General features: G+C 43.2%; 1 protein-coding gene across 2 annotated transcripts; it reads right to left on the bottom strand.

Annotated features, from left to right (window-relative positions):
* Positions 1-18,450: 18,450 nt before the first annotated feature.
* Positions 18,451-57,643, bottom strand: LOC147636296 (transcription factor E2FB-like). Of its 2 annotated transcripts, none has more exons than XM_086801745.1 (14): positions 57,080-57,643; positions 21,100-21,322; positions 20,939-20,998; positions 20,765-20,850; positions 20,411-20,499; positions 20,257-20,308; positions 20,119-20,171; positions 19,974-20,024; positions 19,694-19,742; positions 19,515-19,580; positions 19,357-19,433; positions 19,043-19,256; positions 18,889-18,955; positions 18,451-18,747 (listed from the first exon to the last, which is right to left on the bottom strand). In XM_086801745.1, exons 1-14 carry the CDS (start codon positions 57,323-57,325, stop codon positions 18,668-18,670), a joined length of 1,413 nt encoding a protein of 470 aa, XP_086657871.1. In that variant the 5' UTR covers positions 57,326-57,643; the 3' UTR covers positions 18,451-18,667. The 2 variants fall into 2 exon arrangements, with proteins under 2 accessions (XP_086657871.1, XP_086657872.1); XM_086801746.1 differs by having other exon boundaries at positions 21,145-21,322; positions 57,080-57,597.
* Positions 57,644-72,089: the final 14,446 nt, after the last annotated feature.

Here is a 72,089-nt window from a genome sequence, read left to right as displayed (position 1 = left end):
TACACATTGGGTACTCTTAAAAAAGTTGAGAGCCAAAAAGAGGATGAAAGTGAGTGGAAATATGAAACAGAAATAGGATCTGAAGCTGAAACAAAAACTAAAACATCCATGCTTCCTCTTGAAGATTATATCATGATATGGTTGGATTTCCCTATAGGCAATGATGTTAAGTGCAAACGCGCATTGATTAGCACACTCGAGCTAGTCATAACATCATGACAATAGACACTTGGGTGTCATTGGGACAACCTAAACTAATCCCTACAAACAATGGTCTTGCAAGAGGAGTCATTGGACAAAACATTGAAGTTCCTGGTTACTTTAGCTATGCTACTCAAATAATCGGTGGAGATGTGGAATTTACATTCCATGTTACCCTAGAGTCCCTTGAGTATGATGTCATCCTCAGTGGAACTTGGATACATGACTCGTATTAAATTGATGAATCCATGCAAACAAACACCTTGAACACTCCTGCATGCATTGTACAATTGCTATTACGAGAGGAAGAGACCTTAGAGGAGATGGAACTTCCAACATATCTTACTGAAAAGATCCCTAGGATTCTGGTTGGATTTGAACTTTCCAATAAAATCACCACAGCTCAAGCACAGCCTTATCCAACACGAGAACACAATCTTATGACCCTCGAACTATGGGATTTGTTAGGTCAACCAACACTCATGGCTCATCCTGAAAGAATTCCTTTTACACAAGACTTGAACATGCTGTTAATAAACTTCCACAACCATAGCTTCAAGCTTTACAAATAAAAAAGAAGGAGATAAATATAGCAACTATACACAACAAAGAGAGTGGGTTCAATCTCCCTCCATGCATGAGTGAGCACACTCTTCCTCGTGCATGTATTTATGTATTAGCGAAAAGCAAGTGCTCACAAATTTAGCTTGATACATTCCACTTTGGGCCATTAATATCAAAAAGTAACTTGGTTCCCAAGCTTGGCTATTTATGTTAAAATTGTTGCAATTTAATTAAATGAAACCATGGGGGGCGAGCGACCATCGTCACACATCAAAATACGACGGCCATGCACCAGCCAAAATCCATCGCACCCATGCTACTCCATGCACTAATCTGCTCATCACCAAAAACACGACACATTAAATATTTCTTATCCACCCAACACGATGTGACCACTGCTCTCTTGGGCGTAGCTAGTCACAATTGTGTGGCGAATGATCGTACCATAAATATCACATAAAATATTAAATAATTCCACAATTCTCATTTCCACAACATACCACGAGGTTAAAAAAAAGCAACTGTCCTCAGTTGTGTGAAATAAAGAAAAGCAAGGGTGGCCAATCTCATGCGCTAATGTGCTGCCTCAGTCAGCGATCGACACTAAATCAATGTGCTACCTCAATCGGCAAATTGACACTAAATCAACGTGCTGCCTCAGTCAGCGATTCGGCACTAAAGTAACATGCTGCCTCAGTCGGCGAATCGACACTAAATAAATGTGCTGCCTCAGTCAGCCACCACCAATTGGCACCAAAACATGTGGAGGAACTATGACACTGCCTCAATTGGTGAATCTGTGTCCGGTAAAAGAATCAATGTGAATGTGAATGGTATGCCAAAATCAAGTGTCGGTAGTGTGAGGTAAGTGATGTTTTAGGAATCCACTGTGATTCCTCAATAGAATGATTCTTATACTTCACCAAGTAACGATGATACATAGTGCTAGTACGGGTGGTTGTTTGGTCATGGTCTATAATACTTTCAGGTACTAGAACTTCAGAGTCATCCTCGAGGAGGTGGATCATCAATAACAGGGTTAACAATAGTGGGGCCTTTCAAGGATCTTAATAAACTAATGTGGAATGAGTTATGTATTTTCCAGTGAGTGGGAATGCCCAAGTGGAATGCATTTTCCAGTGAATGGGAATGCCCAAGTGGAATGCATTTTCATTAATTTGTTGGATAATTGTGAACAGTCCATAAAATCTAGGAGCCATCTTGATCTTAGGATGCTTGGAAATATTCTTTAAGCGTCTTTTCTCTATGTGTAACCAAACTAGAACATTTTCTTTGAATTTCATTGGTTCTCGTTTCTTATTAGCTTGAGCGGTGTATTTCAATTGTGCTCGCTTAATAAATTCAATGACTTCAGCCTAGAATAGTAGCACGGTCGAGCTAAAGTGTCAGCTGGAACATCACTAATTATGGTAGAGATAGGAATGGGAAGTTTCTTGCCATAGACAATTTCAAAGGAAGCTCGAGCAATAGCCGAATGGGGGGTATTGTTACAAATTGAAGTAAATGCAAATGTTGATCCCAATTACAGGGTCAGTCATCAATAGTGTAGGATCTAGGAAGATCCATAATGGTGCTATTGGTAGCTTCAGTCTAGCCATTGTTTTCTGGATGGAAAGCGGATGTAAAGTCCATTTTAGAACCTAAGTTCTTAAATAGAGAAACCCAAAAATAATTACAAAAGCGACCATCTCAGTTAGAGAGAATGACTTTGGGAAAGCCATGATGAGGAAAGATAGTCTTAATGAATAGCTTTTTGCAGCTTGAGGGGCAGACAAGGTCTTCTTGCAAGGTGCAAAGTATGCTTGCTTGCTAAATCTATCAACTATGGTCCATATCATGTCATTATGAGAAGAGGTAGTTAGCAAGCCAATAATAAAATCCATTGAAATCTCTTCCCATGGACCTTTGGGAATAGGTAGAGGCATTAAAAGTCCAAAAGATTTACCATGATGGCATTTAATTCTTTGACAAACAATATATTCAAACATAAATTTTGCAATGTCATGTTTCATGTCAGGCCAAAAGAAATATTCTAGTTGCTTTGTCATTAAACGAAAAGCAATTTGATGCAATAGTCAACTCAAAGTATATCATAATTGAACTTCTACGCAAATAGAATATTGCAATAAATGGAAACTTAGAATGAGTGTATAGAAGCATCCATGTAATCTGAATGGTTGATGAAGCGCCCCAAAGGCTTTATCGCCCTAATGCATAAAGTGATTTAGAGAGGCCTACATGAGGACATTGGCTCTCCCAGCAAGAATAGTCCACACTTCATTAGGCTTCAATTCCTGTGCAGGCAAGTAGATGCACAAAATACCAACATCTTTAAAACATGTATCCATGTCCGTAGTTGCTCACTATATTAGCGAAGTCCATGGACTATAATAGTGCCTATGTAACAAGGAGGGCTCTTTTTCTTTGTGATCCATGTGCTGCAAAACATAACATAATTCTGAGTGGAGTGAAATATGCCCATTCTCAAATTAGAAAACTTTGGTCTATGTATGCCACAAATACTCAAGAAAGTATTACTTATCTCTTTGAGTAGAGATACGAATAGAGGAAGCAAATCTGCATCTTCAAAAATCCAAGGTAATAATATCATGCTTATCTTTGAGAGAACTGTAATCAAAATAGCACAAATGATAGAGATATAAGGGAAAAGAGAGCCCCCTGGTTGTCCAATTCATGTTGATGATGTAGTTGGAGTAGCAACTATATGCTATATCAGTGTGATGATAGATCAGCTCACAGCTCACAATGGCTATTTCTCCTCATGGCATCTCCATCTTTATTGCCACAACCACCCACACCTCAGAAAAAAGCAAACCATGAAAAAGTGGTGACACCACCTATTGAGGCTCGGTGGGCCGATGCTATGCTTCTCCCGTTGAGATTCCTTGGCTATGATTCCATTAAGAAGAACTCAATCAGCTAATCAGGGCTCAAGCTGAGCAATTGGAAAAATTATGGAGTTTTTTTGTTGCTCCAAGGGGTAGCCAAGAGAGCTAGCCAACAGCGCCCAAGGGCTGGGGTAGCCAAGAGAGCTGGCCAACAGCGCCCAAGGGCTGGGGTGCTGAGTCTCAAAGAAGATGCAAGGGATAGCATCCCACCTAGCAAAGAACACCTAGCAAAGAAGCTATGCATCTCTATGCTAGGCAACAAGCACAAAGAGCGGCGCACAACAAAAAGCAAGTTAGAGAAGAAGAGGGCTTGTTGCACATGGCCGTAGTTAGAAGTGAGAGAAATAGTCATTGCTTTAGCCACATCGTGCATCACAGTAGTAGCCAACTTATGGCAAGGAGAAGGAGCAACATGTGCTATTGGTCGGCCGACACGTGGCAAGCAAGTGAACCAGGTGTGAGGCTAGTCGTCGGCACAAAGGAGTAAGAGCAGCAACCAAAGATAAGCACGCGGGAGTTGTAGGATTGGCAAGCGCAGAGCAGCTAGCTTACAACAAGGATACAGAAGCCAGGGGCTGCTGGTCAGCGCTATCCTTTGGTTAGCCATAACACTGGGTGTGGACATCCTGTCCTACAATGTCCTGCGCCACCATAAACACAACAAGAGGAAACGCAATGTACACACCTCCCTAGAAAAAGTAACTCCACCACACAAGGAAGCTTTGATACCAATGCTCTTAATAAACTTCTATAACCATAGCTTCAAGCTTTACAAATAAACAAGAAGGAGATAAATATAGCAACTATGCACGACAAAGAGAGTGGGTTCAATCTCCCCCATGCATGAGTGAGCACGCTTCCTCATGCATGTATTTATGTACTAGCAAAAGGCAAGTGCTCACAAATTTAGCTTGATACATTCTACTTTGGGCCATTAATATCAAAAAGTAACTTGGTCCCCAAACTTGGCTACTTACATTAAAATTGTTGCGATTTAATGAAATGAAACTATGGGCGGGCAACCATCATCACACATCAAAATACGATGACCACGCACCAACCAGAATCCATCGCACCCACGCTCCTCCGTGCACTGATCTGCTCACCAAAAACACAAGACACATTAAATCTCACTTATGCGCCCACCAACACGATGTGACCACTGCTCCATGCTTTTTGGGCGTAGCCAGTCACAACCATGTGGCAAATGAGCGTACCCTAAATATCACATAAAATATCAAATAATCCCACAATTCTCACTTCCATAACAGAAAATGCCATTTTTGGGGTACTTTGAACATACAATATATATTGAAACTAACCCCCTTACTTATTGCAAATTTTTTGTGGTTGAGTATGTGTTGGAAGCAGATTCGATCTTGGGTCCATAAATGGACTATTACTACACCCAAGCACCATTGTGCTTTGCCAGCGCGATAGGGGCATCATGATGGTCAACGACACAAAGTTGACAATACCATACTACAAGGAAGATGATCCAACCCTAATGGATTTCTATGATGTTAAATGCAAAAAGTTACAAGCCTCTTCCACAAAAGCCCCTCTACATAATGACCTACCATTTGCGTCAATGACCAACTCCAATAAAGCATCTACTCCTTCAAACCCATCCTCACCAACGAAGTTCGGTGCCAAAACTTCTCAATCAGCAGCTATTCCTCAGAAAGTTTCCCACGTGCAACCATCTGTCTCTATCAAGGAACTCAAGGGAAAAGCCCCGGAGCTAACGCCTCTTTATGAATAAACCTCACCAAAGGAGATGGCAATATGCTCAAAATCCTCATCATCGAATGCCACTCTGCAAGAGACTCAAACCTCATCGTCAACAATGCCCATGAGTTTCAAACCTATAGCCTCAATATTAACTAATGTGAAGGAGGGCTCACAACCTTCCAATTCAACCAAAAAGAAAAATCCACCAAGACAACAAAAATCAAGGTAACTTAATTGTATCAAAATGTGGGTGGAGAAGCAGCTTATTGCTCAAGGCTACTACAAAGGCACCAATCCAATTTGTGTGCCTCGATCATCAAAGCCTCTTCCTCAACGCAGCAATCATAGGCCAAGGAAAAATAAAAGTACTCCACAACACCGTCCACAAAAGCCTATGTGAGTTCCTTAAAACAACTCCACCAAGTCAACAAGTGTGGGTACCAAAAAGATTACTACAAGCACAAGGGTACTACCAAGATAATACCAAAGCTTGGATTCCCAAGCGCATCAAAAATTCTTGTCAACCTATTCAAAGAAACAAACCTCACCACCAAAGGCATCAGCCCACCAGTTTATAATGTACATCAAAGATGGATGCATGTGCATGTGCTTCAACAGCAAGGATACTATGATGGTAATCCTATCATATGGTTACCAAAATCAAAAAACATGAAGAAAGCTTCACCACCAACTTCAACCCCCAACAGCTTCACTTAAAGTTCAACAAGAATGGAGGCCCAAGCAACCAAGCAAGTCACTCAAACATTCTTGTGCATTCAGTACCTACACAAGAGCTTGTGTGTTCAAGCCACCCCAATGGTAACCAACTAGCAGTCTTATCTACTGCCCCTCGACAACATTTAAGCCAAAAATTCAAGAATCAATTCTCACATCTGCAACAACTGAGACTTATGAGCGCATCAAAGACAAACTCACAATGCTCTTTTTACCCCTCTGGCTATGAAACATTAGTGCAAAAGCTACCCAAAAAAACACACACACACACACACAAACACAAGGGAGTTACACATAGGGCCTACCTAGAAGTGGTAGAATATAACAAGCAACTCCCAAGGATCTTTAATAGCCATTATATTTCATTAATCTTATAGGTTACTAGTCTTTTGGATAAGTTAATGTAGCAGCTACTCCATGAATACATATCCATACTCATGCACTGGAGGACATTTGCACCAAAGCCTCACCATCGACAACTTCCAGGTACATCTCTGGATGGGGGGGGCCATGGTGGGCGAAAGTCTGGTCAAATGGTACAACCCATCACCTTGAATTTTCCTTCAAATTACAAACCTCTCCAAACGACGCTACCATCTTCACAAATCAATGATTTCCAATCCTTTGTGAAAGATATCTTAACCTCGCAAGTCGATGTAATTCTTTCAATCCTTACCAACAAGTGGCTACTTTGACAAAAAGCAGCAGCTTAATAATAGTCTATTTGACTCAATTCTTTTACTTCATGTATATCTGCTTCATAAGAGTACTTTAATATACATAAAAGCATAAAAAGCACATGGGAAGAAGCATGCACGAACAGGTCCTACTCAATAACATTTGACAAGAATCCTGCCACACAAAGGGACATCGAAGGAAATTTTCTTCAAATGTTGAATGTCGCTTCAATGAATCAAATGAGGAACTGAGAATCACCATCTAGTTTTGATGATTATGTCTACGTTCCTCCAGATCCTTCCCTCTCTTTTCTCCCATTATTTAACATCTCTTAGCTTCCCCATTAACACAAATCACATGTAACCTTGCTTATGATTGCCAAAAACAAAGTGAGCAAAAAACACCCAAAAAAAACATGCTCACACAAATATAAAACTGCAATCATTCGCAAAAAATCCCATCCCCCTACCTCGACGAATTCCCAATAAACCACTAACCTTTTCATTCACTAACTAGCTTTTCTTATTCCTTCCAGAAGAGGAACAAAGACCATTGAATGTCAATCAACATCAAGCCATAGAAGACAAAGCTTGCCAATTCTCCCCACACAAAGGTCTTCAATGCGATCGCCATCAGGAAGGGGGACTGTTAACCCATTCCTAGGATTAACAAGAACTACCACCATTATCTTACATCAAGGAGTCAAGGTAGATACACCAAAGGGTTATACATTCAAGATATGAAGCAATGATGTCCAAATCTACAATTTGGACGGCCCATAATGGTGTGACGGAGTATTTATGGCAATTCTCGCTTCAACAGCATGTGGTAGCATATAGGATGAAGTACCAAGTGATGTACTTCATGGATATATTATGATATTAGTCATTGTAATAGCATTAGGCTTATGAGGCTAAAGTGCCCAACCGGCCACAATTTAAGTGAGTGTGAACACTTATGGCCATGTATATAAGTGAATTTCTCTCATAATACAATATACTCTCCCATTATGAAATTGAGTCTTGCTCTTGCTAATCTCTCTCTCTAATGCATGCTAGTGAGTGTGTGTGAGTGATGTGAGGTGAGAGGAGGGACGAGTACCTATAGTGCAATGCGGTAGTGTGACAACGCTCGCAGGAGATGCGGTGGAATTGCTTCTCAAGGAGTTATTAATCTTGGAGACCTCAAGGGTTACGAGCTCGGCCATTGGAAAGATCCTCACACGATAGTTTTGGTTCACCAGGTAATCTCTTGTTGGATGTGTTTCAAGGAAGGTTAGGGTGAGCCATAACTACCAAGCCAACTTGTTTCTCGTGGAATTGCACCGATAGAATAGTACTCGATAATTTCCCTACTGGAATTTGAGAATTATGCCTCCTCCTTCAAAGCTATGGTGCAACTAAGAGCAAGAGACTTCAATATCATCTCACGTAGGAAAACTCTCTAATGCTTTTATTGCAAGGATCCACACCGTGATGTGAAGCATTCCCAAAGAGCCATCACACTAAATACCTCAACTCCATCCTCAAATTCAGTGCCAAACCTTAATGTCATTCCTTATGGAGGTATATGTTACGAGTGTGGATTTGAACATGATTTGAAGGATTATCCTTACAAAGCAACAATCACCCCAGTGGGCAAGAGCATCATCCACTTTGACGAGCCTTAACTTATTGAGTGTAGATGGAGGACTTATTCATATAGTCCCCCTTAATGCCATCACAAGGCTCCAAATCAAGTTGAAGGAAGAAACCAAGGCACACCTAAGAAGCAGAAAGATCATGTTTCCACCTCAAAGCCATTAGTTAAAGAGCTTGAGGTGAGGCCCCAAAGGCTACCGTAACCACTGAAAAGGATGAGAAGGGACCAAAAAAAGATAAAATATAAAAACACGTGAAAAACACAATGCACAAACAATTATCAAAGATAGGGATGTTGTGACCATTGTGGTTTGGACAAGGGCTCCAAAGCTACCTCCCTTGCAGAGATAACAAGCATTCTCCTACTCAAACCCACTATGCCCAAATAAAAGAATCCATTTAATTACACAAATCTTCTAAAGAAACTCAAAGAGTATCTCAACCCTGTGTTGGAGAAAGAGCAAATGCAACATGTCTAAAGGAAGGTGTAGGCTAAATTAGAGCCTATCCTTGAGCAAGTGGTCAAGTAAAAACTACGGACCCTGCCTATAGCATATTCTAGATGACCTAATTCTAGAGATAATTATAGAGCCCATGTGAGGGAACCTCAAAGCGTGCCAGAACCCTTGACCAAAATCGTAACCATTCTTAAGAGGATGCGAAAAGAGCTAGTTTAATAGCCTCTACCTCTGGAACCAATTCTCCTAGACCTGTAGTATAAGATGAAGTAAAGGGGGACTTGGTGAAAGAAACGTTGGCCTTCCATGGGTCATCTCACAGTCACCATAATATTTTTTGCAAGGTGATTGGTGATTGATAATATTTTCTTAGAGGTGATTGGTGATGACTTCATTTCAACTCTACCTCTAGAACTAATTTACCCAGACCCCATAGTGCAAGATCCAGTGAAGGAGGACCTAGTGGAAGGTGAAAGTTGGCCTTCCATGGGTCTTCATAGTCACTATAATATTTTGATAAAAGACTGATAAAGAGAGAGCACACACACAAGAGTGCGAACCCTAATCCATTAGTGTACCCTAACCAAAGAGAGAAGCCATATCCACTCACACAATGCATCATAGAAGAGAACTACGCACCACACACTAATGTGCTGTGTTCACACACCAAATAACCCTATCTAATGTCCACACACAATGGCTAGCTAGACATAGCCATTCATTGTCACACACATGCTGCTATCTACCATGCCAGCACATATCGTGCCTAGCTCTAGCTGTCATCGAGCTTGAAATCTCAATAGCCCCTCTCAAGCAGCTCATGATGTACAGCCCCTCTCAAGCTCATGATGTACAGCCATAGTTGCTAACCCAAATTACCAAGTAGCTTTTTCAACCACATCACCTCACATACGGCCATAGCAGCACCTCTATACTCTACCTCTATACTAGACAAGGCAATTGTGGGTTGCTTCTTGCTACTCCAACTCACTGCAGCACTCCCAATGCTAAACGCATATCCACTAGTAGATCTCATGTCATATGAACTTCCTATCCAATCTGCATCTGTGTAACCATACACATTAAACTCTTTCTCTGACTCATAAAATAGACCATAATGGGCAGTGGTCTTCACATATCTCATAATCCTCCTGACAGCACCCAAATGAGGCTTCCTGGGACTGCATAAATTGACTCACTAGTCCCATAGCATAACATAAGTCCGGCCTCGCTAGTAGTAGATAAGACTACCAACCATTTTCCTGTATATGGTGACATCTTCCAGTTCATCACCCAAATCAACCATAAGCTTCATATTCTGCTCCAAAGGTGTCATCATAGGCTTACAACCTGTCATGCCATACTTTGCTAACATGTATAAGGCATACTGCCTTTGCACCAGCCATATACCATGAGATGTCCTGATCACCTGAATACCAAGAAAGAATCTAAGTTCACCCAAATTCTTCATATCAAACTGTGCTCTTAAAGATGTCCATATCCTCAATGTCTTTCCCATGATCACCTATCACAATCGTCATCCACATAAATTAGTATCACAAAACGAATCTATTTTGTGTCTTCTTCTCACATAAAGTGAAGAATCTGAATTTCCCACATGAAAGCCAATGCTCATAAGATACTTGCTGATTTTGTCACTCCAAGCTCTTGGTGCCTGCTTTAAACCATACAATGCTTTCTTCAATATACATACAAGTGTGGGATACTTAGGGTGTACATACCCCTCTAGCTGTTTCATAAATACTTCCTCTTGTAGCTCACCATTGAGAAAGGCATTCTTCACATCCATTTGAAACAGATTCCATCCACGAGAAACAGCCATAAATATCATAGACCTTGCTGTAGCCATCTTAGCCACTCAGCTAAATGTCAATCCAAACCATGTGTCTGTGCATATTCTTTTGCAACCAACCTTGCTTTATGCCTCTCTATTAAACCATCCGATTTACACTTCACTTTGTAAACCCATTTACAGCCAATCACATTCTTGCCATCTGGCCAATCTACCAAATCCCACGTGTGATTATGCACCAAGGCATCCATCTCCTCATCCATGGCTCTATCCCATGTCTCCTTGCCAATAGCCTCTTCAAAACATGAAGGCTCTACATGCTTTACCACTGATGTCATATATGCATAATGCATAGCATAATCCCTGTATGTCAACCTCTATATTGGGTATCTCACTCTTTGTGATCTCCTCAACACTGGTTGTGGCTCACTACAAGCTTCATGTGCTCTAGCATGTGGTGGCACATACCTGTCATTTCTAACACCTAGAGTTCTTATTTTTGGAATCCCCAATTCTTCATCAAGGCTTTCTCAGCTTGATGAAACATAACCTATATTACCAATGCCAACACCTTCCACTTTCTTCTTTCCTTTATCCACAGCACTACTCTCAATGCTCACATCATATCTCAATCTTCCTGACCATAGACTCACATTATCACTGGATGACTCAATTGGTCCACTCATACTCGTAGATTCCTGTGCATAGGAAGATTCACATCCTCATTTGCATCTATGTCATCATCTATGACATGCTCACTTTCTTTGTACCAAGTTCCCATCTCAACAAAGATCACACCTCTACTAATGACAACTTGTTTTGTCACTGGATTATAGCATTTGTATGCTTTTCTCTCTTGCACATACCCAATGAAAACACATTTTTCAGCCTTTGGATCCAATTTCCTTCTTCTCTCATCATCTGGTACATGAACATATGCAACACATCCAAAGACTTTCAAGTGACCAATATCTGGCCTAAATCATGTCATCCTCATAATAGGTGTACTCTCATGTATAGTGTAGTAGGAGTCCTGTTTAACAAGTACACTACAGTAGCACATGCTTTTGCCCAAAAATAATTTGGCATAGACTTCTCATTAAGCATAGCTCTTGCAATCTCACCAATGATCCTATTTTTCCTCTCAGCAACACCATTCTGTTGAGGTGTGTACCTACATGTAATTTGTCTTCTTATCCCATGCTCTCTCAAGAAGGCATCAAATGCACGTGATATGTACTCACCACCACCATCTGCCCTCAAACACTTGATCCATTAACCATATTGTTTTTCCACCAATGCTTTAAAGTCAATGAACTTCCCAAGTGCTTCACTCTTCTCTTTCAAGAAGTAAATCCAAGTCATCCTACTGTAATCATCAATAAATGTGACATGATACCTGCAACCATTAATAGTTGAAGTCTGTGCTAGATCCCATATGTCACTATGAATGATTTCCAATGGTTTTCTTCGGATTTGACCATCTTTTGGAAATGGCAACCTTGCCTGCTTCCCAAATCTACATGCTTCACATATATGATTACTACCATTATATTTGAACCTGGGCAAACCACCAACTATACCTTTTGCTTGCATAGATTTCAGCTTTTGAATATTCACATGCCCAACTCTCTTATGCCAAATATCAATGTCTAGCACAACCCCTTGACTTTTTGAAAACATGATAGACTTCAACTCTGGAATGCCTACACTCAATTTGAACAATCTACCTTCTTTCTCCCCCTTTGCAATTAACTTGCAACCATTCTTGAATTCCTCAACAAAACAACCATGTTAATTGAACCTGACTTGCATTCCTTGATCCACCATTTGACCAACCGATGCAAGGCTCTTTGTAATTGTTGGCACATACAACACATCTGACACGGTTTTTACTCTTCCATCATGCATACGCAATGGCACACTACCAACATGTGTAATAGGATGTTGAGTATCATCCCCACTAGAACATAGCCCTGATGTGTAGGCATCATCCTATCAAACCACTCACTATGGCACGTCATGTGGTTTGACGCTCTAGAATCCATATACTAAATATCATCACTATCCCTTTGTGTTGTCATAGTACCTATTACATGTTTCATGGCAAACAAGTGCTCCTCATGTTCTGCATTACTAGATGATGCAAAATTGCCATGCTGCATTCTTCCACCACAAAAGTCATTCTGCTTTTTATAGCAGTCTCTAGCCATATGCTCTCTAGCCATATGTCCCATTTTACCACAATAGTGACACTCAATGCTACTCGCATTATGTTCGGTGTTTACCATCTCCCCCTGCCTCTGGATACAGATATTCCTCTAGCATGAGGGTGAAATCCATGACCACCTATAAATTGAATGATGGCTGAAAATCTATTGAGAATGCGATGATCGATCCTGCCAGCCACCTGCACATCCTCTTGGGCTGAATCTCTCCCTGCCTCTAGCACCACGATGAGTGAAAAATGCTTGATCCCTTGAATTTTCATTTGTGCTAGATAAGGCACCTATTCCAAGTTTCATCTCTTCCACAATAAGCAATGAAATCAGCTCATCAAAATCTAGGGAGTCTCCGCCTCTAACCCTGATAGAGGTTTCAAATGCCTTGTACTCTTTACCCAAGCCATTCAATGTAATGGCTAGCAAATCATCATCATCCATAGGAGCACCAATAGATGCTAGTGCATCAGCACATTCTTTGATCTCTTACACATAATCATTTACACTTCTATTGCTTCGAGTCACACCATGAATCTTCTGCTCCAATTGCATCTTCTTTGGTGCTGTAGTCGTATCATACAACTTTACCAAAGTATCCCATGCATCCTTGGGATTTTTTGCGTCCTGTATATGGCATAACATGTTGTTTGTAACACATATCGAGAAGTAATGCAACACTTTGAAGCCTCTTTCTATCGAATTTCGATGTGCTGTAAGCTGGGCAGGTGTTGCATTCATTTGGGAAACCCTTGGCTCCACCTCATCACCTATCACCAAGTTCCATAGGCCTTTGCCTTTGAGAAAATTTATCATACGATACTTCCAACTGCGGCGGACGTTGTGCCTGTCAAGCTTCTCACCAACAATTTTATCAAGACCGTCACTCGTTTTGTCAATGTTCACTGAGGATTTCCAATAATCAACTCAGACATGCACATACACACATAAACCTCAGCACCAATGCTGTCCACATAGCTTAAAACTTTTATGGCAATAACTTCTTGGACTCAAAAACGCTGTTTGCAAATGCTGAAAACAACCTAGCGCCGCTCACAAATTTTGAGAAATGCATCCAAAACAATCCTCCGCTTTTGCAGAAACCTTTAATTTGCTCATATTATGCATACAAGATCATTCACATCGCATTTGAGCTCAACCATGTATACAAACAGTCCACTTTACCTTGTTGTGAGTGACAGGTTTTTCCGAGCCTTCCACTCTTCCAAACCACTAGGAAATGATCAAATCAAGTGTGGACGATATGCATTAACAGCCATACATCCTCCATGTAGCATATAAACATCATTCGAGGTCATTACATGAAACACATGCCAAATGTTGTACTCTGTTTTGATATTAAAAAAACCTTTAAATAATGATTTACAGTCACTAATCTCACTCTAATCGCTTTAAATGAGATCAAAATTCAAGGCCCAGGCATTCATTAGCTCCATGTGATGTTTCTCCACCTCCGTGTAAGAGAAATTGATCTAATTTTGAGTAGTGAGTGAGTAATTGATGAATTAGTAAGCTCTGTCCTGGAAGGCTTCTCCAAGCTCACATGCACACAATTTCTAAGCTTCATATGCATCCAACCACATTATAAAGCTTTGGGACGCATCAACCATGTGCAAGATGTTTAAAATCTGTTCCAAGAACCTATATTTTCAGCGCCACCTGCTCCTATGGGAGTTTGGAGTGTTTGTAATCACCAATGAGCTCATACATGGCTTAGCAATGGTCCTAGGTATGCTCCCCACACATCAATTCTTGCAATTTGCATATAAATGGGCTCCAATGGCTTCGATTTTGAGCATGTATCCTCTGTTTTTGTGAGGCTTCCAAAACAGCAATTTACCCTCTTTTGTAATGCATCAAATGGCTTTAAATCGATGGTTGTGCTTGCTCCCGAGTTTCTATTACCACAATGCCACATACATGTGTCCTTCATCTAATACATACATTTGCCTCTTCCAGTCAAGCTCTCAAGCTTTCCATGAAAGCTTGCAAAAAACCAAAATTTTCAATTGCTTTTGGGCAACTCAAATCCTACTTTCCTTGTATCAAATCACCTGCAATCTGCTCAAGGGTGTTTAGCTTTGCTTACCCGTGGTCCTTAGCTCTCAGATTTGTTGAGTAGGGGTGTGCTCCCAGCTTCTCTTTGCTCCAAGCTCCAATGGATAGCTCTCAGATTTGTTGAGTAGGGGTGTGCTCCCAGCTTCTCTTTGCTCCAAGCTCCAAGCTCCAATGGATAGCTCCAAAACATAATTTTTTCCTCTTCTTTACTCACTCACAAAACCCTAATAGAGAGCACCAGGCTTTGATGCCATGATAAAAGACTGATAAAGAGAGAGCACACACACAAGAGTGCAAACCCTAATCCAGTAACCCTAACCAAAGAGAAAAGCCATATCCACTCTCACACAATGCATCATAGAAGGAAACTACACACCACACACTAATGTGTTACGTTCACACACTAAATAACCCTATCTAATGTCCACACACAATGGCCAGCTGGATGCGGCCATTTGGTTACATTATCACATGACAATGCAGGTCACATGTGCCATGTGGCACAAAAAAGACCCCAAAAATATCAAAAAAATAGTTGTGTCACCACATAAAGCAAGCCATGTGTGCCAAGTGGCAACCAAAAAAGTTTGAAAAACCCCAAAATTTATAAAAATGTATATTAGAGAGAGAGAGAGAGAGAGAGAGAGAGAGAGAGAGAGAGAGAGAGAGAGAGAGAGAGCCTGAACCCCTCCCCCTGGTAGCCCATAACCACGAAGAGAACCGAGACGAAGAGAAATGAAGGTCGAACACACAACAAAGGAACCATGCTAGACAAGACATTGAAAACCCCCAAACAACTAACAAGGCACTACATGCAACCGGTAAGATCAAGACTAAGGAGAAGAGTTGGCAAAGCAATAGAAGCTAAAGAAAGCCCAAGGATCAACCGAGCTTAGCATCTCCCCCGAAGGCGCAAAATATGCTTACAACCATGCTAATCAAATAAGGTAGAGATATCTAAAAGGTCAATGCAAAGTCGCATGGCAAGGTCGTTATTATTCAACAATCTGAAATTTCACCCCCAAGCAAGCTTTGTAAAGCTTTAGTTTTTTCCGCTAACATCGCCATGCTTCAAGTAAGTGGACCAAAGAGCCACCAACACTTCAAAAAGAGGCTCAAAAATCCATGGACCCATTCACCCATGTCTGACAAGCCACCCATAGCTCGCGATTGCAACGTACAAGCCATACTTCCATTCTCATGGAGAGAATAGACTACCCCTCATTCACAACCGCCTCAACAACTAGCCACATTACACATCAACACTAAATCTCCAAGCCCATACCATATGTAAGAGTCAAAGAAAGTAAACAAATAAATATTGAAGAAAACAGTGTCGAAGTTTTCGCCGAAAGGAGCTTCTATATGGACACACCTTTAAACCTTAGCCCATGCACAACACTTGCAATCTACACATGAGCTCTGCATGTAATGCTCACATCTCATCATGGACAACCGTCCAAGTACATTTTTAGATGGAGAGCCATGGTGGACACAAGTCTTACCCATGGTACGACATGTCGCTTGGACCTTCCTCAACCTAACTTCTTTAACCACACCACTCGTTGCTCTAAATAGCCTATATCTCTAATGCTCGATAACACTGCATTCCGCCACCAAGAGAGACCACCAACTCCATTGTAGCTATAAGCAAAGTTTGTTGGATGTCAAGGAAATGTCAAAGAAAGAAATAAAGAGAGTCAAAGCACACATTCGGCCCATTTTCAATGCATGCCACTTACATACTTCACTATGGACATCACATTTTTTTCACATCTACTTCCCTAACAATATATATGTACACATATACCTGCAATTGGCCTCGTCAACGCCAACCCTCCAAGTATATCTTTGGATAGGAAAACCATGACGGATGTAAGCCTAGCATGTGGTACCACCCATCACCTAGAGAACCACCATCGATCTTACAAGTACTTCTAAGAGCTTCATTGCATGCATCTCTCCATTGACTCTAATTCAATAAACATCACCTCACACTAGCCGATGTGTAAGCCATGAAGAAGGCCAATCTAAGCATCGCACTATGAGATCGAAATATACTATCATATCACATACCAAGAAGATTTAGACCATCTGCAGTAAATCATTCCATAATGGTCCTAGCGGTCATTTTGCCAATCATAAGACATGGACCGCTTCTACCAACCGCTTGAATTTGAAGGACCCAAGTCATGTCTACGGCAAAAGCAAGCCTTGCATGAAGCACTTCATCGCCTTTAACTTTCTTTAAGTCGCCTCAACAACTTGCATGAAGCACTTCATCGCCTTTAACTTTCTTTAAGTCGCCTCAACAACTTGCATACTACCAAGTAACCCTTGCTCTCAGCACTGTAACCAACAAAAAATCATTTGACAGCCTTATCATCCAATTTTTTACGTTGTTGCACACAGTGAGAGGAACAGAGTATTGAGACAGGACCTATGGCAACTCTATACACAAGAGACATGGATATCACCTACACAGCCTCTTCCACCAAAGATGCTATACTGCAGAGATTACTTCATGAGTATCACTGATGATGGATTTATAGAGAGGCTTAGATACATGGAGGGCTTTTTACCACACGGCTCTCGAGTGGCTATTGGTCAGCTTAGAGTTTCATCACATCGATTGGAGATCGAGACTGGCATAGCAGCACGGATCCCCCGAGAAGAGAGGGTATGCAAAATGTGCAGAGAGGAGGTGGAGAGTGAGGAGCATTATGTATGCAGATGCAGAGCATATACAGTCATCAGAGAGAGATCCCATTTTATTCAGAGAGCCACATTCCCTACGCCCAGATCTTTGAGGCAACAGACCAGCGCATACTGGGGAGATTCATTCTAGACATACAACGTCACAGAGAGACATCATTACAGGCTCAGACAGCTCCAGAGGGGGATTGACAAACACAAATTACTACATTTATTGATGTATACCATTTTATACCCCGAGTATGGTTCAGGATGGAGCTAGCTAGGTTGCATATCATGATTGTATACTCCATGCATATAGCTTTGCATTCTTCTAGTAGTAGAGCTCCATCCCCTCCCCCCCACTCATTGTACTTATTGCACACCCAAATTCAGCTTTTTTTTTTAGTTCAGTACTTTTTCATTTTGTTGGGATGACAAAGGATACCCCACACAAGTATACTGATTTGTCTCATAGGCATAGTTCGGTCTTTTGGAAGACGTTAATAAATCTTTTTTCTTTTTTCTTTTTTCTTTTCTTTCTCTCAGATGAGGGTTGTCAAGATCATATGAGATGTAGTCCGAGGGTGAGAGGAAGGAGAGACGGAGGAGAGCCTAGGCAGATGTAAGCAATGCTCCAAAGGCCCTAACATTAGGGCAAACAATTAAAGTATACATCTTAGGTGAATATAAATACATCATCACTTTTTGATTATCCTTCAAAAAAAACTTTTTTTGCCATTATTATCAAGAAATAATGTGATAGGTTGTACAAGGGTGCAAGCAGATGATGAAGACACCATGCCATGTCCACGATCAAAATCTATGTGATACAGACTGAAAACATGATTTGTGACCTAATCTCCAAGGCATGCACTATGCTTATAACTCCAGAACATTAGTTTGCGAACGTGAATGGCACTCAAGGTGCAAATCCCTCATTTTTGAAATCGAACGCAGCTGCACTAAGCCTCGCATCCTCATCCCAAATAAAATTAGGGGCTTTGCATGTTAAGGATTTCTCACTATAGAAGCATAAATGGAAAGAACGGGGAGGAGGTGGACAGCACACCATAGTAGAGTGAGATGAAAAAGAGAGTTCAAATAAATTTGAGGTCTAATCCAGAACATATTTAAGGATACGGTCATTTCTCCACATATCTGTTACACCAATACCCTCATCCGAAAGAAGCCAGTAATCAACATCAGCCTGCAGGAAAACCAACCAGCAAATGCAAAGCTTCTTTATTCCTGTTAGCATGTAAGATTATAATGGTTAAAAGATTTGCATGCTTACGTTCACATCTGATGGCACAATTCTCAAAATACCACCAGCATCCCGAGGACTTGCAAAACCACAACACAATGGCTGGCCATCGGCATCCATTTCAGCTGTGGGGCCAGCATGTGATTGCAACCGTATTGTATTGCTACCAGTCCCAGTTGCTGCATCAACCATCTCATGAGGCATTTCTGCTTCATTCATTCCTTCAAACTTCTCTTCAAACCGGCTACAGTCTCAGCAGCAAAAAGGGGATGAATTTAGTTTGAAAAACGGCAACTTTAGCAGAACCCTCCTGGGAATAGCCAACAGTCCACAAAAGTACACACCTTACAAGGTAAACATCAATAGGGCCTGTAGCACTTCGCAAAAGTATCTGGTATCTCTTTCCAGGATATTCTACAGCCTACAATACCAAAAAAGGAGACATTAAATAGCTAGCCTTAAAGTTAGCCTTGACTTCAAGCCCACAAATACGAGAATTCACCTCATCAGGATCCGGGACCTCCAAAGTGGTGCCATGAGGTGCTTTGATTGCTATCAAGGTTTCATTCTACATCAACAAAAGCAACAGTGCAACAATGAATGTGACAAAGAGGCTTAAAACAATGCCTTAGCCTAATAAGGCAACTTTTTTTGCAGCTACAGACAGACCAAAGAAGTCACCTGAAGACAAGGCAAGCTTTTTATATCTTCTTCGGTGACATAAAGCCATCTACAGGGATGTTGATCAAGTTCAACAGCTTTGAGTAAAAGCTTATCTAAACAACACGATCCTAAACATTCCAGAATTTGCAACAATGAGAAAAAAAAAAGCAGCAAAGAACGATAAAATAAAGAAAAAACAAAGAAAAAACTCCAAAAAAACAAAAGAAAACAAAAGAATTGCAGAGTTTGTCTATATTTTAGGGTCTTCCAACAAGTATCATGTTGGTCCAAAGGATACTGCTTATGGTTTTCATCCTCACTTAATATCCTCAGGTTTTCTTGTGCTTGCCTACAAAAAGTCTTATGGTAAACACTTCAACTGATAAACTCCTCAAGAACAAACAACACAAAACAAAGCAAAGCTTCTAAAGTGAAAGAGAAACCTGATGCAAATGTCCAGTCTTTTCTCCTGTAAATATAGGCTTTCAACCTCTTCCTGCAGTAAAAAGTTTCAATGAGAACCTAGACTGCTTCACAGCCTTTAACTGCGCGTGCACCTATAGCAATTCAAATAAGATGACCTGCAGAAAAGCAACCTCGATCACTTCACTGCAACCTGGGGAGTCCAGATCCCTGTATTAATCAAAACCACATTTAGTCATAAAGCTCCCCTGCGGCAATAAAAATACCCAATAATATCTTGATACTGAATGTAATAAAGGGATTTAATCTTACTTCCAGCGTATCCTATTTTTTAGTGTCTTTTCAATCAACCCAACGCCTTCCAGTACGTTGGTGATATCATAGATTCTGCGTTTTTGAACCTACACCAAGCAGAAATATACTACATATATGAGATAGTCACATATGAACAGCTCTTCGGTAGGAAATGAAAGCTCATAACCTACACCAATCAGAAACATACTACAAATATGAGAGAGCCACATATGAACAGCTCTTCAGTAGGAAATGAAGCTCAAAGCCTCACATTTCCTATTTAGAAAGACTACAAAGTTTCTAAAATATACAGTATATCTGAATCAGAGTAATTAAAACGACAAGGGATGGCACCAGAGCCCATCAGCCTACTTGTAAGGTATCAGCAGCTTTGTTCAAGTCAAGAACTCCATCCTCTGCTTGCTTTAGCAAATGTATGAACTTCTTTGTAAGCAAACCTGATGGGGACAAATCTTATTAGAGCCAATTCCTCTGATACTAATATTTGTTAAGTGCAAAAGAAGGTGATGTAGAGTATGGCATTACCCAGAGAGCTGTCATAACGGCAGCTGCTAGCAGGGGTTCGAATCTTCATATGAAGTGATCCTTGGACATTACAAATTTGAAGTCAGCATCAAAGGGAAGTATGATTTCAAGTGCACTCAATAAACAGAGCTCTAGCAAAATGCATTGCAAGTGTTCAAAACCTGCATCAGACCCTGGTGTCTGAGGCCCCATGTCCGAGGGCCTACCTTGATTGACCTGCCCCAGAACCTGCCCTCCTGCACCTGTGGTGATTCCAGGGCTTCCACAACCTTCAGCATAAGAAAACCTCATATTGTAGGGCCACCCATTCTGCTCCATACCATGATCCCCATCCATGGGTGCACTTTTCACTTGTGGGTTGCTGACCTCTTTCAGAGTGGATTGCTGGAAATACAGACATAAATTAAAAATAAGATTGTGGGTTCAGTTCATGGTAGCACAGTCAGATCCATCTATTAGTTAACTCCCTCCATAGTTGGCTGTTCTCAGAAGGAGACTACATTCTGTGGGGGAGGAGAAGCCACACTGGGGGCCTTAATGCCGAGTGATATCACCATCCCTGCTGGTGAGGAATGGGCCACTGCTCCTGATGTCCACGGAGGGTGTGGATAATCCGTCCAAATGCAGCTAAATGAATCTGCTGAAGGGGTGAGAATGCCCTCACGATAGCCTCGCTGTAGCATGCACGCCATATATGCCAGTATCTGTGACGGCTCTAATCTTGAATTGTGTAAGCTTAAGTGCCATGCTGTCGCCATCCTCTTCATACACGAGCAGGACCTGCCTGTGGTCCATGCCATGGCGCCCCAAGTAACGGCACTGGCTGTCCTGAGATCTGCTGTAAAAAAGTGCACGATCCCCACCAAGAGTGGGGTCTCTCCAGAACCACTCACCAGGGTGCCACTGCAGCCGAGACAGGCCAGTTCTCCCAGACCCACAAGCGCCAAGAAAGGTCGCCTGCAACTGTGTCCAGAGAAGGGTCCATATGCCATCTATGATTGTAGAAGCTGAGGATCCAGATCCAATACTTTGGAGCACTGCAATCCTCCTCCGGAGGGAATCCTGTGCATTGAAGCTGGCCATGGCTACCTGCCTCAAAGGCTAGAGATAATAGCCCCTCTTCAGTAGCAAATACTGCAAGGCAGGAGAAGCTATGCAACCATTACATCTCCATCCAACATTGTCCACTTGGAAGAAGAAGAGTGGGAGGTAAGCCAAGCTTTGGCTAGGCATGACCATGGAGACTAGATTCGCACAGAAGTTAGCTGTTGTTGGCATGGATGTCTAATGAGACTTGTTGCTCATTGAGACATTCTACACTGACACCCACACGGGCACAAGTAAAAGGCACAGATTCATCCACAGTCACATGTTCACGAGCAATCACTACTATATTTCACATTGGAAATAACCCCTTGGAAGGGGAGTTCTAAACTTCTATGTGATGCCTGCAGGGACAATGTACAAGGAAGTCCTTCTCGGACATGGATGGATAGGGTTTAACAGATGCCAAATCGATTGGGATTCTAAGACTGCAACACTACAACTTGCCTCCGGACAAGTAACCAAAGTACTTGAGATGTCAAGTAAGGAGAAATGTCATTACATCTACCACAACAATCCTTCCTAGCTTAGGAGGCCGACCTAAGAAAACTTCACAGCAGGTGGTACCACTCAAGAAAAGACCATTGCTTCAACTTGGGGCCAAGGTAAGTAACCCCATTCCATCAAAAGCCTCACCAAGATAGGTGGCAGCCTTGACCTTGGCCAACCCCCTTAAGCTACTAGCCTCATCAAGGACTAACACTGCTTTAAAAACCTTCGCATTCTTCCATAGATTGCTCTTGGTAGCCTCCTCTTGTAATTGGTCTTGAATGGAACACGTGCAATATCATGGTAGGGAAAAAGATCGTCACACATTGAGGCTCGCCAGAGGGAGGGAAGGGGGGTGAGGGGGTCTGTCACATAGTTGCCAGGCATTTCTGAAGCGCCTCACGAAACGCGTTTCAGAAAAAAAACATTTCATACATTTTTATTTTTTAGAAATGCTTCATACAATAAAGGGGCCAATTTAGCCTAGTATATACACCCAAAAAAAAAACACTTTTTGTGCATATCACAATGTAAAAATATTTAAAAGTGATGCGAAAACACTGAAATTAAAGTAAAACACCATGTTAAGTGCATGAAACATGAAATATGGTCCATCATCAACGATCTATGAAAAATGCCAAGGCATGCAGCATATTACATAATAAAGAATAAAGCATCACAAATGTAATAAGTCTGAACTTTAACTCTTGAATCTAGTCTCTGAATGTGAAAGATCAAACAGCTCACAAAAAAAAAGGCTCCAAACCGCTCGTGTGTGTGTGTGTGTGTGTGTGTGTGTGAACAGCCCCTAAAAGGGTTATTGTTCTATGGTGTCTGAACACACTCTTATAATAAGTGTGCCATGTGGCTTATTAGAGTTTGATATTTGTATGGGTCAAAAGATAAGCTACAAGCCTACAAAAACATTGTACTTGGTGAGTGAACATCACTTCTATCAATCTAATCATATCATTGAGTCGTGCAATACTTTCTTGAGCTTTGTCACATTCGCTCTCTTTTTTTCGTAATGGTTGGTTGATTAGATTACAAAAGTGTAATACAAAGTAAAGGTCGCGTGACCAGCTATACAAACATGTACACAGAGGCCGTCAGATCGCACACACTAAAAGGCCACATGAGGCATACCCACACCGTACGAAGAGCATGTAACCAGGGGTCAGCTTGCACCTTGGTGATAACATGTGCATCGATCAAAGAAGAAACTTGCCAAAGCAATAGACCACGAACACACTAGACATGACCTTTCACCCCTGATTGTGAATCAAAGATGAAAGCATTTCGCATTAGCCAATTATGCCAAAGACCCAACCATCGGAAGAAAACAAAGAAGACCTCATGTTGCTCATTGTTCCCCCCAAGCTGATCACGTCCAAATACCCACTACTTGGGTGACAAAGTGTGTCCAGTCACCATTTGCGACACTGAAGAGATGAACTCCCATATCTGGCAAGCCACCGGGCAAGAAATAAACCTATGTTGCCGACTAGGTTCTGGACAAGTCTAGCAGAAGAAACACTTGCCATTCGAAAGTCTCCGACGCCAAAGGACACTGGCCAAAGACAAGCCCCCAACCATGACTCGCCAAATAAACACTTTGTCCTGAAAAGGAAGCTTGGAATGCCAACCACAAAATAGGATGCGCTTCCACTAGGAGGCCGTTTTCTTAACATTCCATACTTTATTAGCTTTTTCTGCAAGCCATCTCTTCTCTTGGGCCAAAAGATGATATACAATATTAGCGGAAGCCTTCAACAACCTGGTCTTGCGACTCAACACCCAATCATCCCATGCATGAGAAGAATCCATCCTAGGAAGGCGCCCCAGAGACTGCAATTGTTGCTGCAACTGCAACCAAATACACATGTAACCTCAGGGCACACGAAATCTATGTCAAGCACAGTGGAATGATAACATTCGCAACCGCCCAACAACAAAGTATCAGACATCCTCACAACACCCATTCTCGCCATACGATCGAATTGCCATCTACAATTATTCTTCTCTGGCCAAGTAATCACACAAGAGGTGGCCAACACCTCTGCAAGCAGGGAGTTCTCATCTCGACAAGAATCTGGAGGTCTCCAAGAAGTGAACCGTAACACCTCCTACCATGATTTAACCAAATGATCCAACGGAGGAGAAGCGGATACACGCATAAATTGTGAAGCATTTAGAACATCCCACAAAGATGCAACAATCCTCGGTCTTCACATCCTCCAAAAATGCAACGTCGTGTCTATCCATGGCTAGGAATCAACACACATCCTAAAGTAAAGTCCACCTACGGGCAAGGTGTACCCAAACATCCAACAGAGCTGCCCCTCCCAATCTCTTCGAGGTGGTAATATGCTTCCATGAAACCTAAGTGAACCCTGGATTATTGCCTTTATTTTTCCAAAACATGAATCGAAGCAGCTCGGTGAGAGCTGTTAAAGCCTTTCAAGACCAAGGAAGTAAGGGCAAGAAATAAGAAAGCATAGCTAGCTAGCATAATGACCTGTACCATTTTCAGCCAGGTGTGAAACAACCATGCTTGAGACTTCCAGTACATAAGCTTATCCCCAAATTATGGCATGCACATTGACCTTAGGTTGCTTGTCCTCTTGCTTTTTTTGCTTGCGGTTTGGGCATGCTAACCTTTCTATTTATAAGGTGATATGTTCACATTCATTAAACCATTGGCCATAGACAATAATAAGTGTGGGTGCCCAAAGTTCACTTGTAGAAAGTTTAGTGCAAACAAAGCCTATAACAAAACTTGCCATGTAAATTAATTACACGCAAGGAGGTTGGGGGGAGACATGTAAGTGCGAGGTTTTTCTTCTCTTGTCTAGCAAGATTTTTGTGCAAGTCAATTCTCTCTACTCTGTTTTGTAGAGTTTTTCTTGCAAATGTTCTTTCCCTTTCTCTTCCTCCTAGTGGAACTCTTGAAGATGCAAGAGCCAGGGTGCTAGAGGACGAGACAAGAGACCAGGATTGAAGCTGGGAGCGTTTCTCTAGGAGAATCGGCCATCTTGTCACCGTGGTTGAGCACTTTGCCAGGCGTTAGTACGGGAGTGCTTGTTTGTGCATGGTTCCAGAACACCAGTTTCGTGCAAGTGTTAAACCCCAAAAAGGTGAGGATTGCCGGAGATTGGTCTTCATCAACGGAATTCTTCACTGACACATACATTGTTTTGGCATTTATATTCACTCCATGTTTTGAAGAATCTGGCTCTCAAGCCCGTGATACTTGTAATCATCAAATACTCCAAGAAATACATCTTGTATTGAGAGGGGGGGGAGGGGGGGCGGGGAAAGTCGGCCCTTTCCGGCCCGAGTGGTGGTGTCAAGTTGTGTATTATCATTATCAAATTTGTGGTTGCTTATGTTGTTCATTAATATCAAGGTTAAGTGATCGAAGATTGTGCATTTGTTTTTCCGATTGTGGTTGGTCTCCTGTGGGGGAGTAGTTGCATTGGTATCAGAGCTTGTTCATCTTTCATTCTCAAGAGGGGCACGATGTTTTGAAATCGGAAGCAATCACATAGACACCTGACCCAATGGATAGCCAAGGCAATGCTTGGGAAGTGTCAAATTCAAGGGGTCAATCGTGAGATTCTGATGCATTGTAGGGAAGGGACAAGTCCCTTGAGAGGGTTTATGATAGTGTTTTGTTGGGACAGCTGTCTAGTGGAAAAGAGCCTATGCATGAGGATGAGCCCGATGCATTGAAGGCTGAATTGGAACACATGAAGAAGCTTTTGCAGGCAAAAGAGCAAGAGCTGAAATTTTTGTACGAAGATCCTCATGTACAAAGTGTCATTGAAGCAAAGAAAGCTGATGCTATGGTGGATATAACCTTTGAGTCCATGGCTTGTGAAGTGGGCAAGAAGTCAAGGGAGTTGGCACTCTCCTATCTCATTCCAAAGGGTGATCTCAAAGAGGGAGAGGATGGGGAGTTAATGTTCAAGAATCCACCTCGTTTGAAACGTGGTGACCCAACATCTCAACGGTTGAGATCTTATGCACAAGGAAGAGGTGTCAGTCACTTCTCACCATGCATCCACTCCACATGGGACATAAGGAAGCATGTATGTGCATGTTGGTGCCAGTGGAAGGCATGATGGGCAAGTGGATTCAAAGCATGTATCTCATGGTGAGAGTGGCTGGCATGCAAGCCGAAAAACTTTGTCCATTGAGTTGTCTTGTGGTGAGACATTGCATCATCTAGGGAGGTCACATGCATCTAGGCCACAAGTTCATAGAGCACATGCCACCGTGTCTCGTGAAACATCTTTGGTTGCTCATGAAGTCCATGCAGAGAGGGCTGTCCCGTTGGATAAGGGGAAGAAAAAGAGGGAAGAGCATGAGTCACATGCCAAAAAGCTCAAGGAGTTTAAGGTAGGTGATAAGTCTCTTAAGTTTGATGTCTTTCATGGGGAATATGATGCATCTAAGGTGCTAGCATTTGTGGCACAATTTGACATTGCTTTCAGTAATGAGGACTTCACCGAGAACTCAAAAGTCCGCCATGCAAGCATGTTCTTGAAGGGAACAACTGCACATTGGTAGATTACCGAAAAGACCACCAAAGATCCCATTTGTACTTGGAAAGAGTTGAAGGACAGGTTTTATCCCTAGTTTTTGCCTCCAAATGCGGAGAAAACTTTGACATAGAAGTGGGATAGACTTTAAGTTTTAACAGAAAGACAGTGAGAGTGCAACAATATGTGAACAAGTTTTGGAAGGTCTTGCTTTGAGGTTACTCCCTTTATGCATGAGGCCGATCCAGGACTTCAGGATGGGAACCACCCGGTGGACATGGTCATCGCTGCATCGCCGATGGTAGCCCTCCCATCGGAGTATGCTGGAGGCCCTCTGTATCTCTCCGAAGATGAGAAGAAAGGGAAGTTTCGCTCTGGGTTACAACCAGCCTATCGTTCGAACATCGAATTGCACCGGTTCCAAGGGCAAAGAGAAGGCTGTCCCGAACTTGCAAAAAGGTAGACAGCCACCTAAAAAGAACTTTTGGGAAGCCCAAAAGGGACATAAAGACCTCATCTAAGGACAATGGGGTAAAGAAGAACAAGTTTGGCTTGACTCCCGAGCGAAGGGAGCAATATGCGAAAGAGGGGAAATGCTTTTCATGTGGTAGCATTGAGCAAAGAGCACATATTTAGGCAACACCCACGGTACATTGGGGAGCGTCCCCGTCCAATGCACTAGCACGACGAAGCAAGCAATCACACGAAAACAAGTCCAACATACAAAGATGGATGCACATGCACATGTAATGGACAAAATCTCCCTTTCATGAAACTTGTACAAGACGTTCTGGTCGAGCACGAATCTGGCACGATAGAATGTGCAAATCCTCGCCTTCCTATGAGTGACAGTCCCATACATAAGACACGATACAAACACGGGTCCTTCCATGGAGTGACAGTCCCATGGACAAGATACCATCCTGGCCATACACAAGTGGCACGATACAAGCTCTCATCCATATGACACGATCCTAGTCACACGGGTGGCACGAGACTGGCTCCTGTCCATGTGACACAAAGTAATTGGCCCTTTCAGGTGAGACACCAGCCTGGCCTCATGTGAACATGGCACGAATCTGGCCGCTCCATGGAGTGACAATCCCATAGAAGTGGCACCAAAAATGGAGATGGACTAAATGGTGACACAAAAACACATTTCGTACGTAAGAAATGTTCAGCACGGTTTCATAAGGTAAGATATGTATTTCTATGCAACCACACTGGGTCCGCCAAAATAGAGGAATAGTCGATTGATGTTGAGGACAAGCTACCGTCCTCCTCTCAGAGTCAAGAGAAATGCTCGGATTGGATGGAGAGGAAGTTGTTTCAAGAAGGACCAATCACCAAAGAACTATGCCGGTCCAGAACCAATCTGGCCCCACGGAATGTGAGTATGAACCCCCAACTGTAGTCCGTTCTGTAAGCAAAAAAAAAAAATGGTTCCAAATCATGGGTTGTCAAGATCACTCCCTTGTCAATGGAGGGAGAAGCTGGAGGACGACAGCCACTCGGAGAAAAGCCCAAGCACACAAAAGGCTGGCTGCAAATTTGCCCGCGAACGAGGAACCAAATTTGCATGTGCAGACGTATATGAAGATCCATCTTTGGCTTGGGGGCCAAGGACCGTCAAGAATGGGAGTGCACATCAAGATGCAAACGAGAAGGAAATCTTCCCATGGCTCTCCCCCTTGGAAAGACGCCACGACTATCAACTTGCCCAATAGGACCCTCCTCTGCACCATCAGATTAATAATCCCTAGACCCCTTTGTGGAGGGGCTGAATGACAACTCTTGCAACTTTGGCACAGGAAGCCTTGCCATCGCCCAAGACCAAAGAAAGATCTTGCTAAGCCACCATAGGACCTAGCCTATGCAAGAACGCGAGAATGCCCAACAAGAAGTGGTGTACCACATGGTAGCCAAGAGAACCTGGTTGGCCACAACCACTTGCCTAGCCAGAGAGAGCTGCACAAAGCTCCCATAGCAATGCTTCCTCTAAATACTCAAAAGAAAGGGGGCAATCTACTCCTATGGGGAAGCATCAATGCCCACCGAACACACAAGAGACCGAACAGGAGTAGTACCGTGTGGGATCCACTGAAAACCCTCAACTAGCATGAACTCAACTTTGGAGAAATTGGAGAGGCATTTCTACTCGCTACGCATGAGGCACAATGTTCACATACGTGAAATATTGCCCCGTTTGTCAAAAAGTAAAAGTGTCTCACGAGAATAAAGCAAGACTTTTATAACACTTGAAAATTCTAGAGAGATCTTTCAATGGATTTTGTCACAAACCTGCCTCCTGGCATGGGTAAGAGGAACACATACTGCTTAACGATTGTAAATTGCTTTAGTGAGTTTGTAAGGCTTATTTCATACACATTCAATGTAACTGCCAAATTGTTCATTCGGCATCGGCATCCTGCATACTATTATGTCAATAGGAACACTAAGTTTAGAAGTCATTTATGGCAGGCGTTATTTGACAAGTTTGGACTAAGCTAAAACTTCCCTCAAGCAAGAATTGCAACCCTGGTACGGGAAGTCAATGATCCTGGAGAATACACAGTATTGGGTACCGAATACCCTATGAAGGGCCCCACCACATATGGTGTATTTGCTTTATTGAATGAGTAGAATGATAGAATTCTGGCCATAAATAGCCAAGACTAAATTGACTTGGACAGCTTCCCTTGGCTGAGATAGCTTTCAGCCTGAAGACAAATCCCTTGATCTACACCTTCCACCTTGCTTTGGCCCTTTTCCTTGGCTTGTCTAGAGCCCTTGGACTTCAGCACTTACAGATTTATGAGACGCTTTAGCTTATGGCTGCCCATCGCTTATATAGTCCCTCTTTTGTTGGTCGGTTCACACATAAGGCTGTTGGCCTGTTTTATCAGCTTAGCGCCTTTCACACGTGTGAGCATCTCTTGCTGGCCGACATGGTATTAAATGGCTGACTGGGCTTCTGGACCTGAGACAAGCTATCCCAAGTGTTTAATGGGCTGGCCTAGGGCCTAGGTGGCTCTTGGACAGCCCTTCCATGGATGTCCCTGAGACAGACCCCTACAAGGTCCATCTCATGACCTTTTTTTTTGGAAAAAGATCCTTCTATTAGTTAATGAAAAAAAACAGCCACAAAGGGCTAGATACAACCACAAAGGGTTAAATACAAACGCGCCTCATTAAAGGGCAGGAATCAAATGATCCTAAGGGGAAGAGACACTTCCCCTCCGGCTGGCCGCTCTGTGAGGAGAAGGCTATCTCATACACGGAGGAGGGGGGGGGGGGGGGGAACAACCACACAGGTGGTCTATAATGCCAAGTGGGATCACCACCTCTATCTGTGAGAAATGGGCCAGGCCTCCAAAGCCTCAAAAAAGCTTCCCGTTGCTTCTGCATGCAATCAAAACCTCCCTATAACTTCCCCCACTGACCGCAGAGGGTGTGAATGATATCGAGCCATATACACCTGATAGACTCAACCGACGGAGTGTGGGTGCCCTCGATGGCCTCGTTGCATCTAGCTCGCCAAATGCGCCAGGCTACTATGCTACTGCAAATCGACCGTCTCTAGCATGAGCCTGGTTGCCAGTAGTCCGTAAGTGGGACTGTGACTAGTACTGCCGAAATACGATGGTGAGAAAACCTGAAGGGCTAGCCCTTCCCCATCCTCATAAGTCCTAACCACTCCAGCCTCTGTGGCCCAAGCGACTGTGCCCCATGTAATGATCCAGGTCGATGCCTTGTCCATAGTGAAGATGCGAAGAATTCGCTGCTAGATCTGTTGAGCCTTAGGGCAATCCCAAAGACAATGTCGCTTAAACTCCTGGGGGTGGCCGCACCACGCGCAAGATGCTGGCCTACCTCCAACTACCAGCCAAGTGCCACCGTCAAGCTCTCGTCTGCCATCAGCCAAAGAAAGAGGGTGATCTTTCTAGGCCAAAAATTGTCCCATAGCCTCTTCCAAAAATCTAAAAGGAAACGCTATGAGAGGCCCTATGACTACCAATGTCCTACTGCTGTCGGGGTGCCATCAATCTCTGGCATCTGGATCCTACGGCCTAGCCGCGCAGTATATGCAAAGAAGGGAGCATCCAAAGTCTCCTCCTGATCAACGGGGTCATGCCAAGTCCACTCCCCCCCAGATCCCACTGTAGACACGTGAGAGGTTGGCACTTCCATATCCGTAGTCGCCAGAATATCTCCTTGGCCACCTTGGCCGACGGTGGGTCTATGTGCCACTCCCGTGCCCGAAAGCCAATCACCCTAACTCTCTGCAAGATGCAGCCCCTAAAGTCCTCTATGGGAAGCTCAGATCTCTCTGATCTGTCATGGGATCCAATCGAAAAAGTGAGCAAACCATTGTCCTCATCTGCTCCGTGGACCGCCTCGAGAATATCATGTATGGTAAACACACCTAGCCACAATAGGGGGTCGGGTCCAGGATAGGAGTCAAGCACTCTTGAGGAATAGCTGAGTCAATGTCGATGCTAAGCCTGTCTCTACCCCGGACCCCTATCAGGCCTCTCTCCTGCATCTCTGGGGATATTTGTATGTGTGCGATCCAATCTCCAAGAGACCTAGCTGGTCCCATGCTCAAGGCACCCCATGATACATGTGGCCACTGGGTAAATGGATCAAGGGGTTCCGAACCAAAGGCTGCCGAAGCCGCTCCTCTGAGGTTGTCAGAGGGATCTGTCTGAGGGCTGATCCCAAGCTCAAAGTAAGCTAGCTGCGAATCTGTCCTCAAAAGTTGGACTAAAATCACGGGCCCGCATCTCTATGAAAATCCATCTAGTACTCTGCGGCCCCCAAGACTCGGGGTGCGGGCTGAAATCTAGGCCAATAGGAAATCCTTCCAAGGCTCACCACCGGGAAGGAGCCCTCTAACAATCAACTTGTCCAGCAAGGCACGGCTCTGAATAGCAAGGTCAATGAGGCCTAGCCCCCCTCTACGACGTGGTTGAATGATCACTCTCCATACCACCTTGGCCCTGACTGGCCTCCCATCACTGCCGGCCCATAAGAAGTTCCAGATCAATCGATGTACCTGGCCCAATACATGCCCGAGGTCCATTTCATAACCTTACCTCGGTGCCCGTGCATCCAACTGGAAGCTTATTAAATGCCCAGTACACCTCTACATCATTCTGGAGGGTGGCAAACGTGCACAACATGTATTGAACTCATGTGCGAGACATGCACACCTGACCATGTAGTGGATCCCTAGCTGACTTGTCCTAAACATGGATCCTAGGGAGCCCATTGACATGGCAAGACGTATTTCCAAGCATCATTAGAAGATGGGGTTGGGCTTCTTTCCTTGTGATGAGCTCAAAATGAAAGCATAAGTGCTTGTGAATTTGATTTTGATTTGTACGTCTAGTTTTGAATGCCTAGTTCAAAAGCTTGTGATATCCAAACAATGGGGACGCCTTGATGGACAAGTGTGTTGCATCATTTGTTGGCCTAACGGAACATTCGATGGATTTTGCAGGTGGTAAGTATTTAGTTTAAAACCTTAACTCATATTGAATGGTTGCCGGTTCGTACAACACTAAATTTTTGGGCCAGCAAAGTTTTGTCGAGGCGATCACCAAATGTCACCCTCCCACGCGGACAAAACTTGAAAGCCCCAAAATTTGGGCTTTGGGCATAGGAAACCACCGTATACTCAAGGAGTCAAGTTAGGAGACACATGGCACTACCTCCCACACCAAATCACCCCATGCCGCCACTTCACATTCTCTCTCCTCTCTCTAGAAAAAAGAAAAAAATTCCTATTTCTCTTTTTCTTGGCTAAGAAAATTGATTTTGAGGGTTTTTGCTCATATCTTATGAAGGAAAAACTTGATTGAAGTGCTGAAAAACCCTAAAGCTATAGCTTGCTCTAAATTTTGCAATAGCTCTTAAACCTTGAGAATTCATTGCTGAAATATTGGTGAGAATCAAAACTTTCACCTTGCCATTCAATTTCATGTGTTTCACGTATACGATGAAGTCAAAACAATGATTCTACTCTCAGTTTGTGAGAATTCTTTGGGCAAATGAAACGTATGTTGATATGCTCAAGTCACAAATGCAAGAGGCCATTGACAATAATGTTCATTGGTGTGAAGCTTCACTTGAGCCTTTGCTAGGGGCAAGGCGGTGAATGAATTTAAAATTGGTTGACGTCTCAGTTTGACGGATTCACGCATAATCACATGGGGATGGGATCCCATGGTGCTCTCACAATATGATGAAGGGCTGAGGAATGCCACTCATTTGGAAGATATTGTTTGCTACTATCTTCACTTGCATTGTGGAAAGAAGTGGTAGCTTGACAAGGTTGGGCCTTGAGCTACCCACTGATGATGCTTGATGTATTTCACTCCTTAATGGTAATGAAAATGCGAATTTAAGGGAGGGAGCTCAAGAGCAATGGTATCATTGAGTATTCTCTATTAAGCATTGTATATACTTTATGTTAGTAATACATGGTAGATTAGGTCATCTCTCTCTACTATATATTGAGCAAGAAGAAGAAGAAGCAAGTGCTAATCACAATCAATCAATCATAAACACGCTTCTGCAAGCACCCATGTTATAGAGGGAGACTCTATTGATTTGGGTTCAGGTTTGGGCACCACAACCATGGCTTGGGTCATGATCAAAGTCTCTTGGGCAAGTTTGAGAGGTATACCCCTATCTGTGGCACCAAAAACAATGACTTTGCGCTAATATTAAGCCTTTTCACACTGGTCCAACTATCCACCCTTGGACTTTCTCATCAAGAGTGAGTTTTAGAGCGTTCGTGGGGCGGGCATAGAGCTCAAGGCTCCGAGGTTGGGTTGCACCTGTCTAGGTCTGATTCTTGTTTTGGCTCTTTGCATCCGCATCCGATGCCTTGGGTGCATGGGGTTGAATGGTCTTGGGCTTTCCTCCATTATACTTCATTTCACCACTCCACACAACCGAGTGCCGACTCAAAGTCCACATGCTGAAACATTCGCACATCCCAAAGGACTTGTGTGTCGAGCCCATAAAGGAAATGCCCCTTCTTGCCCGCATTAAATTTGTGCAACTGTAAGGCCAAGTGAGTGACCTTGTTGGCATATTGGAAGACGGGTTGTGAATTCTATCACAAACCCGAAACTCGTCCTCGAGTCTATCCAGAGATAGTGTAGTGGTAAAAACCGCCGCTTGAGACCTCTGACAAATTGATCCCACTTATAGTGGGTAATATCGAACTTAGCGTGTGTCGTGGACCTATCAAGTGATAGTTAGACAAACATACTATCCTACCTACTACAACAAAATAATCCAAAAATCAGCAAGGTTGAGTTTACCATCATACTTACTAAAGGTCATCCACTTCGAGAAGAGGATTCCCTGAACTCGAGATGTAAGTGTTGTCTTGCGGTCGAGGGTCTCGAGGAACTGATCATGGTCCTCCTATCGTTGGGCATCGTCTTTGGCTGCTTGCTCTCGTCGCAACTCCTCGGCTACCTATTATTGCTACGCTTGGTCATGCCTTTGGGCGCCACTAGGGTATGGGCTGCTCTTATAGGTGTTCCCTAAAGCACTAGTACATCATCCACAAGACCAATGTAGGCTTCTCTTATAGATGTTCCTTGAAGCACAGTAAACCATCCACACAAAAAGCCAATGGCAATGGTTTCATCCCTTTGTGATGTGGAAGGGTGGGTTCGTGGGTTAGGGAAAGGAAGCCGAGAATACCTAAAACCAACCCAATATATATATATATATATATATATATATATATATATATATATATATGGCTGAATTCTTTGACCAAGTGTCAAAGCTATGATAAAAATGTAGCATGTAGAGAGATTTGTAGATGAATCGTTTGTGAGGGCAAAACGACGAAAGGACCAGATGTGCAAGAGATCAAAGTGTCAAAGCTCTGATAAAAATGTAGCATGTAGAGGGATTTGTAGGTGAATCGTTTGTGAGGGCAAAAGAACGAAAGGACCAAATGTGCGAGAGATCAAAGCAAATCAACACAGCATGAAATGGATGAATGTGTCAAGTCCCTACGGATCTCCTCGTAGAGCACTCCTGAAACACGACTCGAAACCTGCAAAACAAAGCCAAACAATGTGAAGGGGGTGCAGGCGTGACTCACCACCCAACCATGACAGCCGTGGGCAAACCCCACAAGCCCTGGCTGTCCCCACCGAGCCACGAGCTGAGCTAACTAGCAAGATGCACTGACCAATCTCTACTCCATGACATCCCATACCGCCATGGAGCTACCCTCGCGGGCCTCGAGACTGCTGCCGGCCTCAGTTGCATCATGAAGCACGTCTGCACTAGATCCAAGCTCCTGAGCGTAAAGTTCTCACAAAGACTCGCGAGACTCTATGACAAACTGACTAACCTTGGCCACCATTTTATAGGCTCTTGTCCAGTCACCGGGCATCCACACTTGGGCGCCCGCCCGTCCACACTTGGATGCCTGCCCGTCAGTCTATCCCTAGCCCAACTCGCCAATCAGCCTACCTAGCTCCAAGCTTCCCGAAGCCTTGAAGCTAGTCTTATGTGCGTGTTGCACACGGTAGATACTCTGTGCACATGGCATACTCCCCTTCCTCTAAGAGCTCACTCCTGAGCTCAGTAAAAACCCAGGGTAGTCCCTCTGAAGGGTAGTCGATGTCTCCCATGTAGCGTCCTCCTCAACACGATCCTTCCACTTGATCTTGTATTCCAAGAGTAGTGTATGCCGCAATCGTCTTTCATGAAATCCAAGAATCTTTTCCGGTTCGTGTGGCACAAATGTCATATCCTCGACATCTATGATTTCTTGAGTAACTAACTGGTCGGTTCAACCCAGTACTTCCTTAAGTCTACCGACATGAAATACGGGATGAACTTTCACATGAGAAGGCAAGTCCAATTCATATGCAACTAAACCAATCCGGTGTATAACCTGAAATGGTCCGCAATATCTAGGGGATAATTTCGGAGATCGACCTGCCGTAAAGACTCGAAATCCAACTCGCAAATACACCATTGTTCCTTCAGAGAGCTCTCTTGGTGAACGATGTCTATTAGAATAAAATCTGTCTCTATCTTGACCACTTCTAATAGATTCCTTCGTAACTTGTAACATTTCTTGCATATCTTGCAAAAAAGTACGCGTTGCATCATGTTAAAGTATGCGTTGCATCATGTTAAAGTCCTGAAAATCCCACGGTAACAGGTGATCTAGGTTGAAATCCGTACATAAGCATAAAAGGACTAAAACCTGTACTCATATGCTTAGTACTGTTGTGCGCAAATTCTAACATAGGAAGATAATCCTCCCATGAACCCTGTCTTTTGGAGACATGCACGAAGCATGTCTCCCAAAGTCTGATTCATCCTTTCAGTCTAGCCATCAGATTGAGGATAATCTGAGCAACTCAGATTCAAAGTTGTTTCCAACTTCTAAACAACAAGTCTCCAAAAGTCACTTGTAAACTCCCTATCACTGACTATGTCCAACGGTAAACCGTAAAGTCTAAACAATTGCTCAATAAACTGCCTTGCTAATTGTTTAACTGTAACAGTCTTCCGTGTAGATAAAAATCTAGCCATCTTTGTTAAGCGGTCCACCACAATCCAAATAGAATCGTGGCCTTGACATGTTCTTGGCAATCCGGTAATAAAATCCATGGAAATACTTTCCCACTTATTATCTAGGATTTGCAAAGGATGCAACATCCCAACCTATCTAAAGCGTTCAACTTTATTTACTTGACAAATCTGACACTTGAGGACATAATCTTCGACATACTCTTTCATCTTTGGCCGATAGAAAGTGTGTCTCACTAAAGCTAATGTCATGTGTACCCCAAGGTGTCCAGCAGAAGGGGCATCGTGACACTCCTTAAGAATCTTGGTCCTAATGCTCGGAACCTATGGTACACAAATTTTGTCATTACGGAACAATAAACCATTCCGAATCATCCACTGGCCTCCCGCAACCTGAATGGTAGACTGCTCAGTCACTGAGTCTTGGTCAATCAATGAGCTCCCGTCCTGGATCCTCTGCTAATATGAACCAAAATAACTATCAATCCTGCAAAGCTCTCTCAATGACTGAAATAAGTCGGTGGAAATCTCGGTGAATGACAAAGTAATCACCTCTCTGATCGGACTAAATGCATCTGCTACACTATTCATGGACCCCTTTTAATAACGTATTTCAAAATCAAAATCTTGCATTAACTCTATCCATCTAGCTTTTCGACCTCTCAAATCATCCACAACACACACATACGTGATTAGCTAATGACCAGTCAATACCACAAACTTGGAGCCACATAAATAATGCCTCCACACCTTGAGAGTGTAAATGATAGCATAAAGCTCCTTCTCAAGGGTTGGCCAACGAGATTGAGTATCGTCTAGCTTTCGACTCTCAAAAGCAACAGGTCTACCATCTTGGAATAGAGCAGTCCCAATCGCGTAGTCACCCGTATCAATCTCAAGAACATAAGGCCAACTAGAATCGAGTAGTGCTAAGGTAAGTGCTTCCTTGACTTTATCTTTCAAAAGTCTGAAGGCCATATCCAAATCATTATTCCAAGGGATAGGTTGATTCGACTTACGTCCACGACTTTTCAACAAGTCGGTCATCGGTAGTGTGAGCTGAGAGTACTCCCACACATACTTTCGAAGAAAAACAACAAAATCGAAAAAGAACGAAGTTGTCTCACTGTTTGCGGTATCGGCCAAGCCAAAACCTTCTGAATTCGGTCATAATCAATGCTCAATCTGTCTCTTGTGATCTTGTGTCCCAAGTAGATAATTTCCATCATTAAAAACTCACATTTACTTAATTTAGCATACAGTTGATTCTGTCTTAAAATAGTCAAGACAATCGTGATAGTTGTGAGGTGTCTAACATGATCCTCAAGAGTACAACTATATACTAAAATATCGTCCAGGAACACAACCACAAACTTCTCCAAAAAATCGTTCATCATTTGCTTGAAAGTGGTTGGAGCATGGTCAACCCAAAAGGTAATACGAGAAACTCGTAATGGCCATACCTAGTCCGAAAGGCGGTTCTTTCGACGTGCCTTTCATAAATACGTATCTGGTGGTAGCCAATACGTAAATCTATCTTTGTGAAATACTACGCTCCCACTAAACAGTCAATTAAGTCATCTTGATTGACCGTTTGTTCAGTCTCTTGTAATCTACACACATTCGCCAGGTATTATCCTTCTTTCTCCTAAGTAACACAAGCGCACCCCAAGGTGATTTACTTGGATGGATCTTGCCCATCCTCAAATAATCTGCGAGTTATTTAGCCAACTCATCTTCCTCGGCCTAGCTCATCCTGTAAGGCGGAATTAACAGGTTGAGTATCAGGGACTAGATCAATACGATGATCCACTGCCCTTTCAAGTGGTAAGCCCGATGGCAGCTCCTTAGAAAATACATCTTGAAACAAGTCAAGTAACTTCTTCAATTCTTTGCTTTCAAACACACTTAATTCATTGACATCCATAGTAGATATGAGAAATGAAGAAAGTGAAATCAAGACACAGTGGAAATCAATATACAAAGAAGAAGCCATTATATTTTCAAAATCAACGATATTTACAAGAGGTTCCTAAGAGGGATGTATACAATCACCTAGGATAAACCACTTAATCCCTAATAGCAAGTCTACATGCTCTAGATGCATAACATAGCACTCCAAAATATCTTTGTAGTCCTGAATCCGGATCAGTAGCTTCTCCACCTTTCAATCCCACACTAGCCGACCCGCAGGTAGGCGTACCTCATAGGTATGATCGCTAGGCATCGTGTCCATATCCAACTTCTGCACAAGTTTGTAATAAACAAAGTTGTGTGAGCTGTCGGGGTCTAGAAGAATGTGGATTCTATGCCATTCACTTCTCCATAAACTCGGAAAAGGTGATGCAACCCAAAAACTTTAGAGTAGAACAAACAATCAGAACATGAACTAGAGCAAGAAAGTACAGTGACTGAAGTACCTATCAAAGACAACTGGTTGGCTGCCTTGTCTTGGGTCCTACGTTGGTCTTAGCATCCTTCTTTTTCGGGCACTCGTTACGCATGTGTCCTTTTTCTTCGCACAGATGAAACGTCGTCCCTCCTCCTTGAGCTTCAAAGCCTTGAGGAGACAGTTTTTCTTCGCTAGAGTCGAAGGAGAAATTCTTCGAAGGTTGGTGCGAAGGCTTCCCTTCTGTCGTGCTAGCCATCGACACGGAGAACTTCCTTTTGTGCTTGTTTCCCTGCTCAGTTACGGACTTGGTTTTGAAAGAGACCATCATATCATCATAAATATGAGCAGAATGGTTTAGGTTTGAGTTCTTTCCACGAGAGGAAAGAATCTTCTTGTCATCGCCATATGGATGAAAATGGAAGTAGACCTGCCACTTATGTAGCCATGTGTCCACAATCTCCTTGGTACGTTGCTTTTGCTCGCCCCCAAACTGTTCCACAGTAATGTTGGGGCCTAAAGCACATGCCAAGGTATCCATGCCCGAGAGAGTAGACAAGGTAGTGGTCAATAAAGAGATGGAATTCTACAAAGCCTGCACCTGCACGGTGACATGTGCCTGACGCTCCGTGAAAGAAGCCTCGAAAGTAACTTTAAACTCCTAGAGATCAGATTTAGTCACAAAATCTTTGAAAAGATCGCCATCGGCGACCTTGGCTACCAGCAAGTCTTCACATTCGGGAACGGGTTCCATCTCCAATTCTTGGGTCGACATCTCGAAGTGGGAAAGTGAGAAAATCTTGACTTCATATCACGTGCATCCCGCACTTGGATGCCATGTAGACATATCTGTACTGAAGGTGCAGGACTTGGGGTGGAAAACTGGTCCCATGTGAGCCCAGTCCAGGACGAGTCAACCAAGGTTACACTCCAGTCGTCCGAGGTCAAGTGTGCATTGAAAGAGTGCACAGAGCGGAAGCAAAGTGGCACTAGAATGTGCTGAACAGAGAGTGCAAGAGAGAGAGAGAAAGATATGGAGCAAACTATGCTGAATATACTGAACCAAAACAGTCCCAAGTAAGAGATACTGTTAGTCTCATAAGTGAGGGAGCAAAATATGTACAAGACTGAATGAGAAATGAGAGGCCAGCACCCACTATTTATAGTGGGGAAGTGCTGGCCGACTGGAGCTCATAAACAGGCCGACTGGAGCTGTTGGACATGGTCGATTGGAAAAACGCCAAAATAGCCGAGAAAAATCCCAGAAAAATAGTAAAAAGGGGTGGCCAGCCCACAAGCAAGGGCCATACAAAAGGGGACCAAATGGGCACCATAAAAGAGCAGAAACTCGGGATGAAAGTGCTAACACCCCCTCTCAGCACCAGATGCTAAACAAACTCCGAGAATCCGAAGATGAGGAGCCAAGGAAGCCTGAGAAACCAGCTTGGTGAACAAATCTGCAGCATTCTCCGCGGAAGGACAATACTCCAAACGCAAATCTCCAGCAAGAACCCATTCACGAACATAGTGATACAGAATCTCAATGTGTTTCGTACAAGCATGAAACACAGGGTTCTTGGCAATGGCGATGCAACTCTGATTGTCACACCAAAGAAGAGTAGATCCGGTAGGAGGACAGTCGAGCTCCTTCAATAATCTCCGCAACCATATCGCCTCACATGCAGCATAACAAACTGCACGGTACTCGGTAGAGGAAAGCGCCACAATAGGCTGCTTTTTATTGCTCCAAGAAATGGCTCCAAACCCAAGTGAAAAAACACAACCAGTGGTCGAACGCCGTGTATCTGGATCTCGAGCCCAGTCTGAGTCAAACCATCCAACAAGAGTGCGTCCTTGACCATAAAAGATGCCAAAATCCAGAGTACCACGCAAGTACCGAAGAACTCTGAGAGCACACCGCCAATGCTGCTGACGGGGTTTGGATGAGAAGGAACTCAATAAACTGACTGCGAAGCATATGTCCAATCGGGAGTAGGTCAACCATACCAAACAACCGACGAGAACCCGATACTGTCCCAGATCCCCGAATGCCATGTGTCTTGCAATATTGCTGAAACTCCTGGGATGTGAACTCACCCCCTCCATCGGTCCTGAAAGCCTTGACCGAGTGACTGGTCTCTTTTTCCACCTCGGCTTTCCAATCACAAAAGTGATGAAAAGTCTCATCCTTGGTGTTCAAAAAGAAAACCCAAGTATATCTGGTAAAATCATCCACCATCACGAGCATGTACAACGCCTTACTCAAAGACGCGGTACTCATAGGACCACATAAGTCTGCATGAATGAGAGCAAGTGATGTCGAAGATCTGTGTGTCGCCTCCTTCGGAAAGGCGGCTCGGTGTTGCTTCCCCTGTAAACAAGAGGAACAAGCATAAGACGGAGCCTTGATGGTCGGTAATCCATCAACCAACCCATCCTTCGAAGCTCGCTCCAGAAGCTGATAGCTCAAATGGCCAAACCGAGCATGCCAAAGAGCAGAAGAAGCACCCGAAGAAAGCAGAGCGATCAATTTTTAGAGACCACTATCTTGGACTCCCTGAGCCAAGATGCTACCAGTCGCCTTATCATGAATGGTAATCTCATAACGAGAAAAGATCAACTCCGCACCCTGAGCTGTAAGAGCACTCCTTGACAAAATGTTAAAAGCCAAATATGGAATATACAAAACGTCATAGAAGTACCTCTTGTCCTCGTCAAAACGAAAAATGGGGATAGTGCCATGACCATGCACTGGCACAGAAGAAGAATCACCCAGAGTGATCTCGCCTGATCTGGCAATGAAGTCCTCGAACCAATCTCGTGGGGTGTCATATGAGCAGTAGCACCGCTATCAACAATCCAAGACCGTGACTGAGAAGTCACAAGAGCAAGTATACGCCGAGTACCTGCTAAGAGAAGAATTCCATCATCCTTCTTGGGTTGAGACACCACCGTTGAGGAAGAGTTCTTTGCTGCTTCATCACACTTCTTCTTGTGACATTGGGGTGACTTGTGACCCTTCTTGCCACAATAATGACATTCAATGTCCTTATTCTTTGAAGATTTGTTGTCTTCATCCTCATCAGAATCCTTGGAGTTCTTGTCAGAACCCCCTTTTCCTTTCTTTTAATGAGTCTTCCCTTATCTCGTGCTACCAAAGCTCCATCAGGGCCACCGGAGATGCCAGTCTGCTCCTCAAAGCGAGACTCAATCTGCATAACGGAGGGGAGAACTTCCTCCCAAGTAAGTGGAACAGGACGAGGAGAAGAAACCAGAGACTGAAAGTATGCATCAAACCTCTCTGGAAGTTTGGAGAGCAGCCGAATAGCCATATCCTCTATGGAGATGTCCTTGCCACAACAGCAAGCTCGTCCCGGAGATCTTTCATCTTCGAGATGAAAGCAGATAAAGATGGAAACGCAGAAACTGATAAGTTCATAAGTTGCTTTTCCAATGCCAAAATCCGACCCGGAGACTTAATCTCATAGCGATATGCAAAAGCCTTCCAAACTTCATGTGCAGCATTTGCTGTACGCACATGAGAGAGAACAGCATCCTGACAATTCAACATCAGGAAGGAGAAAACAAGTCGATCATTCGACTGCCAAATATCAATCTGTGCCTGAGTCACACCACCGGAAGCAAGGGTGGGAGGGATGGCATTGGCCGGTGTAACAAGCCAATCCCAGAGATCCACACCAGGCAAGGCCGATTTTCACCTTCACCTTCCATAGGGTAGCGCCCTGCACCTCAGTGTGCATTTTTCTCATCTGTATTTTATCGCCACCTTCTGCTGGACTGAAACAGGTCGCCTACAAAATGCCAGCACACACTGTTTCGCCTCCTGCTGGACTGAAACAGGTCGCCTACAAAACGCCAGCACACACTGTTTCGCCTCCTCCTGCTGGACTGAAACAGGTCGCCTACAAAACGCCAGCACACACTATTTTCACCGCCTCCTACAGGTCAGAATACGGACAGCACCACACGGGGTTTCGCCTCCTTCTGTTGGACTGAAACAGGTCGCCTACCAAGCTTATGAACTTGTCGCCTACGAAGCTCAGTTCTGCGTTTTTTTATCAAGCAGTGATTAGCCCAATAAAGCGCCTACATCAGTGCTCACTTCTAGGCGCTCACATCAGGTGTACTTCTGGATTGGCGTCTGCATTTTTGGGATAGCAGCCTTCTCTGCTTATTCGGAGTCTCACATAGAGCTCCTGTACTGGACTTCATCTTTTATATACACAATACCATTGCATGCTGTGTGTTTTACTCTGATCTTTCATATATTTGGTCCTTTGGTCTCTTTTGCCCTCACATGGTATCATGGCGATCGTGAGCAAAGGGTTTGAAGACCTCGAAAGTACACACCATGGATCGTCTACCCTCGATTCCGGAGGATCAGCTCTTCATACCAGATACTGACTCCCCTTATTCTGATATAGATCACACAGAGGATGGAACTCCTCATTCACTGGAGAGCCCTGTTCGAGGTCTTTCATTGGGAGACAACCAGCCTCCTTTTACCCACTCACCCTTTACACCCTTGGCATATGGTTTTTCTTCTCCGAGCTTATTAGTCGTTACTTCTAGAGGAGGATACATGCCCACAGCCATAGTTTTTCCATACGGCAAATGCATACGGGTATGGAAGTACAAAAAAGTACGGTTCACACCCCCAAGAAATCCCATACCTTGGATACCATACACCACCCTAAATTTAAGGAAAAACATGCTACATATGACAAAAAACCAAAGAAACTTGAAACTGCAAAGATTTTGGGATTAGAAAAAACATAAATGATGTAGAGCCAGAATCCAAACTCCGGACTTTATATTACTGTAACTTGTTTACATCATACATGTATGACCATTGATGTATCATGTAACATGTTACATAAGTAGGGACTAGGGAGTGTGGAGTGGACAAATGCCAAAACCTGTCACTTGTAAGCATAGTTTTTTCATATGGCAACCATACGACATACGTGTATGAGTCTGGAACTATGAAATAAGTATGGTTCAAACCTTGGAGAAATTCCATACGTGGAATTCCATACTTGATTCTTAAATTAAAGGGTAGACATGCCATTTTCAAAGAAGTGAACCATGAGAGACTTAAAGTATGTGAAAGTCATGATAGATGGTCTATCATGGTTTTCACAAATTGACCATGTTTCATCCATCATGACTTTCACACATTGACAATTAATCTCTATGTCTAGAGAAGATGCAAAACATTTTCTTTTTTGGCTGGAGTATGAAAAGTTTTTCCATACGTGACCATACGCATACGGGTATGGAAGTATGGAATATTTTCCATACGAGTATGAAAAAAACTATGCCCACAGCCAGTGTGCCAGTATTGGACCCAGGTATTCAGCCTCAACTGGAGAGCTCTGCTTCTCATTCTAGCCGACAAACTGGACTTCGGTATGGGACTTTTTCTCAGGAAGGACACGTACCTCCTCGATCGTTCGGAGATCCATCATCATCCTTTTCGGTGACCGCGTCAGGTTCGTATGTGCCTATTAATACATATGTTCCTAACTCTACATGGGTATCTTCTTCTGTGGCACAGGTTCAACAAACAGTACCATCAACTACCCTCGATCCCTGGCATTTTGTGAACCCAAATAGAGGAGGGTCTAGGAGTATAATTCACTCTCCGACTTCTGGTGTTCAAGGAGGTAACACTGTTTTCTCCTCTGGTTCACTTTCTGTTCCTACTCCTAATGTGTTATGGAATACTACCCAAATTCAAACACAAAACCCTCCCTCCCAACCCATACCTCTTCCTACTAGTGTTGGCATGCAGTCATCACTGCCTGGACCTCTTTTGGGTCCTACATATGGTTTCTAGCCATCCCAATTGTCTTTTAACACTACGTCCTTTGGCATTGCGGTCCCACCCAGCATTCCAGGGTATCAGGTGGTTTATCAACCCATCTCTGGCACTGGTGTTTTTCCCAATTATGTGCCCTCTCCAGGTTTCATACCTCAACCTAGTATTCCACCTATGCTGAGTACCCAAAACTTGATTCCATCTTATGGAGCACCCTCGACAGGTCCTTCATCCATGCCTGGTCTTGGTGGACTGTCTAGTTTCTCTCCTCAACACTTACACTCTTGATATGGACACGAGCCTTCCTGGACTCCCCCACCGTCTTCCTTTCATGTTTCTATGTCCAGAAATGCTTTCACAGAAAAGACTTGTTTTAACGGGTCTAATTATACAACCTCGGCTAATCTTATGGAACAAGTTTTCACTTTCGAAGGTTCCTAGAACCTAGTAAAGGGCCTTGAACCAAAACCCCACCCTTCTCTAGTACCTCCTGAAGTCATCAACCATTGGGAAGCTAGAAATGCCACTGCTATAGTGGAGCTCATGCAAGGCCTCTTGCCTGAGTTCCATTCACAACTCCAGCAGTTCCCCTATGTCTCTAACAAATGGGCACACCTTGCAGAGAGATATGCCGCACGTGATCGTACACATCGCATTGATCTTGAGCATCAAATCCAAATTTTTTCTATAAAAGAAGGGGATGACCTGACCATCAGTTGCTGAATATCGGCGCCTTAACGTCGAGTTTGCCACCACTGGCTCTGCCAAGTCCCAGGAAGATCAGGTAATCACTCTACTAAACAAGTTGCCACCTAGCTTATTTACTTTTGTCACACATACCATTAGTTTAGAGCCTATGCTTAACCTATATGAGTGTGAATGCCAACTCTTGCGTTTCGCTCAGTTGCATGACCAATTTCATCCCAAGAAGTCATCCTCTCCCTCCACTCAAGAGGGGGCCCTTGTGTCCAATACAACCTCTACTCAAAAAGGACAACAAGGGAAAGGGAACAACAACTTAGGAAATCAAGGAAAATCTCCCGGCAACAACACTGATTTCAAAAATCCTGCCTCCACACCCATTCCCTACTACTGGCAAAATATTCCCAAAAAGAAGAGATTTTGCACTTCTTGCCAACCCCACCTCCACCCGCCAAAACAACCAAGGTGGTAGCAATGCCCCAAATTGGCGATCCAAAGGGGATAGCAATCCAGCACCTACTCTACCAAGCTCCCCTCCAAGGACCCAACAACAAGGAAATGGTTCTACTTGGCCGCATTTCTCCCAGTGGCGAGCTAATAGTCAGGTTGCTCAAGCCCCACCTTCCCAGTCGATTTCTTTCACCACTCCTGAAGAGATGTCTGACTGGTCTTCCCTTACACCTCGTCCTGGCCCCTCGGCCAATATTGCTCAGGTCACACTTAAGATTGATTCTAGCCACCACTCCACAAAAAAGAAGAAACAAAGGCCTAAACAAGGTCATCTGCAGGGAAAGGCCTCTGTCCTCATTCAGATTTGTCAGTTACCTGATAATCCCTCTGTGCCCATTATTGAGGCCCATCCAACTCTTCCCTATGGTCATCCTGTCACTTGGGTAGTTGACAGTGGCGCTACTCACCATATGGCACGTAATGCTGACATTTTCATTTCTCAGCGTCCCGTTAAGGGAGAAATTCGATGTGGCAACAACACAATGATGCCCATAAAATCCATTGGCACTGTCTTATTTGACACCAACACTGGCCCCAACCAAGCTACCTTGGACATTGTCTATCTTGTCCCCAATTTAGGTCTCAACCTTCTTTCTGTATCCCAGCTTACCCAACTCGATCGTGGTGTTTACTTCAACAAAAGAGTTGTTGAGGTAATTGATGAAACTATTGGTCTTGTTGTTGCCAAAGGACAAGCTCAGAAGGATGGTTTGTATCGGATGTCCACTTTTCTAACTGAGCCATCTTCTGTTGGCTCAGAGTTTCATCGGGTTCAGGCCTATGTGACCCAAGCTCCCTCCAACATTGACCGACTATGGCACTTTCGCTATGGTCGTCTACCCTATTCCACTCTCTATGAGCTATCTCGAGACAAGCTAGTTCCAGGTATACCCAGCCTCAAACTGACAAAGGATGTTTGTCAGCCCTATCAACTGGGTAAACAACATCGCTCCCCATTCCCACAACACACTCCTCATCGGGCTTCGGGATTCCTCAAGTTGATTCATTTCGACTTGAGTGGCCAATCCCCAACCCCTTCCTTGAATGGATCTCTATACTACATGCTGATTGTTGATGATTATTCAAGATACATGTGGGTATATTTCCTAAAGCATAAATCTGACGCTTTTCAATACTTTTTCACATGAGTTCGGTTAGTCGCCAACCAAATGGGCGTCTCAATTGGGATTGCTCGTAGTGACAATGGTGGTGAATTTATCTCCCATCAATTTTCTCAGTTCTTACAAGATCATGGCATTCAACGCCAACTCACCTCCACCAACTCTCCCTCACAGAATGGAGTGGTTGAGCGCAAGAACCGAACAGTCATGGATATGGCACGCTCCATGCTTTTTGCAGTTGAGGTACCTGAACGCCTCTGGTCAAAATCGGTCAACACTGCGGTGTATCTTCTGAACCGTTGCCCCACGGTTGCTGTTCCCCACATGACCCCATTTGAGGCATTTTTTGGCAAAAAGCCAACCGTTTCCCATTTTCGTGTCTTTGGATGTCAAGCATATACTCACACTCTAAATGATACAAGGGACAAGCTTGAGCCAAGGAGTGAGTTGCTCATTTTTGTGGGTTACTCTTTTGAATCAAAGGCTTACAAAGTTTTTGATCCACAATCAATAAAAAGTTTTCGTTCATCGAGACTTACTTCGCCTTCCGCTGCCCATACGAACTGAACAAGAATCTCAGACTGTGCCAAATGAACCCCATCAGTTACCTACAACTTCACCTCTTGAGGAGGCACGGGGGACGGCCATATGTAGGGAACGGGGAGACCGGGATAGGAACGGCACTTAAAAATTACTTTGTCAATACCACCCACTCGCCTATACGGGCAAAGCTTGCATGTCCATGGCTATGCACCACCTCCATGAGGGGATGGGGTGTGATTGACCTCATCCCACCATGTCCATCCCGTCGTCCTTCTACGGGTAGTTGGAACTTGAAGAGCCACTGCCACGAGGAGGATGCCATGGATGATGGATGCCTCCTTGTCACTTGATAGCTTGAGAGAGAGAGAGAGAGAGAGAGAGAGAGAGAGAGAGAGAGAAAGATTTTATTAACGTCTTCCAAAAGACCGAACTCGACCTATGAGACAAATCGATGTACCTGTATAGGGTATCCTCTATCATCCCAACAAAATGAAAAAGTACTGAACTAAAAAGCTGAATCTGGGTGTGCAATAAGTACAATGAGTGGGGGAGGGGATGGAGCTCTACTACTAGGAGAATGCAAAGCTATATGCATGGAGTATACAATCATGATATGCAACCTAGCTAGCTCCATCCTGTACCATACTACGGTATAAAATGGTATACATCAATGAAGGGGGTGTCCACAGCTCCCTGAAGAACATGCCTGGGTTTGCTCTGAAGCAAGCCAGTCGCTCCGCACCCTCTCTGTGAAACTGAGCTCTGATCTTTGTCATCTCTCTCTGGTATAGGCGTGGTGTCCGAAAGCCAGGTGTCCTCTGTCTCCTGCGGGCTCTGAGTGTCTCTGCTCCTGGAGAGTAATTCCCTACCATGTAGGGACTGGGAGTGGGATGGATCTCTAAAAAAATATAGTAATCTGTGTCTGTCGTCCCCCCTCTGGAGCTGTCTGAGCCTGTAATGATGTCTCTCTGTGACGCTGTATGTTTAGAATGAATCTCCCCAGTATGCGATGGTCTGCTGCCTCAAAAATCTGGCATACGAAATGTGGCTCTCTGAATAAAATGGGATATATCTCTCTCTAATGGCTGTATATGCTCTACATCTGCATACATAATGCACCTCACTCTCCACCTCCTCTCTGCACAATCTGCATACCCTCTCCTCTCGGGGGATCAGTGCTGCTCTGCCAGTCTCGATCTCCAATCGATGTGATGAAACTCTAAGCTAACCAATAGCAACTCGGGAGCCGTGTGGTAAAAAGCCCTCCATGTATCTAGGCCTCTCTATAAATCCATCATCAGTGATACTCATGAAGTGATCTCTGTAGTATAGCATCTTCGGTGGAAGAGGCTGTGTAGGCGATATCCATGTCTCTCGTGTATAGAGCTGCCATAGGTCCTGTCTCAATACTCTATTCCTCTCACTATGAGAGAGACGGATATGTGGTGCATCCCTGTCATACTGGAATGGTGATAGATGATCCATGTCTAGGCCATGCTGTGAGAACCAATGTGTGACCTGTGCATACCATGATCCTCTATCTCCTGCCTCAGCCAGCTGTATAGATGCCTCGAAAGCTCTGTATGACAATCTGTCCTGTGGCATCTCTTTGAATCTGTCTAGCAGCCATATAGTCTGAAATATGGCCTCTACCATCATAGGAGGCGCAGCAAACTCTGCTCGGATAATGTCATGAGATACTGACGGTTTGCTGCGTATCATGCGTGCCATCATGAGGGCCTGTGGTCTCTCTATCTGTGTCCACCAATGGGTAGCAAGGCTTGGCGCCCATATCGCTGCTCCATACATCAATGCCGGTGTGACTAATGTGTCAAATAGCCACCCCTTCGTCCGGGGCTCCTGAAAATGCGCCTGGTGGCACTGTCTCTCTACCATAGCCAATGTTGCATATCCCCGTGTCAATCTAGCTCTGGCTGCTGAACCCATGGTGAAGCGTGTGGCTGCTGCAGAGAAGGTAACCCCTAGGTACACGTATGATGTCACCACCTCCACCTGGCGTCCTGCAAGAGTGAATGTCAACTGACTCCTGCCTTGTCTCGATGTATGAAAGACCATAACCTTGGTTTTCCCAAGGTTCACAGTAAGACCCCTCTGTGTGCAGAAATCATCGAGTGCATGTAGATGCTGTTGTAGACCTCTTGGAGACTCAGACACTAATACAATATCATCAGCATAAAGCATAATATGTACTGAGGTACCTGCTGAAACAACTCCATCTCCGCCTCCCCGTGTAATGAAGTCAGCCACCTCATCAATGTATAACCCAAATAGCGTGGGGGAAAGTGGGCATCCTTGCTTCACACCAATGGTGCTAGCATTAGTCTCGGACATACCTCCTGGACATCTGACTCACACCCAAAAACCTGCTCATATAATGCATAGATGCCCCATGTCATATCTGCTGGTATGCCAAGAGACTGCAGGCGCTGAAAGAGCCTCTCTCGTGGTACTGTGTCAAATGCCTTGCAGAAATCCACAAAGCAATAATAGAGCTTTCTCTTCCTCACTCTGGCCTGATCAATCATACATCTCAAAGTGAATACATGGTCAGTGGTAGAGAAAGCTCTCCTGAAGCCTGCTTGCCCTGATGAGCGTAAACCTGCTCGCTCAGAACTTACACCTGCAAGTGGCTGTCCAGCAAATCAGCCCGCCGTCCTCTTGCTTCTCCTCTTCTCGAATAGTCCCGAACAGTCCACCAATCAGCAACACAACAGTCCCCCTCTTGCTCACACAAATCCCAAGAACTATCAAGAGCCTAGGGATCTGATACCATGTCAGAATACGCAGCGGAGATGATGACTAAATCTGGAAACACAAGAGCAAGTGCAGAAAATAGACACCAATGGAGAGAGAGACGTATAACTCTACTATGTATACACAAGAAGATCCCGAATACAATACAAGTGGCAAGGGCTGTGGGGCCATTTTATATGGCCCCCAAGTGGGGGTCAGCCTGCTCCAAAGGCAACCGACAGGACCATATACCCCACGACCAGTCGAAAGCATCAATCGGCCAGCTATCCCAAGTCGACCAGCAACTAAAAAAGGTCCACAACCTGTCCAAGACAGTCGGCCACCTCCACCATAAACAGATGCAATCGGCCAGCATCAAAGATCCACCTGCCACCACAAGACTGCCCCCCAAGCCACAAAAAAAATGGAAAAAATACGAGGAGTGAGGAAAAATGAGAACACCTACAAGGGCGGGCACACCCACAACAAAGGCTCTGGTGTCTACATAAAGACAGGAGATGACTTCTAACAGAAAACTGGTCCCACGTGAGCCCAATCTGGGACGAGTTAGCCAAGGTTCACTTCAATCGTCCAAGGTCAGGTGTGCATTGTCCTGCACATGAAACAGTGCCAGTCCGCGTTGTGAGTCTCCCTCTGGAATGATGTCAGTTGTTCTGTATGTTTGGTCTACGACCAGATGACAGACGGTTGTGTAGATGTAGGTAGGCATTAGGTCTGGGTACAAGGAAGGCTATGGGCCACCCCAAGGGGGCCAGGCAGGCCCCACGACTTGCCCACCAGCCCAAGGAGGGGCTCCGCAGGCTGTCGGCCAGCCCAAGAGGGCTTGGCCAAGCAGCTGACATGCATCTAGGCCAGCCCAACCAATCGGCTAGCCCATAGGGCAGCTAGGACTGTAGGCAGCCAGAGCATAGGGGCTGCCCAAACAGCCTGGACAGCAGCCCAGCCAGGCGGCCAGAGCATAGGGCTGCCCAATCAGCCTGGACAGAAGCGATGGGAAAGCTAGCAGCCAGGCAGTGTGAATGCGCATAAATATCAGCATTTTATGCTAGATAAAACAAGTCATGGAGAGAAAATTAGCCAACCGACCCACATACTGAAGGGGTATAAACACCCAAGGTATAATTTAGTTCCATGCATCTCGTAACTCACAAAGTGCTGGAGCTAACTCAAGGGCCAGGACAGCCAAGGAGAAGCTAACGCAAAAGGTGAAGGCTTGAAGGTCAAGGGCAAAGGATTCTCCTCAGCCAAGAAGGCTTAGGTTCAGTCTTTTATTTTCAGATTTGCATCATTCTAATAAAAGCAAATACACCATTCGTGGTGGGGGCCCTGCAAAGGGTATTCGGGACCCAATACTGTGTCCTCTTCTCCTTCTCTCTCTCTATATTTTTCTACACATCTACATTCAGTTTTGTGCGTTATTTTCATTGCGACAAGTGTGCTGATTTCTGAGCATTGAAGTTACCGATCTTCCCCCAAGCTTCCACATGTTACACTGCAAGCAAGAGATGGTGCAAGAAAACTCGAGGACGTGTGGCTAGAAGCCCACTCCATGGGTATTTTTTAAGACCTTGAAAAGCATTTTTTCTTTCTTTTTGTGTTTTTTGTTTTTTTCAAAAAAAAAAACATGCTAGATGGCTTTTGTAAAAGCCACACATAAGACTTGGAAAAGCCGCACTTTAAAAAACACACAAGGCACACATAAAAGCCAATCGTTTTTTTTTAACCCACGCTAAGCTTTCTGTTTTTTTTTTCAATGAATATGCTATGCTACGTTTTTTTTTTACGAAAGGTTTTTGTACCCAAAAAAAACGAAAGCATCGAGGGTCAAAAAAAAAAACCTAAGCTAAAAAAAACGTTGAAAATCGGCTGCCCGCCACCTGTCAACTGCAAGAAATCATTCGCCACCACCTGCATTCAGCAACAGATCAAAAAAAAATGTTGGCCCACTGCTTCTTGCCCTACGCCGACACGGCCGGCTACCTGCTTCACACGCACAACCGACATCTCCCTCTCTCTTTCTCTCGCTGATTCACACAACCAAAAAACTCTCTCTACACAAACTGTCCAAGTCAACCCTCTCTCTACACAAACTGTCCAAGTCAACCCTCTCTCTTTCTCTCACTGATTCACACAACCAAAAAACTCTCTCTACACAAACTGTCCAAGTCAACCCTTTTCATGTACACCACCCAACTCGGGGTCTAGCAAGACAAATAAAAATCATACGCTGAATTCTGAAAAAAAAAACAATATACATGAAAAACGACAATCATCTTGAACTCATACCTCTTTCTTTGACCTCTTTCTTCTCTACCTACCAACTTGCACGCTCTTCAAGGCATGCTCTAATACCACTGTCAAGTCCCCAAGGGTCTCCTCGTAGAGCACTCCTGAAACACGACTTGAAACTTGCAAAACAAAGCCAAACAACGTGAAGGGGTGCAGGCCTGACTCACCACCCAACCATGACAACCGTGGGCAAACCCCACAAGTCCTGGTTGTCCCCACCGAGCCATGAGCCGAGCTAACTAGCAAAATGCACCAACCAATCTCTACTCCATAACGTCCCATACCGCCATGGAGCTGGTGCTCGAGACTGTTGCCGGCCTCGACTGCATGGGGCCGGTGCACGTCCGCACTAGATCCAAGCTCCTAACCATAGAGCTCTCGCAAAGACTCGCGAGACTCTATCACCAATGACTAACCTTGGCCACCTTTTTATAGGCTCTTGGCCAGTCACCGGGCATCCACACTTGGGCACCCACCCGTCCACACTTGGGTGCCTGCCCGTCAGTCTATCCCTAGCCCAGCTCGCCAATCAGCCTACCTAGCTCCAAGCTTCCCCAAGCCTCGAAGCTAGTCTTGTGTGCGTGTTGCACACGGTAGATACACTCTGTGCACATGACACAATAAGTATGTATAATGGTGAATGAAATCATGTACAAGAGGCCCTCTAATGTGAGGTGACTTAGTAGAAGACTGCAAAGAAACAAAGACGAGGTCGGAGCTGAAGCACGATCACGCTCGCGTCAATGTGAGGCAAAGGCGCTCCATAAGGTGGTCAGTGTCGAATGAGCAGAGAGGGCTGCCGTCCCAATGTCGAATGATGATGATGAGCAGAGAGGGTTGCTGTCCAATGTCGAATGAAGATAAGTAGAGAGAGCTGCTGTCCCAACAATGTGAGCTGATGAGCAGAGAGGGCTGTTGTCCCAACGATGTGAGGATGATGAAGCAGAGAGTTGGGCTGCTGTCCCGAGGTGAGCTGCAGGAGAAAAAACGCAGATGTGATGGAGCAGAGAGTGGGCTGCTGTCCCAAGATGTGCTGCAGCAAAAAATGCTGATATGGTGAAGACCCAGGCAGCCGCAGAGGTAGGCAGGCAGCAGCAGCAGAGGATCGGAAGTATGATGTCGAATATGATGTGGTGATGATGAACGATGCTGCTGATGTTGCAAAGGTAGCGCCGGCAGCAGAGTCGATTTGATTATGTGTTGTGTTATGGCTGAACTATGAAGCTTTGTATATATATGGTGTTGGGCTGCTGGTCGGCCAGGGGGGACTGTTGGCCAGTAGCAAGACAAAGGAAAAACATAATAAATCCCTTTTTGGGCTGGATAAAATACCAGATTTGGATATATTTTCACACATCGTTAACTTGACTAGAGCACAAATCTTGACAATTTTGTATGCACAAATGAAAGAGAGAGAAGCCGGAGAGTGTCCCAATGATGTGAGCTAATGAGCAGAAAGGACCGCTGTCCCAATGATGTGATGATGATGAAGCAGTAGGCCGGCAGCAGCAGCATAGGATCTGAAGTATGATGTCAGATATGATGTGGTGATAATGAACGATGCTGCTGATGTTGCAGAGGTAGCACCAGCAGCAGAGTCGATTTGATTATGTGTTGTGTTATGGCTGAATTATGAAGCTTTGTATATATATGGTGTTGGGCTGCTGGTCAGTCAGGGAGGACCGTCGGCCAGTAGCAAGACAAAGAAAAAACATAATAAATCCCTTTTTGGGCTGGATAAAATACCAGATTTGGATATATTTTCACATATCGTCGTTAACTTGACTAGAGCACAAATTCAGCACTTAACTTGACGATTTTGTATCCACAAATGAAAGAGAGAGAAGCCGGAGAGTGTCCCAACGATAATGGGCCCCAAATAACCCTCAGAAGGACCACCCCGGTGAAGGTGTATTTGCTTATATTGCTGAATAAGTAATGGACTGACTGTTGGCTGCGAATCAGCACCAAAACCACTGACGTTTGATCTCTGCAGAGTACCTGTGAAGGAGGGCAAGCAAGCTGCCTTCTGCTGTACAACCGGGACAGGACCTCGCACTTGTATTCATCCCTAAAAGACTGCTATTAGCTGTATTTTCTTGTCCACAGCAGGTCGCCTGCAATTCAACACTCTTCACCTTGTGTTTCCTTCTTGTCATGTGGGCTGCCTGAGGCATGTACACGAGCAAGGGCTGGAAGGCAAAGATCTGAGATATGGAACACAAGGCTGGAGCAACCTTTTATAGGGAATATGGGCATTTCTCTAATGGCCGACTGGGCATGTGGGCTGGCCGACTTGTAAAAGAGGAAAAATATTTACATATATGATGTGTTTCACATGTGTGGCCTCTTCATGCATAGACGCCTATGCATAAGCACCCCGTATGGCCTGGCCAATGGGCTGTAACCCTAGAGTATGTTGCTAGTTTCCATGTATAAGATGGGTTCACACATACAAGCTCCTCTACCTAGACCTATCGGCTATGACAGACTAATGCCCGGACAGATGAGTTCTTGGTGTGTGAGCCAATGGCAGATGGAAACTAGCAACACCACATGGATGGCTGAGAAGCCATGGGCTGTTTACAGCCCAATGGCTAGTCTATTTGAGGGACATAGGACCTTAGCAGGGTATCCAAATCAGACCCACAGGTCAGTCCATTCTCATTCAGCAACAAAGCAATTACACCTTCATGGTGGGGACCCTTCAAAGGGTTGATTGGGACCCAATTTCTCTCTCTCTCATGTGCAAAATTTGGTTTATGGAATGCTGAATTACTGCTCTAACCAAGTTAGCCAATCCTACTCCAAGCTTTCACCAAGTAACAACAAATAAGCAGCAGCAATAAGCAAATCCTGAAAGTTCACGCAAGCAGCAAGAGCACCAGTTTAGCTTTAGAATCTATGGTCAAAAGTAAGCAAGAAGTGCCTCTTACATGAAGAAACCACCTAAGGTGGTTTTCAGATCAGTCAACTGTCATTTTGTACCCTTTCCACTTCATCAACCCTAGGGACATGTATGTGGGTGATACAAAACTCTCTTTTAACTCTTTAGCATTTTACAGATGCTATCTCCGTGGCACAGCACATCTAGAGTTTCTACACCTGCACTACTAAGTTTATAATAAAAGTAGCTCCTTGTCCAAGAGAGCCTCTTGTATTATATTGAGCCCAAACCGAATGTGAATGCATTTTCTTTAACAGAGATGGTTACACATCAACAGATATTAAGCCAGATGTTGAAATGGAAAAGAAGGCACAAGATACACTTCCAAACTTAAAAAAGGTCCAAGATTTATATCTATGATCAGATCTACAGCCTTAAGATGAAGTTAGAGGACAGTGTTTCACACCATATTACAAAATCCAAGGCGTAGTTATCAGTGAAACAGTCTCAAAGGTGGCTTTATCCAGATTCCAAATACTTAAAACATTCATGAGGACACAGAAAAGAGCTCCGACATGTGAGGAGCTATGTGAGCCATGGATACAGTTCTAAAACCAACAGAACTAGGCGAGAAAGATTTATATAATTGAAAACAAACTGTTCCCTGGTAAGAAACCTGAGCCATGGTTACAGTTATAAAACCAACAGAACTAGGCGAGAAAGATTTATATAATTGAAAACAAACTGTTCCCTGGTAAGAAACCTGAGCCATGGTTACAGTTATAAAACCAACAGAACTAGGCAAGAAAGATTTATATAATTGAAAACAAACTGTTCCCTGGTAAGAAACCTGAACATGAGAAAAAAGACAACTTGAAGTTAAGAAGCAGGTTAATATCTGGCTTCACTGGCGATTAAAGGACTATGTGGTATTGGAATTGTGACGCTCAAAAAAAAATGTCCATCCATCCATGGTAGCTTGATATTAAATTTGTGCATATGTCCATCCCGTCCATGGTAGCTTGATATTGAGCATGTACATATGTTCACCCCATTCATGCATGCAAAAAAAAAAAGGTCCAGCCCATCCATGATAGCTATGTAAGAAAAATATGCCCAACCCATCCACAACAATTGTTTGAAATTGAGCATATGCTTGAGCCATCGATCCATAAATCATTTTCTTATCGGAATTATTTATTATTGAGTTTTTCATTTCACATTTTGGCTGCAAATTCGATTCAAAACCTATCTGCAAATGTGTGCATGCGCGTGGATGGCACATGATAGGCAACATAACACTAGCAAAACAGCACAGATGAACTGAAATTGACTTGTAAACATACTGGAGATTTGGTGGTGGCTCTATAACGAGGGGCAGCACCGCTGCTCCCAGATAGCACAGGCGCGCCTGGCTCGACAAGATGATGGTAATCTTCAGGGGCTGCAAACCCTGGCCGGGAGGAGGTGAACGGGGTAAAGGAGCTTGGCGAAGTATCAAACCCTAACCTGCCCCTCAGCGCAGGCATAGATTTCCTCTTTAGCATATAGAAGCCACCACAGCCGTCCGCTGCTGATGCAATATCCACCATTACAGAGGCCCGACCCTAACCCTAACCCTCTTTGGCATAATCCAGGTCCAAAGCATAATCCAGGTCCGATGAAACGCTCAAACCTGAAAACTGTGGAGAAACCCTAACCTAGAACCTGAAGTCTGAACGCAGATGAGACCGATTCCTGCTCACGGGAGATGATGGGGAAGTGCACTCGCTGGTTTTGATGATTTGGCTCAGCTCAACAACAAGCGTTTGTGTTTTGAAGGAAGAACGCGCGCCGCGAAGAAGAGGCGCGCGAACTTGGCATTATTAAACTAACCGCAATAGCTTAATTATAAATTATCAGCTCGCTTAGTTAATCTCTCTCTCCATGCCACAATGCACAAGAAATTTCTCTGTTTTGAGCACTAAGGGGCCATCTATGGGTTTAAGATGGGGATAAGCCTATGTTGGACTTTCTGTTACTTATAATTAAAGCCAAATCCAATCCCATAGTGATATCATATCTTAACATAGGTGTACATGGAAAAATTACTTCTCGTTCCATATTCCTAATCACCACTTCACCACTATCAAGCCAAATCCAATCCCATAGTGATATCATATCTTAGCATAGGTGTACACGGAAAATTTACTTCTCTTTCCATATTTCTAATCACCTCTTCACCACTATAAGAACAAGAGAAGGTTTTATATGTTAGGTTAATTATTTCATCTTGTGATTCACACATCAAACTTGATATCAATCGTTTGAGCTTCCAATTTGAATTTGTTGGTAAGTTAGCATCCACATGTAGCAATCATACCCATTGCAAGCTCACTAAATGGGGACCCATCAAGCCCTTGAGATGCCTCTTCTTTTTGAGAAGCCAAGGAGCAGTGGTGGCTGCGCCTTCTTGATGGATTAAGGTTCTTATAAGATTTTTGATAATAAATCATCTAATATAATCTTGTAAGATTTGGCGATAGAAAGGTTTATTTAACCTAGACTTTGCATTGGTTTGATGTGCATACTTTGCATCTCCAAGGCTTGATGTAATAAAGGATCCATAAATAAGAGGGAAAAATAGTTCAACAAAGATTTGAAAAAATATCCTAACATGTTGATGAATTAATGTGCCACTTGTGGAGAGGTGGTGGACCAAGTGATTTGCATGTGAAAATGCCCAAGTGAATAAAGGAAGTAGTAAAATCCTTGTATTGTTGAGTTCTTATGGGAACTATTGTTTTTACAAGTTGATGCTTTGAGCCTTGAAGGATTAATTGTTAGCATAGTGTGGTATGGGCCTTTGAGGTAGTAAGTGTGAAAGTAGAATCTAGTATTTGTTAATGTGTGGAGTTGAGGCAATGGTGTTATTATTAGACTTGTGTTAAGTGACTCAAGAGTGTTTTTATTACAAATTCCAAGCCTATACAACTTAGTCAATTATTCTTAACATGTTAACTCTTGCTAGGATGATTCTAAGGAGGTTAGAACCTAGATCTAGCTAGGAGGATCAAAACCTAGATAATACCATGAACAAGCTCTAGCCAAATAGTAAGATAGTCGGATCGTATGGTATTATATGTTTATGTTTAGGATGTTTACAAATTCCTCATCTTTTCTTTAAAAAAATCCCCATCCATGACAATGGGCACGAGAAACCTCTCCCTTTTTCCACTCAGTGTGTTTAGAGCACCTTTGACAATGTGCATGTTCTAGCCGTAGTCTTGTTAGGGGGTGCACTTGGAGGATATATGGTTTCTAGATGAAGCTATGATTGGGTATTGAGCTCATGACCAACCCTACTTCTTTTGTATTTGTTTGTGTAAGATAGTGTTTTGTTGTGCTTATTTCTTCCCTCTTCTTTCCGAGTACGATTGATCTATCTTTGTAGGTTAGAAGAACACATTTTGATTTATGTTGATTTGTGTGTCATTGCATGTGGACAAGTGTTGTGCACATGATAGCACAGATGGAAAGACATGAGCATGGCTTCATAATGGAAAAACCTGAGTATGGCTTCATGATGCCAGTTGTGGCCTTGTTGACTAGACAAGTGTTCACTAGGCACTATTGGGCATGGTAATGTTGACAACCAGCAGGGGTGGAAATGCCACCCATCTCAAGGTGTTTACAAACTCACCCCCTTTTCCCGGATGGGTGGGGAGATTGCAAGGAGACCCCCCCATCCAACAATGGGTGGGGACATGGCAAGGAGACTCCCCCCATCCACAGCAAGAGTGGAAATGCCACCCATCTCAAGGTGTTTGCAAACTCGGCCCCTTTTCTTAGATGGGTGGGGAGATAGAAGGGGAGAGTCCCCCCATGATTCAATGCTTGAAAAAAAAGCATATTTTTCAACCAATCAAAATAAGGACAAGTCTTAACTCGATCCAATTTTTGTTTTTCAAATCTCTACTATATGCCAAATTTATAACCAAAATATATGAAAAATCAGCCCATCTAGTTGTCTTCATTCTGAGCGGCAAAAATACACTAGGATGTCATTTTTTTAAAGTAAAGAACATTAACTGCATAGTCATCAAAAGCCGTGTACATTTGATGTAAGCTTGGTGAAAGGCCTATAGCTTTGGATTAAGTTCTCAAAACCATAATCCAAATAGACTATGGACCCACGCATCAATAATGATGTCTTATTTGGTGTGGAAGAATAAAGTGGAGGAATAAACACTATCAAAAGTGAAAAAAAAACTCTAGCCCAAAAAGTATGTGGATGCTTTATTTAATGTCTATTTTATTTGTGCGAACACTTTTTGGTCCTGCCTTTTGCAAGACATAGAGGGGATGTGGTATATGCTTCGCAAGTTAAAGTTTTTGTTTCAACATTATGTTGATCCAACGGCTCAAGTTTCACAAAGGTGTATTTTTTGTGAATATTTTACTTTTAAATTAATAGGCTGATCACACTGAGCAAGAAATTATACGGTGAATATTTTACTTTGAATTTAATAGGTTGATCTCACTAAGCAAGCAATTATATTGTGAATTTAATGGATTGGTAGCATTGGCACAAGGATGGTTTGTTGTTAACTACATCAAATTTATTCTTAATGCAATGGTCAAACCTGGAACACAAGACCACAAACCTAGTAGCTTGCAAAATTAGTGTCGCATTTAAGTATATGCCTTCTATCGACTATCCACATGTACCAAATTTGGCAACTATAGGGCTGGTTTTCACGCAGGTTTAAATTACCAATTGGTTGCAACTTTGAGGATATTTAAATGCAAGAATACAAAGTTATCTTAGCTCATTTGTGGTTGTGAAGTGGATAGATAGGATTTTGAAAGGTTGAGCTCACAACTGCTTTCCACTTTCTCCCAACATGGAAATCAGCTCATAGTCCCCTCAATTACACTCAAGCCCCAGCTTACTTACTTGCATCGCAGTGTTCCACTGTTTTTGCTTCAAGTGTGCAACCTCTCTGAAAGTTGGTAGCTATTATATTTCCTAGCTCTAGATGTAGTGCTTGTGACTGCACTTCCATGTGTGCCTCGTGCGAGTATGCATTTTGAACTGCTGATAGCTCATTTAAAGAGCTTTGAAGAAGACATTTGTTGGCTTTTTCTTTGAACAAGGATTATTTTTTAGGCATGGAAAACCATTATTACTTGGCATAGTCACCAAATAGCAAGCTAAAAGTAAATTACACATAAATTAGATGGATTAGAAAATCCTTGATTGTGAAAGTCTCGAGATGAAATCCTAGGATTGGCAGGACCTGCCACCACCAATATAAAGTCTTGGAGGCCTTTGAGAGATGTGAGAATGGTCTAAGTGTGTTCACTATGTAAGAAGTTGCATCATTTTACTTTCAATGAGAATTAGTAAAGTGACTCTATTTATAATTTTGAGATAATTATATAATTTCCATTATTATCTTAGTTAAGTTTCAAAATAAACAATAATCTAAGCAAGATAAGTAGTCAACTAATTTGTATTGTTTTTGGTCCTCTATAATAGCAAGACTATGTAAGGGGTGTATTTTTTAGGATAGTCAAAACTCTTGTGGTCAATGATCTAGCAATCTAATGTTATGAGAATTTTTGACTTTTTTTGTTCATTAATATTTGGTGCTTTGAAGATTTGGTTTTCGATTAATTCACTAGGTGTGAGATATGTTTTGAGTAACATTTATTGTTTGTGTAAGTATAGTTATTGTTCAAAAGTCCAGCATCAAGCAAAGCAAGGGTGGCTTTTTTCCCACATTTTTATTTTTATTTTTAAAAACTAGATAGCAAGATTACAAAAGGCTAAGGCCTTGTTAGGGTTTGAAGATGTAGATTTTCTAAAAATGAGGCAAGAGAACTATGTGCTCCAAGTTTTACCAAATCTATTAAGCAACTTGTGATTGTTAAGCGGGTTCATAATAACAGCTAAGCTCACAATCACCTTAATTTTTCACAAAGCTAGGGTAAAGGCAATGTGATAGGCCCCTATAACTTCTTGCAAATATGTGTGCAATGTCTGTCATGTTCATCTGAGTTTTTATTGCATTTCTTTAACCTCTTTTTGGGCTTCCCTTTGAAGCTCTTCTTTTGCTTAACCTTCTCTTGGACCTCATGTATTCCCATAAGTTGTTCTTAAGTTAAGGGTCCATAGTAATGGTGGATCTTGCTGCATTAATGAAAGTCTCCATTTGGACACCTTCCAGAGTTTCTAAGCACATTGCACTGCTTTTGGAGAATTCAACCACTTTGTAGTGTCCTAGTCCATGAAGTTTAGTTTTTCCTTTCTTAATGTTATACATCAATACTAGATCACCCACATGAAACTTGCATTTCTTCACATTAGCATCAAACAAATGATTCCTTTGGCACTTCTCTATCCACATTCCCACCAATGCATATAGCCTTGCCTTATATCCAAGTTTTCTAGGTCTATGAATCATTCAGGCAGATCATGTCTGTCTCAAGATTGGCTTCTTTAAATCAATGGGTTAATAGGGGTGACATCATCTAAGCCATAAACAAGGCAAAAATATGTCATGCCAATTATAGCTAATGAAGCCCAACACTAGCACCAACAAACCTAAACAATAAATAAATAACATAAAAACGTTAATTCTTTTCTTTACCCAAGCTTATCCTCTTAAGCTACACACAATGGATAAGGGAAAAGATACTTACATGAGGGAGAAAAGGCTCTAAAGAGAGTGGAGAAAGCAAGATTGCCTCCTCGACATCATCACCAAAGATGGTTTAACCCGATTTATTTATCTCCAAAACTCTTTCATGGGCAAAGAGCACAAAACAAGCAACACGTTGGGAACTTACCCTGCTTCCAAGCTTGGGTCTATCTACGCTTGATTGATGGTTGTTACTAGCTCCTCTCTTTTGTGAGGGAGGAACTTCTTGGATTGGATTTGGCACTTGCAAATCCTCCTCGGGCTCGAGCTCCTCATCCATCTTCCTGGTTTCCATATCTTTCTCCATGGGAGGGGTTTGGCTCACAACTAGGACAACATCTTCATGATGGTAAATATTGACTCCTAAATTGACCCTAGTCACTCCTGTGGGTGTAATTATGAAGGAGGAACAAATTGTGGACTCTCTTGATTCGGCACTTGTGCATCCTCCTAGGCTTGTTATCCATTTCTACGGTCTCTCCCATATCTATCTCCATGGGAGGGGTTTTGATCAACTTCTTCATAGCATCCTTAAAAGCGTTATCTACCACATAGGGGAACTTAACGAGGACTAGAATGGGATGGGGTGGGAGCTAGCATCACCCCTTATGAGTGGGTGAGCACTATCACCAAAGGTACATCTATGAGTTGAAGAGAGGAATTTTTTCTACCAAATTGGTGGTGGGGTTGGGAAGAATTTTTGGGCAATCCCAAGTGTAATGTTCCCTCTCTATATAATGCACATATGTGTGGTCTCTCCATATCTATCTCCATGGTAGGGGTTTTGATCAACTCCTCGATAGCATCCCTGAAAGCTTTATCTACCATAGGGGAACTTATTGGGGACTAGGATGGGTTGAGGTGGGAGTTGGTGTCATCCATTATGAGTGGGTGAGCACTATCACCAAAGGTAAATCTATGAGTTAAAGAGAGGAATTGTTTCTACCAAATTTATGGTGGGTTTGGGAAGAATTATATTGGGCAATCCGAAGTGTACTGTTCCCTAGTCTCTATATAATGCACACATGGCATGGACCCAACTGGCATTGCATAATGTCACTACATGTGCCCACTCCCTCCATACTGGTGACAGATGAAGTGGTTTACCTAGGTTGAGGGAGTCAATTGAAATTCCTTTAGGTTGGCCTAGGGACATATGAGGAACACATTGGAAAATTTATGCAGGTTGAAGGAGGGGGACATTGTTTTGGGCATCTGCTTGGTATGTGGGTGTAGGGACTACGTGATATTGCACTTGTGGAGTAACCACATAGGTCACTCGTTTACGGGACCATATCCTTGGAAAGGTTTAAGGGGTTGGGGATTGGCATAAGTAGGATGGAGTTGGTTGTGAATAATGGGTCACAACAGGTTTGTTGTAGAAGGTTGGGAAGGGCTTTAGAATTGGCCTAGGAATTGTAAAGGTGGAGCTTGGAGTGCTACATCAATGGGTCTATGTCACACTAGCATGGGGGTTTTAGGAGTTAGTAGCAAGGGATGGTAGATGCTTTGGCCCCTTGATGGAGCTACTATTGATGCATCAAAAAGCGCATCAAGTGGATGAACTTCAAGGAGTAATAATCTTTTTCTTCATCAATCCCCATTTTATAGAAGGAGAAATACTTCTTTGAGGGGAAATCACTGGGGGCGTGGTCTTGAGAATGACACAAAAGTGTGCCATTTTTTCAAAAGGAGCAATACTTCTTTTTGAGGGAAAATCACTGGGGGTGGGGTCTTGAGAGGGACACAAAAGTGCAGCATGGCAGGCTCACCTTGGGATCCTTTGACTTTTGCTCCTTAATCTCCTGCGCGAGGGCCTTGAGAATAACATAAAGAGAACAACCACAACGGGCTCACTTTAGGGCCTCTGAGTTCAGCTCCTTGATCTCCAAATCACTATTGAAATGACTAGAATATTAAAATTATTACATTTTTATCATATTTATTTTTCCATTGACGTGCTCTTTGATTACTAGCATGCGTAATAATTTGTGTGACATTATAAACTATGTGTGAGGTTTGTTTTATGACTAGTAGGACTATCTGTGTGAGGTCCTTCCAAACCGACTATCTGTGTGAGGTCTAGGGATTACTTCGTGTTTTCCTGAGTAGTGGAAAAATCTGGTAAATTTATATTGATAAATATTACAAACTTGTGATGTATGAATTCCTTGGTATATATTGTATCATTAAGGTATGGGACGTTATGATCCAATACATGCTGAGGTATACCCATTAAAATGAAATGGAGTAACTACATTTTGCACGTTGCTTATTTTTTCTCCCAGCAATTGAGGAGAGTTTCTCTCCGAAACGGGAGGACTATAATGGGAATATACTTTTTGAGGATAAAATTATTAGATCTTATTTAAAAATATTTTTAATAGTATGCTTTAATGATTTTGTCCATTGGAAATACTTTGGTCTAATGCATACACAGGTTGCTACAGAGCATGCTCTTGATGATGCATAGCCATCATTACCAAAGAAGAGGTAACTTTATTTATAATTTGTTGATTGTATTGCTTTACTTTGTATTAATTCATTTCAGGAAAAGCATACTATAGAAACTCAATCGAGCATAGTAACAGCAATAGAATTTCATAATGAATTTGATGCTATGCAGCTAAGGGGTGAATGTCTTTTAGGGAAGTATTCATGACCACCATATTTGATATCTTTGATGAATCTGACCATTTTTAAGGGTTTTACAGATGTCGAATTCAATAAAATATACCATAAAATTAAAGCACTATTTTTATGTTACAAAGTAACTTATTTTAGTGTGTTTATTGATGTTCAAACATTGGTTGAACCATAAAAGGACAAAAGTGATGCTTTTTACTATATCAACATTTTTCGCTCATATTAAGTCGTTTTTGTAGATTTGGTCTACGATGGTTGATGGACCATGTCTATTGGCGATCATTTTGAGTACCTGAGTTTGTAGCTAGGAGTTATGGCACATTTAAATTCGGCCTATAGTCAGAGGGAGAAATATAACATGACAATTTTAAAAGCTGGAATAGCTTATACAAGGAAGTATTTGATTATTGAAGCCTGTAATAGTTGATAGTATGTATTGTTGTGCTTGAGTTGTATGTTTGTGGCACTCATGTCTCACATGTGAATAACCCTAGCCAGAAGAAAGTGCACATTATGTAAGCCTTTGCTCTTAGCGTTGAACGTTTCGCATGTAGCTCTTATCCTAGCCTACAAATCTAGCCTTGTATTCTTTTTTTTTTTTTTTTGTAATGCGAGATTTTTATTTGTACTGAGCAGTGTCCTTACGGATGAGAGCTGGAAGTAAGGCTCGATCATGAGACCTTGTATTCTTCACTCAGAGCAGGGTGTGTGCTATTGCTTTGGGGAATCTCTTTCCATGTTTCTTCTCGTATATAATAGAATTCATGAGCTCTTGCATGCTCAAAATACACATGGAGCCCTAACTAGTAGCTTGGGCGGCATATAGATCCCTCTACTGCTATATGCAAATGACAGCCGTCATTTAAGATTCAGTGGCTGGATTGCAGAGGCATCTAGATGCTCTACAGGAGCTCTGTACATAGCAAGACCTATAACGCTCAACCATGGCAAGACCAAGGTATCCGTCGGCACACCTCAGGGACCACAACTTCGCATAGGGGGGGTCTAGTCAAGATTGTCACCTCATACACCGACCTTGGAGTGATATTTAGCGTATACCATGTTACCAGACTGACTCCCCGAGGGTATGCAGCATTGGCCTTGCTTGAGCAGTAGGCGCTTCTAGGCACACTTTAGGAGCCCATGATGTTCTCATGAATGAGATCTGCAACAAACTATATGAGATTGTGAGAGCACAGTTTGTTGCACCCCACTGATGGATGTAGATGCCCTCTTCTAGACCATCTCATACATTTGTTGACTGTAGGAGATGGACCCACACATGTACCCTCATCTAAACATGGAGTCTTCATGGCTCCTAGTAGAAAAAAAGAGCATGACATGGTTTGTGAAAGTCTCCGTATGGTTCACATCATATGGTATACAGATGGACCACCTCCCTTCACTACTCACCTTCCCTCTCCTACAAATCACACACACACACTAATGTATGGAACGGCCCTTTAGGGACCTAACCTATCACCAGACATGTGGAAGAAGATTGAGAGTCCTCACATCACGATGTTCTCATGCATGATCCGCAACAAATCATATGAGATTGTGAGAGCACAGTTCGTTGCACCACCCATGGAGGTAGATGCCCTCTTCTTCCAAACCATCCCATAAATTTGTTGAGGAGATGGACCCACACATGTACCCTCATCTAACCATGGAGTCTTCATGGCTCCTAGTAGAAAAAAAATAGCATGACATGGTTTGTGAAAGTCTATGTATGGTTCACATCACATGGTATACAAATGGACCACCTCCCTTCACTACAGTATGACCTCACCTCCCCTTTCCTACAAATCACACATAGAGAGATCAACTGGCTCACCTGGTTGGACCTCTTCAGATAGCATATTTGGGACACTTGGGTGACACTTGCAAATTGAGCTTGGCTCAAAGATGGCCTTCTATGAAGACCATCTCCTCCAACTCACCAAAGATGGCCTGATTAGGCAAGCCATGTAAATGGGCATCCACATGTCACATGCCATGAGGATTGCCATAGGTAAGATCATAGTCTCATCCAATCGCATACACACAGAGGTTGGGAGAGTCCCAAGAGTGGAGAGAGCATAATGTTTGTTGATTATCACCACACAAAGGTGGAGATAGAGGAGCACTAATGTTGCTCAATACTATGAGATTTGAGGGAGATTCCACTCCCTCTTCTGAGAGGGCTTTGGTCCACTCTCCATGATTATGGACTTCCAAGACTAGAGATGCCTTGGTATGTTTCTACTTGAGATTTGAGGGAGATTCCACTCCCTCTTCTGAGAGGGCTTTGGTCCACTCTCCATGATTATGGACTTCCAAGACTAGAGATGCCTTGGTATGTTTCTACTTGAGATCGACAAACACCATGGTTCCTCTCTATGAGATGTGGGGGATATCCACTCCCTCTTCCGAGAGGGCTTTGGTCCACTCTCCACAATTATGGACTTCCCAGACTAGAGATGCCTTGGTATGTTTCTACTTGAGATGGGCAGACACCTAAGGATCCTCTCTAGAGACCCTAGGCCTTAGGAGAGGCACCACCCCTTTTCCCAACAGGCAACTATCACTAGCTTCTTCAAAGACAGAGGGGACATGAGCACCATTGGTGCACCTGCCAGAGCCATCTTGTTGAGACAGACTATGGGAGACACACGAGAACGAGCAACAATACTTCATTGCACCAAGTTCTCCCTGCCCCCATGGTGAACATCTGCTGGTCTATAGAACTAGATCTTGGACATCCTACGAGTGACACCTGACTACTTCCACTCAGCCATCCGAATTGGTGGACATAGGCGGCCTCTTGGTTGGCTACCTTTGATTGCCCCATGGCCGATGTTCTACATGGACCAATACCAGGGAGAGGTGCACCCTAAGACATTACCTCATCTATCACTTAGCTCTATTATTGTACATCCTCTACTAGGAGTTTTCTTTTCCAACACATCCCCTTTTTTAGACCAGATTTTGATTGTATGCCTTGTCCCAACTAGATTATCTATAAATGCCACAAATGTGTGGTCTACTTGCTTCTCCTTGAGATACCATCTTCTAGTTTTAGGACCATCTCTAACCTGTTTGGGCTTCAAATCCAGACCATTACAAATCTACATCATATCAATCATGTGTTAGGTTTCCCTAGTATGCATGATAGTCCCCAAAAAGATAGAGAAATCAAGTGATGCCATTTTGCAGCCTCTAAATTAACTGACCCATCCCATCTTTATCCAGCTTGTTCACACATACTACATACCAACACATGTACACACTCTTATGCATCAATTCTGTCACATCCAAACCAATAGATGATCCATTCTGAAACACAATGCAATTCCTAGTAATCCAAATGTCCCACAAGTAGCATGCTCTGATAATGCTAAACAAAGTATCTTTGCAGCCCCATCATTAGGTGTCCATTTCCCCATAATCCAGTCACCCCAATAACCCTGAATCCTTATGCAATTTTCAACCCACTTACCAATTCTGCCCCAAGCTCCTCTGATAGCTGGACAATCCCAAAAGGCATGCGTTCCATCCTCCAATGCAGTTTTGCATCTGGGGGCAACATCCACTAGTAAAGTTTTTTAAATTAAATAGGTAGGGCCCACATACAAACTCTCCATAGAAAAACTTGAAATTTGACAAGAATATGGCTCTCCCACAGGTCGTTCCATTTCCTTTTCCAACAAATAGGGCTCTAACTCGCCCTCCAGATTCTGTTGCAATATTCCACATTAATTTCCTCCTTCCTTAGTTCCGTATACAGATCCCTAGTTTTTCCCTTTAACAATTTGACCCCATTAAACCAATTCTAGTCTTTTATCCAACAAGCCTCATCATATGCAGTAGAGAACCACGCCATATGAATCTGCATCAACACCTGCCTCAATACATATCTTTCCCTAGCAGACAAGTCAAATTCCAGCTCCAATTGCTCAAGTTCCTTCCACCCCACATCATCCCACTCCTAGCAATCTGCCAATGTCTTTAACCCTTTATTGTTCATTTTTTTGCCGAGAAAATATCCAGAAGACCTAGAGGGGGGTTGAATTTGCGAGACCACCAAAGCCCCAAGTTGAGCATTGAATTTCCTAAAACTTTACACCCCCCATCCCGTCATTAGACTCAAAACTTCCTTCCATTTGTTGCTCAGCATCCTGAACAGTTTCTCCTTCCATCCCAGACCCTACCAAGTGCCTTTTGACTAGGGACCATTGACTGGGGACCAAGGACATCTCCACTAGCTCTCTAACCATCACTGTCCATGTTTCTTCTTGACACAAATCACTATTTTCTTCCAGTGGCCAAATTCTAGCACAAGACACAAAAACATTACATAGGCATTCATCACAGTGTTGCATACTGCAATTCTGTCATGAAAAGGGATTTTGATCCCCTCCCACTTCTTTAGCTTCCCAATGAACCTGTCTAAGGCCCAATCAGTCAGTTTCTTGTTTGTGACCCCAACCCCAAATGGAACTCCCAAGTGTTGACAATCTATCCTTTCCTTACTACCTCACAACCCCACCTCTCAAATTCAAAATCATTGTCCTCAGTGAGACTTATAATTTTGGATTTCTGAATGTTACACAGAGAGCCAGAAGCTTTTGCAAATTCCTGTATGATGGACAAAGCTAACCTCATATTACTGTTGAAACAACTATGAATCATCAGTAAAGCATTGGATAATCAATTTCTCATTGTTTCTCAAATTTAATCCAGTTAATCTCCCTTTTATACAAGCATCTTCCAAGGCCACTATCAGAGGATGTGAAGCAATGACAAACAAGAGGGGGCAAGAGGGAAACCTTGCTTCACAGATCTATTAATTTCAAACCCTCCAACCACTCTCCCATTCAACAAAACATTAGACTGACCTCCCCATGTGAGAGTGTAAATGCAAGAGGCCATCTTAGTCCCAAAACCAAGTTTCTCCATCACTCTTGCCACAAAGGACCAGTGAACTCTATCATAGGCTTTTTTCAAGTCCAACTGCAACATGACACATTTCTGTTGAGTTTTGAGAGCCACATCTCTCCCCAGCATAGCTACAAGTATATTGTCATATATTGATTTACCCTTGCTAAACCCATATTGTTTCTTAGATATGACCTCTTGTAGAACAAGAGTGATCCCAAGGGCAATAACCTTGGTAAGAATTTTATAAATGATAGTTAATAGGGTAATGGGTCTCCAATGACCAAATCTGCTTACAGCACAAGTCTCTCTTTAAAATATTTATCTAGAGAGCTAGAATTAAAATCCTTTTTACAGACTTCCCAAACTATGTCCCTTAAAGATGGCCAAAAGGCAATAAAGAACTCTACATACAAACCATCGCTTCCTGGGGCTTTTTTAGCCATCTGGCCTTATCAGGGTCCACAGTATGGTTGACCAGTCCAAGCAATTTATTTTCAGCATGGAACCTTCTATGAGAACAATCCTCTTTCAGACTAAGAGTAGAGTCAAGAAATTCTACCCACTTTTTAGCAATCTGTTGAATACCCTCTAGCTGTTGCCCACTCTCATCTACAATCCTGCCCACCACTTCCCTACTTTTTTCCCCTTAGTAAGTTTAAATAGATATCTCTCAGCTGTTGCCCACCACTTCCCTACTGTTTTTCCGCTTAGTAAGTTTGAATAGATATCTCTCAAGTTTTCTTTTATTGTTGAATGTTCTCCATTTTACCCAATTCTCCTCATTTCTGGCACACTTCTCATCCTCCTGTTTCAGACTAGATTGACACCTAAAATATTGATTAAATTCGTCATCTGTGAGTTTAGCAATCTGTCTCTTCTTTTGAAGATTTTCTAGTTGCATTGACCAATTCTTCCTTTCATTTCTTCTCTCCTCAGCTCTCAGCTTCCCAACAACTCTAATAATTCCTTGCATCTCATTAGCAAAAGACCTCCATGAGCCTTCAACCATTTCTCTCCTTTTTAATCTCCCAATGGCTTCTTCAGTGTAGTCAATAAAAAGATCATCTTTTAGCAATAGATTATTGACCCTCAGCTTCCTAGTAGGGAACTAGTTCAGTTTAGTTTCCTCCCAATCAGAAGAGTGCTAGCCCCATTTCAGTGGTTTGATATCACTGCTAGAATCCACATATACCCTCGAAGTATGAGGAACCCAAGAAGCCTGCTAGGTAGAGAAGGCTCTATCAATCCTTGAAAAGGAACTAATATATTGCAGACTAAAATATGTGTGTCCAGGGTCATCCCTCCAATCTCCCAAACTCCATCCATCCACCAGACCCATTTTTCCTCTCAGTTCATTCCACTTACTTTTCTCTTGACCCATCAAAGTGGTACTCCCTCCACATCTATCTATTTGTTTCTCAACCACATTAAAATCTCCCAAAATGATGTAGTGACTCTGAATGTTCAACCTAACAATCCAGTCCCACATCGCACTCCTAATCTTATGATTATGGGCTCCATAGATGTTAACTACCACACTTTCTCCCCATTGACTTGAATCTCCGCTACTAACATCCTACCATTAGGGTGATTGGTCACAATACTAGGGTTCAGATCACTTTTGATAATAGTCATAACATCCTACCATTAGGGTGATTGGTCACAATACTAGGGTTCAGATCACTTTTGATAATAGTCATAACATCACTATACCCAGCCTTTACCCCTCCATATATAAACGACCAATCCTTAAACCTATCTCTCCTAAAGATTTTAGGCCCAAAAAGATTATGTTCTTGAATAGCCATAATGGATAATCAATCCCCACTCTTTAACTAAGCCCCAAAAAGCAGCATTCTTTCTTTTATCCTTAATACCTTTAATGTTCCATGTACAACCAAAAATATCTACAGACTTATTCATGACAAGGCAGTTTCAGGTACCATGTCCACTTCCTCCACCACCCCCCTTTGCCCATCACCCTCCTTCTGAATCATTTTCCAAGCCTCCTCTACTTGACAGTCAAATCCTTGTACAGAAGATGTACCACTATCCTCTTCTCTTAAGGGACTATATGGGTTAGAATATATCAAAGGAC

The sequence above is a fragment of the Cibotium barometz genome, chromosome 8 (genome assembly GCF_041138505.1).
Source record: "Cibotium barometz isolate CiBa-2024 chromosome 8, ASM4113850v1, whole genome shotgun sequence".
Classification (NCBI taxonomy): Eukaryota; Viridiplantae; Streptophyta; class Polypodiopsida; order Cyatheales; family Cibotiaceae; genus Cibotium; species Cibotium barometz.
Note: the sequence above shows the minus strand (reverse complement) of the source record. Positions and strands in the feature narration are given on the sequence as shown.

Bases quoted from the DNA above. Each gene is read 5' to 3' on its own strand.
- LOC147636296 (XM_086801745.1), bottom strand. From the start codon at position 57,325: ATGGTGGATATTGCATCAGCAGCGGACGGCTGTGGTGGCTTCTATATG. The intron at 20,851-20,938 runs GTAATGCCATAC...TGTCCCCATCAG, and splicing joins CCGTTATGACAGCTCTCTGG to GTTTGCTTACAAAGAAGTTC. The intron at 20,500-20,764 runs GTAGGCTGATGG...TGCTTGGTGTAG, and splicing joins AAGCTGCTGATACCTTACAA to GTTCAAAAACGCAGAATCTA.